Source organism: Strongylocentrotus purpuratus, unplaced genomic scaffold (assembly GCF_000002235.5).
Source record: "Strongylocentrotus purpuratus isolate Spur 01 unplaced genomic scaffold, Spur_5.0 spur5_scaffold_4, whole genome shotgun sequence".
Taxonomy (NCBI): Eukaryota; Metazoa; Echinodermata; class Echinoidea; order Camarodonta; family Strongylocentrotidae; genus Strongylocentrotus; species Strongylocentrotus purpuratus.
In genome coordinates, this window is record NW_022145610.1 from 17,161,158 (window position 1) to 17,233,246 (window position 72,089).

Below are 72,089 nucleotides of genomic sequence, written 5' to 3' on the forward strand. Positions count from 1 at the left end.
AATACCAAAGGACATTCTAGATTAGTCTACCAATTACAGCCATTAAAGACACTCGACATCTTTAACACCTTTTAAATCAAAATGTTGTGTAAATATCTTTTCATTTATCTGTTCATAGAAGTTTAGGCAGATCAGGAATGACTGATTGTTTCTGTTGATTATTTCTGCATAGTTCATGCAATGACCACTAATTTCAAGCAACCATTCTGTCACTACATTGAATGGCCAACTATACGAAATATAACTCCATAAACTCTGTCTTATTTCATGCCTAACAACTTAACAACAATTTCTTAATATTTTCCCCGAGATATTCTACTCAAATATCTCCAGCTCAGGCAAAGTTTATAGAAATTTTTGATTTTTTTATTTTAACTCACTGGGACACTGACTGCCATAGACTTAATTCAGGAATCATTTTGCAGTTCCAATATAGGCAATGGGTTTATGTTGGAACTGGAACACTTCTTTAGAGTTGAACTGAAAAAAAGATGAAAATTGGACTTGGTTCTTGAAATATACTCTAAACAGTGTCAAACCTAGTTGAATGTCATTTCAGTACTGTACTAGCTAGATTCATTAACAAAAATACATTATGAAAATACAAGACTCGCTATTCTAAGTGCACACTTATGAAATTGCTCCTCTTAGCTCAAACAGACACGGGGATACAGTCGCATTCAATAAGAGGCGAATGATAATTTTTCATTCAGCTACGCAGTTGTATGAGTAATTTTTTTTTTTTTTTTTTTTTTTAATGGGAATTCCCACTGGCATTCATAACATGCATAAAGTATTATTATGGTTAACCGAACTGTTCACCCATGCACCGCAATCCCTCTCGTTATAACAAGCGAAATGAGTATGATTTTTTGTCCCCCTTGGGAACGTGGGAACTTCCACTCATAAATATTTCTTGGATAACATAACACTGATACTATCTGGTAATGGTACTGTTTGGTACGGTCACATGTTATTTGTGTAATTCTTCACTTGGCATATATACTCGAGTTATGCGTACCTAATACCCGGGAGGTATGTCTTACCTCCCTGCTAATATGTGTTATTCGTTCTGGGATGTGCACACTGAAACTCAACTTGGTGAAATATCCAAGTATACACTGTGAAGAAGGTCATAATGCGTATTACGCATATCTTGCTACTTTCATCTCATCCTTTTTGTCCTTTCCTCCATCTCTTTTTCTTCCATTCTGATCTCTCACATCCTTATCTTTCTCATGTACGTACATGCCTGTTTCTCCTCTCCACCACCTCTCCCTATCGCTCCCTCATGTTTTAACCTTTACCTCAACTCTGTTCAATTCTTGCTCCATTCGTCTTTCTTTCATTCTCACTACAATTTACTTTGCTCTGTTTTCTCTTATCTTCGCTCCTATTACCTTTGCTTCTCTCTATTTCTAACTATCTCCTGTTTTCTGTTTTCACTGTCCATGTAATGTATTCTACTACTGGGCTTTGTTGTCTAACTGTGGCGTGTGTTCGATTTCCTGTTTATTCTGCCATGCACATGTATTGGTTGCTATGATAAATCATTCCTATTTATGTCTTATAAATGTATGTATTTGTAAATTGTTAGTCTATGCTAATATGCTAATTTGAAACTTGAAATCTGAATGCAAACAGCAAGATAATGATTTGTATGCCAATTGTACTTTTGTATTATGCATGCATGACCTATAAATCAAACTGAAATTGAAACTGATGATCGAGGAATGTGAATGCATTGTGTTTGTGTTTGTTCTCTTTGTTAGCTTTGTGCGCACCCAGTAGTCTGACAATATTGGCGATCTCTCCCCCCCCCCCCCCAATATACAAAAGTTCTGGATTTTTTTGTTGATACATAGGAAGCTTCATTTCATCCTTTATCTCTAGGATATTCGATATACAACACTAAGTTTATGCCTTATTATTATCCTTCCCTCTCCTCGGTGTAAAAACATCAGAGGTCAAAATTGTCAGAGGAAAAAAATGTTAGAGGTAAAACTGATATCAGGGGTAAAAAAAACGTCAGAAGTGCATAAGAAATATCCTAAGTTATATCATGGAAATAAGTGCACTAAAGAGATGTAAGTGTTAATATGGCGGCCCATATTATTTTTAGCTTTCATATTTTCTTGGGGTTTTTTTTATCCCAGGAAACCCAGCAAGTTTAAGGTTTGGGGAGCTCATTGCAGTCTTAAAGGAAACCAAAACCTTCATACTAAGTTACTTTCAATGTAAAGTTTAAAAGATTTGAATAAAATCAGTGAAAATTTGAACAAAATCGGGCAAGGAATAAGAAAGTTAGAGCTTTTCGAAATGACTAGTCACTAGAGGGCGGTATTCAATTTGATGACATCATCTGTGAACAACTCTCCATGCCTTCAGTACATAAAATTTCACAATTTTGTTGTTTTCTTCGTATTATTTTGTGTTCTAGATCCGACTTCATAACATGTGAAGTAGAATATCATTTTGCATTCTATATCTTGCTTTCAGGGGAGTACATTATCTCAATCACAAGAAAGAAGGAAAAACATGACATCTTTTTTTTTTTTTTATAATTTTTTTTCCCCCTTCCAAAGGGTTCTTTATTTTCAAAACAAATTTCATCATATACAGAACATCCATATATCATATACAAATAATTAAAGAAATAATTTCCATATATAATGGCTTGACACAGATAATAATCATCACGGCCAAAAACTTTTGTGGCAGATAAAGACAAACATTTATGACAAAATTAGTACTTTAAATATATAATTTTTAAAAACTACCAAACATAAAATACATGATCATGTTTATGTTAGCACATTTCCAACACTCTCAAAATATTTTCTAAAGTGAAACCATTTCTTTTTTAGTTTATTCTCTCTGTGATTTGTTTGGTATATATATTTTTCCATTTCATAATAACGTTTTACAGCTGATAAAATTATATCAAATGATGGTAGTTGATTTCGTAATTTAGCTGAAAATATTTCTTGTCTTACAACCATCAGAACACAGTTGAGTGCATTATTATTGCTACCGCAAAATCCAAACAATTTATTTTGATTTGTAAGTTTGATCCTTTCCCCCTATTACGAAATATCCAGAACTCTAACTTCGACCATACTTTATTAGAATAGTTACAAAAGCAAAAATCATGTATGATAGTTTCATCATTGTTACTACACTGTCGCTCATATAGGTGGAATATTTTTGTTTTACCCCAATTTATAGAATTATTTTAAAAATAATTTTAAAAAAATAGAACTTGATAATAGTATACATACTCAGATTTTATTGAATAATAATTAGCCAATGTGTGTTTTGCGTGACTGCTAAAGCATGTGTATGCTACTATGAATATCAACTAGGAGACCTACGCCCTTAAGTCATAAATGACAGTAATGAGGATTAATGCCCCACAAAAGGACACTAATATAGCACATCGACACGGTTTTGATCCTTGGGCCTCTCAGTTACGAGGCCATTGCTTTGTCACTGAACCATGACTGTACGCAGCGGGGGCTAGGGTAGGGGGCAGTTTCCATAAATAAAAAAAAAGAAAGAAAATGCAATAGATTTTCAATAATTTATTGCATTTTACCCCGGTCCCCAACATAAACAAATTATCTGGACAGCCATGCATTACGGCTCAAGGCATGGGCACACAGATGATTTTTTATGTTGCGAACCGGGGTAAAATGCAACAAATTATTGAAAATTTATTGCATTTTCTTTGTGTTTTTTTATTTATGGAAACTGCCCCCTACCCTAGCACCCGCTGCGTACAGTCATGGTTCAGTGACAAAGCAATGGCCTCGTAACTGTAAGGCCCCAGGATCAAAACCGTGTCGATGTGCTATATTAGTGCCCTTTTGTGGGGCATTAATCCTCATTACTGTCATTTATGCCTTAAGGGCGTAGGTCCCCTAGTTGATAAGCATAGTAGCATACACATGCTTTAGCAGTCACGCAAAACACACATTGGCAAATTACTATTCAATACAATCTAAGAATGTGTACTATTATCTAGATCTATTATTTTTAAATTATTTTTAAAATAATTCCATAAATTGGGGTAAAACAAAAATATTCCAACTTTATGAGCGACAGTGTACAAAAAGTACACTTCTTGTCAGCCACTACACCAAATCTTAACAAACTGTCCTTCATATATAATATTCTATTTAAAATCTTGACTTGAAACCACCTCATGTTGATATATATTGTTGACTGAAATGGAATTTGACAGTACGAACCCCAAAGTACATCTTGAAAATCTAAAAAACTTTTCCACTTTGTAAGGGCTTTACATTCTTTTACTTTGTTTTTTAGCAAAGACTGATAAATATGTGAACAACCAACATTTGTTTTCACCGCAAGGTGCACGGCTTCGGGAATGATAGGTGCTAAGGCTTTACTAGGAGCTACATGTGTAGTCATTTTAAAACCTGACCGAATTGCATTACAAAGACCATAGTACTGGAGGAAATTTGTTTGTATGTCAAATCTCCGTTGAAACTCAAAATATGAACAAAAAGAACCATCTATTTTTAGGATGTCATTCACAAAACGTATTCCTCGTAAATTCCAAGCCCCCCAAAATACCGCTTTGTCATTTATTTTAATGTGGGGGTTATTCCAGAGAGGTTGACTTGCAATGTCGTCAATAAGAAGTTCGACCAAGTCTGACCAAGCGAAAAAGACCTCTTTCCAAAATGGATTTGGAGTCAAGTCTGCTAATTTTCTAAAATAATGTGAGCCCATATACAGGTGAAAAAATAGGTTTGGGGCAAGAATGAATTGAACATGTGAAAAGTAAAACTTTCTATCTGAGAACTAGTTACAAATCTTCTAATCCATGATATTTTCAGGGATTTAGCATGAATGTAAATATCAATCATCTTAACCCCACCTTTATTATACAGTTGACACATTTGTTCTCTATTGATTTTATCAGGTTTGTTACCCCATATAAATGCATACAAAGAACGATTTATATCTTTCATAATTTGCGAATTCGGTTCTGGAAGTGAAAGCAACAAATAGTTCAATTTTTGCACCAACAAAGATTTGACTACAGTTATTCTTCCGAGGACAGTTAAGGTTCGTTTGGACCATGAAATAATTTGGCGTTTTATATCTTTAACTTTTTCAGTATAATTATGATTTACTATCTCTACTAAGTTAACCGAAAAATCTATTCCTAAGTATCTCGAATAACCTTCTGATACCCAATTTAGTTTGTGCTCTGGCATTAGCTGTTTTTTGCAGGCTCTATTTTTCCCAATCCATATCACATGAGTTTTTGTAATATTGATCTTTAGGTTTGACATTTCTTCAAAATCACCCAATATTTTCAATGAGCTCTGTAAATCTTCTTTTGTACCGCTAAGTGTCAAAATGGTGTCATCTGCGTATTGCAGTAGTTTACTATTTTTTCCCCGTAGATGCAAGCCAATTAAATCATTGGAATGTCTAATCAAAATTCCTAATATTTCGCTAACAAGTAAAAACAGGTATGGAGATAATGGGTCTCCTTGACGACACCCTTGTCCTATAGTAAATCTTTCTGTGCAAAAACCATTTACTGTGACACAAGAAGAAGCATTTTGATAAAATAGATTAATCCATTTTTTCAGCGATGGCCCAAAATGAAAAAAGTCGAGGACATTGATTAGAAACTTGTGAGATATACAATCGAAGGCCTTTTCAAAATCAATCATCAACAACATGCCTGGAATATCATTAAATTTGGTATATAATAATATATCATAAAGTAAACGAATATTTTCTCCGATAAAACGGCCTTTCAAAAATCCTTTTTTATTTTCATGTATCAAGCGGGGCAATACTTGCTTTAATCGATTAGCTATGCACCCAGATGCTATTTTGTATATAACATTTAAAAGTGAAATAGGACGCCAATTCTTTAATAAATGTCGAGGCTTGTTTCCTTTAGGAATTAAAGTGATAATTCCTAATTTTTGTGACTGCGACAATTCTCCAGTAAGATAAGCAAAGTTCAAAGATCTGATAATGAACGTTTTAAGATATTGCCAAAAGAAACGAAAAAATTCAACGGTGAAGCCATCTTGCCCAGGGGATTTATTATTTTTCATACTTCTTAGCATTAAACAAACCTCACTTTCACTCAAAGGACCTTCTAATAATGTGGACAATTCTGGAGTTAACTTAGAAATATCTGGATAGTTTAATAATGTGTCTATATCTACCTCTTCAGTGTCTTTGGCCTTTTATAGGTTTGAATACAATTTAAAGATTTCGTTAGATATACCATCTTGTCCACTAATAACATCTCCATTATCTGTTGACAATTGCCGTATTTCTTTATTTACTTTATTCTGTTTTTCAAAGTTTAACAAATATTTTGATGACCTTTCTCCCAGCTCCATCCATTTGATTCTAGATCTCATGATAATTCCATCATTTACTTTTAAGCGATAGGTTTCAAGTTGTGACTTTTTGTCACTTAATTATTTTAGTAATGCGGTCTTATCATTCGATGTCACTAGTCTTTGTTCCAGTACTTCGATATTTCTTTCCAGTTCCTTTTCCTGACTGATGTTTTGTTTCTTAATGAACGAGCCATAGGATATAGATTCACCCCGCAATAGCATTATCAAAGTTTCAAAAAATAATTGGTCATTGATAGACAATTCACAATTTCCAACTATGTTATCGTTTTCATCAAACTCTACCTCATCTTTTGCATAAAATGTAATTGTCTATTTTATAGTTTTTATAATTTTTGACACAAAATTTTCATCTTTTAATAGAGAATTATTAAATTTCCAAATTCCTGGACCCCGTTTAATTTTATTTGATTTGATTTGATTTGATTTATTTATTTCTGTTTGATTTTCTTTTTCTTTTGCATTTTTACAAATATATAACAAACAAATATTGCAAATTTACACATGACAAAAGAATATATGTAGAATAAGGTAAGGCTGGGTGTAACTAATCGAGAACATCAAACAGGAGGGTTGACAAAATAAGCAAAGCTTGATAGTATGACTACCCTCAAAGGATACATAATAATACAAATATGGAAGAACAAAATATTGGTAAAAAGGGGGAAAAGACAGAAAAAAGAAGAGAAAAGAAAGAGGGGATGCACATCAATATTCACAGACTTATGTGGTAGTTGGATTTCAAATTGATATATAAAGATTTTAAATAAGAAAAGAAATGCAAATTTGAATACTGAGTGGCCAACTTGGGATACAATAGAATGAGGCCCGAATTCACAAAGCAAGGTTTGAGCTCAGACCAAGGTTTGAGCTCAGACCAAGGTTTGAGCCCAAACCCCCCTCTGCTTCGCCAAACCTCCCTCTGTTATTTACAAACCAGGTTTGTAAATAACAAAAGGAGGCCCGGCGAAACAAAAGGAGGTCTGAGGTCAAACCCCGGTCCGAGCCCAAACCTTGCTTTGTGAATTCGGGCCTCAAGGTTCGGACAGTAAGAATGTGAAAGTAAGATCAGCCAGCTGGTTTTAAACCTGGGCCTGCGAGTCAGAGCCTTGAAATGTTTGTATAGAAGACAGTGTTTATTCAGTATCCCAAGTAGGCCACTCTTTATTCATACGTGTATTCATACCAGGTCATGGAAGGTTATAATCAACGTTTCAATAAATGGAAGCAAAAAAAAGTAAACAGTACAGAAAATTATCGAGTTTTGTAACGATGGGTAAACGAGGAGAATTTATTTTGTTGATGGATTTAAAGATAATGAGCAATAAGAAACTTTTTCACCGCTCTTTTAAAGGATAGCATTGTATTCATCGTTTTTATTTCAGGGGGTAGTGCATTCCAGGTATCAGGGCCAGAATGTCTAATTGAGTTTTGAGCTAAGGCTGTTTTGGCGTTAAATAGGTGATAGTCATTGGAATGCCTGGTTGGGTAGGAATGAAAATTAAAATTATGTTGGAATAAAGTGACTAGTGATGGGGGAAGATTGCCGGATTTAAGTCGAAACATGAACACAGATTTTTGCATGTAGTGTATATCACTTATTTTTAGAGTTTTTAATGTGGCAAATAAAGGGTCAGTGTGGTCGCGATAACCTGCATCGGTACAAACTCGAATTGCTTTTTTCTGTAACAGTAATATACGATTAGTATTGCACTTATGAGTAGCCCATATGATATTGCAGTAAGAAATATATGGTAAAACCAGTGTATTATATAGCATACTAAGCACATGTGTTGGCAAAAAGTATTTTAGCTTAAATAGTATACCAATATTGCGAGAAATAGGGGTAGAGATATAATTCACATGATCATTCCAGTTACATTTTTCATTTATATATACACCTAAGAATTTCGTTGATGACTTTTTTTCTATTGGAACATTATCGACAAGCAGCTCAAAGTTATAAATATTGTGATTTCTTGAGTTTCTAAAGTGAATAAAATTGGTCTTCTTTAGGTTCAATGATAATATGTTGCTTTTGAACCATTTCGATAACTTAGGTAATTCAGTGTTCATGGTTGCGATCATCGAATTTAAATCGGAATGTGAATAAAATACATTTGTATCATCGGCAAATAATATATACTGTAGAATTGGTGAAACATTAGAAATATCGTTGACATATATCAAAAATAATAGTGGCCCAAGTATGGAGCCTTGCGGAACTCCACATTTAATAGATGATACGTTAGAAGAAACTGAATTGAATAAAGTATATTGTTTTCTTGATGACAAGTAATTTTCGAACCAATCAAGTGCTTTATCTCGTACACCGTAATGCTTTAATTTATACAATAATATAGTGTGATCAAGAGTATCAAATGCCTTGCTGAGATCCATGAATATGCCTATGACATGTTTATGATCAGCCAAGGCATTTGATACTCTATCGAATAGTTGGAGTAGTGCTAAATCAGTTGAATGGAACTTCCTGAAACCAAACTGATCTGGGTTCAGCGAGTCGTTTTGAGTTAAAAATTTATATAATCTGTTGTAAACAATTCTTTCGAGGATTTTAGAGAAACTTGGTAATATGGATATTGGTCGATAGTTCGACATAGAAGAGGGGTCATTTTTTTATAGATTGGTATGACTTTAGCCGTCTTAAAAGAGGCTGGAACAACACCAGAAGACATCGAAAGATTGAAAATGTGAACTAGAGGTGATAAGATACTGCCTATAATTTTTTTAAGCAAATGGGTGCTAACTTCATCATAGCTATGAGAATGACTGGATTTTAATGAGCGAACAATACTTAATATTTCAATAAAATCTGTCGGATATAAAAAGAGCGAAGGGTAAGTTGATTCTGGGAGAAATTCCTTAAAGTCATAGTTATGTCTATCGATTTTGGAAGCCTGGTCAGGGCCTATGTTAACAAAATATTCATTAAACAAATTTGCTATTTCATCTGGCTCATCTACTTTGTGACCATTTATATTAAAGGTTTGTTGAGTAGGTGTACGACTTTTCTTATTAAGCAGTTCTTTAATGACATTTCATGTAGATGATATGTTACCTTCAGCATTTTTTAGTTTGTTTGAAAAATATAATTTTTTGGATAGCCTTATGGTACTGGTAAGCTTATTTCTATATATCCTATAACTTCTTATATGTGAAGGGGTAGGGTGGTTTAAACTAAGTTTATACAGTTTGTTTCTTTTCCTTATTGATGTGAGAATTCCCTTCGTAACCCATGGGTTAATAGGCTGTTTATATTTACCTCTATTATTAAGCTTTGGGAGACATGTATTAAAGTACGATTCAAATTTTGTCCAAAATAAGCAATATGCATCATCTGTATTATTGCACGATAAAGCATCTTCCCAATTTTCGGATTCTAAGTTTTCGATTAGTCGAGATATATTCCGCTCAGTAAATCTTCGGACTTTAACTTTTTTGTTCGTTTTTAAAGACAAGCTAAGACGAACTAATGAGTGATCTGTTTCATAACCAGATAAAATATCAGATTTATGAATGACAGTAATTCTGATGATATATAAAAAAAAAAAAAGAAGTCTAATCTACTTTGTATAAAAGGGTTCGGCTGGCGCCACGAGTAATGTTTTTCACAGGATATCTAATTCTCCATGGGTCACATAGATCTAATTCGTCCTTCATATTTTTAACCTGCTGTCTCGCCCTAGGATTATTTACATGAACATAATTAAGAGTATCAAGGGTCTGGTCCTGCACTAAAGTCCAGTCTCCACAAATAACAACATGTGGATTTTCGAACTCTGTTATGATACGTTGTAAATCAGTATAAAAAGTTGGATTATCAGTGTTCGGGCCATATAAAGACGCCAGTGTAATGGAGCTCTCACACTCTGCCGTGTAGGCCTACCGTCCACCTGCCGGGCTATTAAAAAAACAACAGAGTACAGAACGTTGGGTTTTGAGCGAACTTGTCCCCGGCCGCAAAACAAAATTCATAAAATTAATCTTTTCACCGTTTCGTTGCCATCTTTTGACCGTTCTCACCGGGCGCATACCGGGTGTTTCTACCGTCTTCACCGCCCAGATTGACTTTTGTTGAAAATTTTGGCCGTTTCCATACCGGGCCCATACCGGGTCTCGAACGTGTGCACCGGGTTTGTAGCAGCCACCTACCAGTCACTTAGCGTCCCCTCACCGCTCGGAGCGTCCTGTGAGCGAGTCCCCGGACTGCTGACGTCATGACATGACTGCCATAAATACCCCGATTTGAACGGCAACGGTCAGTCCGCTCTCCATTTTTCATCACCGTTCTGTAACGGGTTATGAGCGTGTTGTGAACGTGTTCATACAGTGTGACCGTTTTCATAACGTATTCATACCGTCCTCATACCGTTCAACACCGTCCTCTTGCCGCTTACTTGCGGCCGGTGCCAGCCGGCCAAAGTTCTGAACATGCCCAAAACTTTCGCCGGGTCCCACCGGGTGTAAATAAGCGCCAACGCCCTATTAACGTGTTGCCCGCTTTGATAACGAACCACCGTGTGCCCTCGCCGTTCTCCACCGTCCGCAGACATTTTTGCGCACGGTGGCACACGGTAGGCCTACACGGCAGAGTGTGAGAGTCACTTAATGTCGTACTCATATAATGTCAAATCTAAAACTCCTAAGTTTCCACCATTGTCTATTCTGCTTTGATTAACTTTGACCGGAATAGTATCCTTAAACAAAATTACTACTCCTCTAGAGCTGGATGTATGATAAGAGAAAAAGCACTTGCCTCCCCATTTGCGACATATTTCTGTTTCTATGTCAGGAGTGAAATGAGTGTCTTTTATAGAACATACTTCGTATTGTTTAGATTTCAAATATAACAAAACATCTTCTCTTTTCTTATCATTTGCTAGGCCGTGACAATTCATTGAAATAAAAGTAATGTCACCCTGCATCAGACGAGAGTACCGAGGCGAAAATAGACGACGAACTACCTGTGGAAGATTTTTTTCAATATAAATACAACTAACACACATACAAAAACACAAACATCAAACACAAAGGTCGAGTAACGACACGACCGACAAGCCACGGGCAACAGCATTGTGGCCAAAATAAATCCTCTCAAGACCCTTTGAAAAACGAGAGCAACGATTTACATTAATTTACATAGCAGGGAGTGTAACAGAAAGAGATATAAAGATAGATGGTGCAACATCTTAAGTTCAAGAGTTCAAGCAAGTACATTTCTATAAAGGCTTATTGAAATTTACAAAGGAAGACACCTGTTGAAGGTATGCGCATGGTTTCTTATGAGATCTACAGTGTACATCTGAATACATTCTTTAGCGTTGCCAAATCCTGCATCCAGAACTAAACTAAAAGTACTATTCTCCACTGCCAATGAACTAAATGAGTGTAATGTTGCTGTCTTGCAAGTCAAAAATATGACTTTTAGAATTCTCAGATCCTTAGAATCCTTCCCAAAACGAATACCTCAGTCTTTTTGTTTTAAACATAAGAAAATTAAAAGATAAACAACAATTCAGAGACTGGAAGTATAATGCAAATTTACTTCTGACAACTTTGATTCATAATCTTTCCCTTTTTAGGGGTACTACAATAAGTGCAAAAAATGAAAACGTATCAAAATCAGAACATCCTCTGAACATAAAATTTGCTCTACCTTTCTTCTTTTATGGAGTACTACAATAAGTTACAAAATGAAAACGTATCAAAATCAGAACATCCTCTGAACATAACATTTTCTCTACCTTCCTTCTTTTAGGAGTACTACAATAAGTTACAAAATGAAAATCAAAATCAGAACATCCTCTGAACATAAAATTTTCTCTACCTTCTTTCTTTTAGGAGTACTACAATAAGTGCAAAAAAAAATGAAAACGTATCAAAATCAGAGCATCCTCTGAACATAAAATTTTCTCTACCTTCCTTCTTAATAGGAGTACTACAATAAGTTACAAAATGAAAACGTATCAAAATCAGAGCATCCTCTAAACATGAAATTTTCTCTACCTTCCTTCTTTTAGGAGTACTACAATAAGTGAAAAAATGAAAACGTATCAAAATCAGAGCATCCTCTGAAAATGACATTTTCTATGGATATAAGGAAATTTAAGTTCAAATCAAAAGAATGTTTATATTCATTACACTCTAAATATCTTAGACAGACAGAATCTAAATGCAAGGCATAATCTGCCTGATTTTCGAACTGTTTTACAGTTATATCCACATTCTCTCCTTTCATTATTTTACATACCAACATTCCCAACAAAATAGTGGGTACTTTACTATTGGACATAATACAAAATATCATGATGTACATCATGCATGGCTTTTCTTCATTGCCCAAAGAACTGCTTGAATCTTAATCTTAACATTCTTCACATTTTATTTGTCACTTTGGAGTGATACAAACTGAATATTTGATTCCTATATAAAAAAGAAAGAAAATGTACCAAAGATAAATTTAAAAAATCCTCACCATCTGTTGATATCTTAGGTCTTTTAGTCCTTCAACTTCAAGCCGATGTAGATGTAGACTTTTTTCCTTGGTCTGTCTCATTATCACAATCGATTCAGATAACGGGAATCTTGGTTGATTTCTTTCTTTTCTTTATCTGTAATACTAGTATTAGTAGTCACACTTTTCAAGTTTTCAATCGTTGAAGATAAATTGATTTAGTAGTATTGACGGTATCAATACTAACTTCAATATCAACAAAATATACAGGAAAATGAACTGGTGACCATGATGATGATGACATTTTTCAACTTCAATCTACTCAACTTCTCTTTTCCAAGCCGATGTCGAACCTTTCTCTCGCTTCTCGAGCACTACTTCGATTCCGACTACGCGGATTCTCGTTGATTGATTTCCTTCTTTCCTTAATCTGTAGGCACATTTTTCCAGCTCGAAACGGCGTCGCTTCAAAAGTGGGGGTAGGTCGATAAGGAGCCTGAATGGAAGTCGGTTGTGGGCATCACGATTTTCCCTCGCAGCCACCATTAAGTCGCGTTGTTTCTGTTGATAATGCCGTAGTACGAGATCACGGTCAAACATGGTACCGAATCGTACAATCAAGGGGTCGGGTCCTCGCTCCTCTCCCGGTGGGCCAGGGTATCTACGAGGCAGTCGATGGGCGTTTATCGACGACATATTTGTGACAACTTCTCCCGATAACCCCAAATTTCCAATCACATCTCGTACCTTTCTTTGCACATTCTCTCCTGCTTCCTTTGCTATTCCGTATATCAGTAGGTTCTGCTTTCTGTTGTGAATGTCCATCGCCAAGATGGCTTCTCTCAGTCCCTTCTCTGCCTTTAAACGTTCGTTCTTTAATGCAGGTATGCTCTGTTCTAAATCATTTATTCTTGCGGATGAGTCGATAGTTGTCGCTTTTAGGTCTTCTAGTGAGTATTCCCTTGCGCAGTTCGGTAATCTTTTTTAATGTTTGCCACGTTGGCGGCCAGCCCATCAAATCGACTCACAATCGTGTTGGTCAGCTCGGCCATGTCTGCCTTGGTTGCCGCCTCACTTGCCTTGCTCGCCGCCTCACGTGTCTTGCTCGCCATGGTTGCTGATTTTTTCGTAGAATCTTGTTTTTTTCCTGAGAAAATATGGATCTCTTTCTGAAGAAGTATGACTTTTGCTCTTTTTCATACTACTGCATAGATTTTCGGTATATACAAAACCATGGATCGAGAGGATTTAGATATTTTTCCGCCTAGCCTTCAAAACCGCCGCCTGAAGCCATCATTTTCGTGACGTCACCCCTGTCAAACATGACATTTGATGTACAAAAGGCATGGAGAGTTGTCCACAGATGATGTCATCAAATTGAATACCGCCCTCTAGTGACTAGTAATTTAAAAAAGCTCTTCTAGGCGACTTTAATAGTCATAATCCTCTATGGGGGAGCAACAAATTACACACAAACGGTAGAACTGTGGAGTCTTTTATAGAAAATAATGATTTGGTTTTATTAAATGATGGATCTCCTACAAGGTTAGACCCATATTATGGTACATACTCAAATCTGGATTTGTCCTTAGTATCGAAAGAATTAGCACGTAATACAGAGTGGAAAGTACTATCCAATAATTTTGGCAGTGATCATAATCTGGTTTGCTTAAATTTTAAACATGTGTACAATAGACCAGGGGGTGAGAATATGGGACAGAGATGGTCTTTTAGAAAGGTTAATTGGGAAGAGTATAGAGAAGAAATTGAAGAGGCATTGAGAAAAGAAGGATATGAAAATCTTGGTGCAGAACTAAACATTCAAGGCAGATACAATGTGATTGTTAAGGTGATCAAGGAAACGTCGAACAAGTGCGTTCCGCGTGTGCAGATTGCCAAGAGAAGAAAAGTAAATCCCTGGTGGAACAATGCCTGCAAGAAGGCGGTGCAAGAGAGAAATCGTCTTAAAAACAGGTTAAGAAGGTATTATGATCTAAATGATGTTAAGAAATACTTAAAGAAGAAAGCTGTCGCTCAGAAGGTAATCAGGAGAGCTCAATATGATTATTGGTTAGAGTACTGCCGTAGAATGAATAGATTTACAGACATTGGGAAAGTCTGGGAACAGGTTAAAAGAATGCGGGACAGTACAAAGAACAAGCACATCTTTCACAATCTATTTGTAGACGGAAATATCTTGAAAGAATCTGAGGAAAAAGCAAATGCAATGGCAACCTATTTTAAATCGGTTGATGAATCACTTTCCGTAACTAAAAATGAAAACGAAAATATCTTGTACAATAATTCTTCAACAAATGATGATGATTGTATCAATGATGACTTTAACATGAGTGAAATGGGGAATGTTTTAAAGGAGATGAAAAACTCCTCATCCGGTAAGGATGATATTTATTTAATTATGATTAAGAATTTGCCGAACAAGGCACTCGTGTATTTATTAAACTTGTATAATGACATTTGGAAAATCTCACTTTTTCCACATCAGTGGTATGAGGTTATTCAAATACCAATCTTGAAATCCGGAAAAGATCCGACTCAAGTGACCTCTTATAGGCCGATTTCGTTGATATCAACATTCTCTAAAATTATGGAAAAAATGATAAAAAATCGCCTGACGTGGTTTCTAGAAACAAACAGACTATTAAATCCTATTCAATCTGGCTTCCGCAAATATAGGAATGTCAAAGATCACTTAGTGAGATTGGAGACGGACATACATATATCCTTGAAAAGTAAAAAATATACCGTAGCGGTCTTTCTTGATTTAGAAAAAGCATATGATTCGCTATGGAAAACAGGTCTACTAAGAAAATTATCTATCTTAGGCATTGGTGGAAAAATGTTACTTTTTATAAAAGCATTTCTATTGAGTAGGATTTCTAATGTGAGGATAAATAACTATATGTCTCGCCACTACACGTTAGAAAATGGAATCCCGCAAGGAAGTTCATTAAGTCCTTTATTATTTACTTTAATGTTAAATGATCTCAAGATAAATGTAAGTGATGTTAAATTATCTTGCTATGCTGATGACATTGCAATCTGGTGTTCAAATAAGGATTTAGAGCTGGCCCGCAGGAAATTACAAGAGGCCCTGCATGAGCTTGAGATATGGTGTTGGACGTGGAAGTTAAACGTTTCCCCTACCAAATCTGCAGTATTAGTCTTTACCAACAAACAAAAGAAAGATATTCTTCTACAAATAAAAGGACATAATCTGCCTATATGCGAGCAGTATAAGTTCCTTGGTGTGAGGTTTGACTCCAATTTAACTTGGTCTGTCCATATAGATTCTATCATTGATAAATGTAAGAAAAGAATAAACTTGCTACGTTGTGTCTCCGGCACCCCCCGGGGAAGTAAGTATGAGATTTTGATGATGATTTATAAAGGACTTATCCTATCCATTTTGGACTATGGGAGTGAAATGTATGATTCTGCTTGTATATCTTTAACAAAAAAACTTGACTCTATCCAATACAGAGCCTTAAAAATTATTACAGGCACAATACACAATGTGTCCTTGGAGGCTTTACAAGTTTTGACCGGGGAGCTGCCTCTGAGATATCGTAGAAGGTTGTTAAATGATAACTTTCGAGTTTATTTACTGTCTAGTACTTTAAACCACCCAACAAAAGAAGTATTGGGTGATGACTATGATTTAAATAACTTAGAATGGAAGATAGGAGAAGGACCTTTTAAACTGCGATCCTTTAGAGACGAAGTAGTGGTGGAAGGGCAAACCAACTTATTGCCGAAAATCCCAGAATGGCGGTTAGCACGACCACAAGTGTCTTTCGAACACCATGGCAAAGTGCAAAAAAAGGAAATGCCTCCATTTAAAATAAAATCGATTGTTCTAGATAGCATTGGAAATTCATGGAATGGGTTTTTACATATATATACAGATGGTTCTAAACTCGAGGATGGGAAGACAGGAGCCGCATTTTATGTGTCTCATTATAATGTGGTGAATTTTTTTAGATTATCCCATGTCTGTATTATGAGAGCAGAACTAGTGGCCATACTAATGGCACTAGAGTGGATTAATACATTTATTGAATCCTCTTCGGTGGTAATTTTTAGCGACGCTTTGTCAGCTTTACAAATGATCGATTCATACTTTATTAGATGTGCTATTGTAAATGAAATTTTATCCATAATTAATATTTTGCAGTTTAAGGATGTTTGTGTTGCTTTTGAATGGATTCCGTCACATTGCGATATTAGGGGCAATGAGATCGTAGATCGGGCTGCCAAAAAAGGAGCCATGAAAAGGTGTATAGACATAGTTATACCAAATACAAGAAGTGAATTGGCAGCCTCTCGTTTGATCCATTATAACAAATTATGGCAAGCAGAATGGGACAATGCAGAACATGGTAGATTGTTATATGCTTTGCATAGCGACGTTTCAAAGCCCATACATAGACAAGGCCTATCTCGCAGAGAAGAATGCTTGATACAACAACTAAGAGTAGGTAACTGTAGTTTAAATTATTACCTTTTTCAAATTAACCAACACGATACTGGTCTTTGTGAAGTTTGTCAAGAAGATGAAACAATTAAACATTTTATTTTCTATTGTACAAAATACGACAAAGATAGACGTCTCTTAAAAGAAAGGATTAAATTAAACAACCCCAATCTGAAACAATTATTGATGTCTAACCCAATTTTTACTCGTGAATTATTGATACTAATCGTTTTAGATAGCTTTTAAAGCTATCAGGGATCCCCTTAACTTATGTCGATCCTGTAATAATATATAAAATGAAGTATTTGCGGTTTTTCCATGAACAATTGCAACTAACTCCCATCTCGCCTTTTATGTGCATTTTATGCAATTTTAATATTGCAGCTTTTTTTTTTTTTTTATAAAACCATATCACTATTAATTTCATTTCACCAAGGAAAGTCGCTCGTGGGCTTGATTTCCGAAGCCCACGCCAAAGCTATACACGAAATTGACTGGCGCAAATAATCTTTGAGATTGAAGAGCGCCATCTAAACGAAGAACCAACCAACCAACCTCTTACTTCCTTATTCCTTGCCCGATTTTGTTCAAATTTTCACTGCCATTTTTCAAATATCTTAAACTTTACAATAAAAATAGTATGAAGGTTTTGGTTTCCTTCAAGGAACTCTAATTATTCAAGGTATGTTCTCCTTTCCCCGTATTACTGAAGCAACTAAATTTGAGTACATAATAAAGAATTATTCTGGAAAGAATTTCGCGGTTTAATGTAGTCTAGACACATAGTTGATGATTAATCATAAATTTATCTTGAATGAAGACAACTGTTTGAGATGCATTTAGTGGGTAGGTACTTAATTAGTACAACAAAATATGATTTCCGGGTCTACATTACGTCATATTGTATTGAGCGATTGTTATGGAGCTGTTATGAGAACATGATGATTCTAAAGTTCATCCTCTTGCTTGCAAGCTCTACTAAGAATATATGAATGGCCAGGTTCAAGAAAATGTGTTATTTTCTCACTGTTTCCTGTATTTTTCTAATCTTTCATTGCTACAGGTTTGGAATGATTCATCTGGATACTTCATCATCAATAAACCGAACATCTCTAGAAGATTGCTGAAATCTTAAGACTCAGTTTTAGAGCGCCTGCTATAAACTCGGTAGACCAGGATGCGGAAACTTTATATAATTCCTTTATTTCTAAAAATCACATTGAAACAAAGATAACCAGACGGCGTGTCAAGAATGATCAAAATTGTTCACTGGTAAATTGGCCTCTCAGATTCCGCAAAAATCAAGAGGTGATCTGCAGATCACCTAATTATATGTAAATTGAAAATTGAATATTTATGTTTGTAAAGACAAAATGATCAAAGTAAATTTCAGAAAAGTGAAATCTTCCAGTTGTGAATTTGTGTTCATTTATTGATTTCATTGTAAACTTGTGGATGTACTGAAAGTCTTGAAAGTGGGGAAAAAAGGATACATTAAAAAGTAGCACAAAGCGTGAGTGAAAGAAAGTGTCTTTTGCTTGTTATTATGGGGCTCGCAAAGCATTAAGCTTCGGTTATCTTGTATCCCTGGCCATTTTTGTTTAAAACGAGTTTATACTTCCATGTTTGTTAAAATGTATTCTGATTTCGTTATTTATTAAAAACTTTAATATGAAGAGTGCATGGTCAAACAATTTTAGATAATCTGAGACAATGAAGGTGAGATAAAGTAAAATAAAAAGTAAAGAGAGAGAATGAGAAAGCGTAAAACAAAGTAAGAAAGAATGAAGAGAGGAGTCGCCAAACAAAGACAATTAAGTTTGACTCGCTGGTGAGTATATCAGGTTTCATTTTCACTCTTTTCTTTCATTTCCTTTGTACTATACATGTGTGTCTTTATGTGGTACACTTGTCCTTACACAATACTTCTATCCATCTCCTCTGATTCTCATACTGATTCGTTAATACTCTTCCTTCTCGTGTCTCCACTTCCTATAATTATTCTTCATCTCATATTCCTTTCTTACAAGTATGATTGACAGTGTTCTTTTCTCTGATACCAAAATTGCATCTGAATATCTCTTGCTCTCAATTTCTGATCCAATTGTCTCCCCCACCCCCTTTCTCTTTCTCTCCTTCTAAAACAATTTTTTTAAAAGCATAACAGTTCAAGTTGGCTGTTTATTTATTAAAGCATGAGTATACAGCATGCCTGTGTAAGGTAAAATTTTCTTCACATAAAATACATTAAGTGGAATCTTGAGTAGTGTGTGTCATAACTAAGTGCTGTTTAATTGTTTTCCATAAGTTTCTAGCTCTAGTCGCATAACAATCTATTTTAAAATACACCTGTAAAAAGAATACAAATATATGTACAATGTATTTTTATTTTCTTTGAATGATATCAGACTTTGGAAGTACCAATTATCTCTTTAGTTAGAGGAAAGCATGTACATGTATTTCTCTTCGACTTGTTGACAAAATATTTTTGACCTAGCATCATATACTTGTATACATATAGTCATTAACAATATTGTTGAATGTAAATGAATAGAATTTGTTGAATAACAATTAATATTGAAACATCAAATGTAATTTCAATCAGCTAGTAACGCTGACACATTAAACATCGGAAGTCTGTACCTCCATCCACAGACTACACCGAAATAATTGAGTCAGAACTTCAAGAACACCATTATCATATAATGACAGGCAAATCCCCTTATTTGCATTATAAATAGCCACCATCATTATCCTGTGATAACATGCCTCCGTCTTAAAACACATCAAAGACAATTTAGGAATTTTAAATGATTCAATCAGAATTATTACCAATAATGGTAGAATTCCTATCGTATAATAGATCTATATATAAATTGAAAGAGTAGACTTAAAAATGATTGAACCAAACTCGATACAAGAGTCATATCCAATTCAGATTCTTATGGAAAATATGCCGTTCCACGATCAAATAATGGATGAATTTTTACTAGTGTAAAGACTCATGATTAAAAGCATGATTAATGTGATTGCTTCCAGATCAAAACAAAATATTAATTAAACAATGTTACTTTTACTGAACTACATGGTTACATAATCATCTAAATGAGAAAGATAACTATGCTATCATATTCACCTTGCGAATAAACCTGCATAATGATTTAAACCTATACAAAAAACATAGATCAACATCTTTCTGACATGAAGCCGATTTACAAGGAATGTACTTAAACCACACATGAGATGATAGAGAACACCATCATTCTCTTTGGCAACCCTCTGACTCTATAGTACTACAACTACAGTCACGTATTGTAATTGAAGTTCAGCTGAAGCTCGATTGCTAAAATCAAATATCAATTATCATTCATTGTTACTAGTCACTACTCAGTCTCCGAGTCCACGCCTATCTATTTGTACCATTGAATTATGAATTACAACTACAGTGACTACATTTCATATTGATTGTATGCCACATTATCAAACTTGTTATGTTTCTTGTTGTTTCCTTTCGATCTCACTCTCACTGTCGCTCTGTCCTCCCATTTTTAGTATTTCCAGTGTCATCTACTGCTATATAAAAGGTCTTGTTTTCTTGTTGACATCAGTGACTGATGCTAGACATGTGTTATCTGCAGTTACAGACAGAAGGGGGAACCATTCAGCTAGATCATGCAGTTCTTGCACTTTCGTTAACATCAGTGAATGCTGTGGTCCATGCGTTACCTCCAAAACCCTCTTTGCCTGAAAAATCAAAATAATGAATTAAGAAATAAACAAATAAATAACAGAAAAACATCTGGCATCAAATTAACCTCCTCCTAAATCAGAAGCAGAAAAAGAAAGGAAGAGTTGAAGGACAGTTTAAAGAGAGAACTAGTTTATAAGAGAAACCATTTTTCATACAAATGTATGACATAAAGGGATGCATTTATTGGTTCGATGTGATGAAAAGAAAATATTGATTTACTTCATCCTACATGTTTCTAGCATGCTAGCAAGGTCACTTTCTCAGTCTCTATGCATGGAAAAGCATGGATTAAAGTAGATCAAATTCCTTCCTTACTGATTGAGAACTTGTTCATCTATTGTCCTAGCTAATTTATATCATGGCTACTGACACGATTTAGGTTCTGAATAAGAATGTCCAGTAAACAACAAACTTGCATATGACGTACTGGGGGGTTATGAGCCCTTTTCAGCCGTATAAATTCATATCTATAAACACTTGTCCACTTGTTCACTATATGGGGGCACCTCAGATGATTCTGGATTCTGGATTTCAAAGTAACTTTGTATCGTATAGGGCATTTAATTGTCATCGTCCTCCCCTACCCCAACCCACAAACACCATCCTTAAAGATGAATTAATGCTCTCGTATAAGACCGCAAATGCCTTCGAAGGGCATGGTTTTTGCTCTTATTCGTTGTTTATGACATTTCTAGTGCCCTTTTAGTATCTGAAATTGGTATGAAGGTAATTTTAGACCCCCAAATGTGTGAATTTAGATTGAATACGATCATTCCAATTCACCTCCACTTTAAAAAAAAGTACGGTGATCGGTAATTAGTTGATTAATTAGGCCCGACTGGTTGTGCGTATTATAACCAACACGTAAAAGCCAACAAAAAGCCAAATGACATTGGCTGGAATAGAAAGTATAAGGCGCTATCTCGTTTTTCAACGGCTGATTCAAAATTAACCATATATTTAACTGTGTGGCACCACAAATATTAGAAATTGTATGGATATTTCAGTCGTCTCTGAACCGATTTTGATCAAAAACAGATGATTTTGTCATCTAAATTGTATATTCTTTCGAATTTGACCTCATTTTTTCATTATCTCACACAAAAAATTCTTGAGTAGCGCCCTCTGCAACAGAACAACTATTCCTTAAATAGTAAACGTCAAATAAATCCACAATTCTACTCTTCTACTCGGCTACAAAGTCAAATGTTGTCAAAACAGCTGAATGAAGAAAAAAAAAGGGGGGGGGGAGTTCAGTACAAAAATGAAAACAACCGCTGTTGTAGTCTTCATTAAAAGACAGTCCTACCAATTTATATTAAAAAAATAGTTAGTTACCTCTGTGAGATATTTTCTGGCCTCCTGAATTCTCCCCATTTCAATCAGTAGTATATCAGCCATGTCCAGGAGGTATATCCCCAGCCTGTCACTGTACGGTCCACAGTGATATCTAAATCAAATAACATAAGATTCAGTCATAAAGCTATGGTTTTGCTAAATTTACAGTGGGTTCTAGGACACTTAACGCCTAGACAATTACCCCTCAAGGACATTAATACCCCTGACAAATCATTCCCTTGCACAATTACAAATGAATGGCATCCACCCGTTTCTTATTCCTTAGTATTCTTGCAAGGGTTTACCCCCAAAACGCCTAGCGCCATGTGTCAACAAGCCATTATTAGGGGGAAGATCTGCCGAAAATATTACACGACCTCAGTCTGATCATTTCTTTATAAAAGTTTAATTAATGTACCATTTACGTTCTGTTCATTATTGCAAATAAAGGGGAAAAGAGATCATGTATCTGAATTGCACTAGTTGTTCTATGTAATGTGTATAATATTAACACATTCTTACCTCACAGACTCTATGTTCAGTTGTCCCATCTCCACAGCTTTCTCACGTGCTTCCCGTGCTTGTGAGTGCTTGCATGATGTTATTACCTTCCCTCTGAGCTTCATCAGGAGATGATTGGCTGGAAGACTGCTAGAAGGGTCCATCGGCTTCAGGTAGGGTTCACACAGCTGTAACACTTTGGCCCAATGTATATCTCACCATTAAGAAAGAATAAACCTGTGCAATGAAAACTAATCGAGATAGGGACAAAGAGCTGGGAAGAATGTATACAGCGAAAATGAGAGGACTAACATTGGTTCAGTGAGTTGGGAGTATAGCAGTCTAGTTCTGGACCTTTCATTGATTTTTTGTATTCGCCGATTATAAGCGTTAAGCCGAGTGATGGCGCGATCCCGAGAACCTTTTCCGGACCGGTTCTCGGGATCGGGGGGGGGGGGGGGGGGGGGGGGTGTTTCATCAAACATTTAGTCGGTGGTTTTCACCGACTAATATCATTTTCACCGACAAATTCATCATCACCGACTAATTTCCATTTCATGAAAATTTGTCGGTGGAAAACACTGACAAATTTCTCTAAGTCACCGACTAATTTTAATAATTTAGTCGGTTGCCTTGGACCTCGGGATCGCGCCGTCACTAAGGATCGCGCCATCACTCGGCTTAACGCTTATAGTCGGCGAATAAAAAAATATCAATAAAAGGGTCCAGAACTAGATTAGGGGTATAGAGGAAAAAGTAAAGGAGAGAGAGAGAGAGAGAGAGAGAGAGAGAGGAAGAAAAAAAAGGAAAAGGAGGGCAAGAGAGAAAAATATAATACAAGAAAGGTATTTTTAGAATGTAAATTGTGCAAATAAAAAAGCGACCTTAAAACTCTATGATTACGATAAATGAAACAAACATAAAAGGAGAAAACAGTTATTGACTTCATTTCTGGGATTTCAACTTAGTGACATATGGTAATATAACTATAGTCACTTTCTAAATAAACTTAAATGGCAACGAAGGATATCTTGTGACTCCTCTAAATCCTCTATTTGCTCCAAGGATTTCTTCAGACCTCGGAGCTCTTTACTTAAACCATCACCTGGCTCCAATGACTGCAATATACAGAAAACATTTAATCAGTATGTAAAAAAAGATTAGCTTGACAATGAGAACATATTTATTTTGCACTGCAATGCATTTATTGCAAGTTATGTGAAACAATTATGGACTTTGAAAATCACTTATTATTTAGTGCATTACTGAGAATAGATCAATGCAGGTATATATAAACTGCCTTGGCTAATGTATGCATGAGCATAGGGTACCTGAGAGTGATGTCATTATTCAAAATTTGAGTAATAATAGAAAGTAAAGCAGTGCGTGGATGCAATTATTGCCCAATATATTGTTTTACATTACTTTGAACAATGGAATTAATAATGGTGCATACTCATTTATGAAGCCACAGACCTTATCCCAAGACCATCAATACAATTCAAGTTCGAAGATAGTAGTTTAAAAGAAAACTACCTATCGGTTTATACAGCTGGAATTCTATTTCCAGGATCTTTTGCAACATTTGAGAAGAGTTAAACAAAGAATAAAACTGTAAAGTAAAGACTCACATTGATTTCTTCAACGCATCTCACACACTTGCAGGTGAAGTGATATCTCTTTTCCAGCTCAGCCTGTCTCTCTTTAGTTGGGTTAATGTTATCTATATAGCTGATTGTACACTAAAACCAAACGAAAACCGGTTGTAAGGATCTTAAATTATAAAGCACATGTTATTTTCGTAATACATGTACAAATAAAAACCATTATGTTTTTCAAGGTCATAGTTTTGCAAAATCTAGAACATAACATAGATTGAATCCTTGGATTCTCACATATAAACTGAACCATTTGGGTGTGCTGATTGAAATCTTATAAACATTGGTAGGCTAATCCTGAAAATTGTACGGTGAAATTATAGTAGGTTATAATCCTGACAGAATCCATATAAAGCAACAATTACATTTATTTAAAAATATTTATTGTATTTTCTCTCATGTGCATATCCAGAACATGAGGAATAAAATAAATGTGGTATTTCAGTTGAGAATAAAATATGTGGTCTTACCTCTTCTCCTTCTGTCACATCTTTAACGGTCCTGAGTTGAAGTTTCCTCCCATCAAACACCCATGTACAGTTAGGATCACAGGAATGGTTCACCATAGATGCTCTACAAAACAGCAACAGTTAAAACAGAGACATATTATAATGACACGTTTTATTTACACAAGAAAAATAAAGAAAAATTCAACCTAAATGGGATTGGGAGAGCAAAGGTACCGGTACTAGTAAACTTTGACCTAGTGTCAGAGAAGGTATAGGGTAGAGAGAAAGGATCTATTTTTGCCACATCACAGTTTGAGAGGGATGAATATAGACCATCCACTCACTACTTAAAGGGAAAGTCCACCCCCAAAATAAGTTTGTTTCGATAGAGGCAGAATAATAAGAAAATCAGGTGAGTAAAAGTTTGAGCAAATTCTGAATGAAAATAAAAATTATGAATTATTGAAGTTGTGATCAATCAAATACAAATTGGCAACTCTGTGACTTATTATACGAGCTCTCCTTCATTTGCTTTGTGCATAATATTCCATAAAATCATGTTTTCTTCGTTATTGATGACGGAATATATATTTGTTCCTTGCAGGGGGAGTATAGAAACATATTTGCAATTATTATATTTAGGGTGCATGTATGGTTGAAATTTTTCTTGAGGAAAAATGAAAATTTTAGATTTGTTTATTGATACGTGATTGATGCATGATACGTCATAGAGTTGCCAATTTGTGTTTGATTGATCACAACTTCAAAAATCCTAACTTCCTTATTTTTAATCGGAATTTGCTCAAACTTTCACTGACTTGTTTCTCTCATTTTTCTACTCCTATTAAAACTAACTTAATTTCAGGGTGGACTTCCCCTTTAAGGCCCGGTCACACAGAGGGGACGCATGGGGGACGCACGGCCAGCTCATTGGAAATTTGCAATTTGAGCCAGTGCGTTGTCGTTCGCTAGGCGTGCGTCATCATTCGTTACTCGTTCGTCGAGCGCGCTGGACCAACGCTGGACCAGCGTCATGCATTCGTCGTCATTCGCTGTGTGCGTCGTTTTTTGTTAGCATGCTCAAAAGTGTGCGCGGAGCTCGACGCATGAATGTACACGCCAAAGGCACGCCAGACATGCGTGGAGCGCGCTAGACCAGCGCCAGACATACGCGGAGCACACGCCCTGTATACGCACAGCGCGCTAGCTACACGCTGTGCATTTTTTGTCAGCTCGCTAGCTTTTCCAAAATTATGACAAAAGTTAGGCACACGGCCTTTTCCGATTTCCAATGCGCGGGCCGTGCGTCGTAGAACGCGGTGCATGCGTGGACCATTCGTCCAGCGCGCTAGCAACACGCTGTACATTCGTGGAAGTTGTTATCATGTGCGCTCTGTGTACGGTCTGTATGCGCACTGTATGCGCCCTGTATGCGCTCGCAACACGCTATGCATTTGTTGTCAGCTCGCTGTAGCTTCGACAAAAGTTGGGCGCACGACAACGCACTGGCCAAAATTGCAAATTTCCCATGCGCTGGCTGTGCGTTCCCCATGCGTCCTCTCTGTGTGACCGGGCCTTTAAGCAAATGGAGGTGATGTGACAGAAAAAGGAACTTTGAACAGAGCTTCAGACTAAACAGTGTTCTGCGGCATCTGTGGTAAGTTCTTAGTAGCATTATAATGTATTTGACATACATAATTAGATAGAAACCTCGAAGAGGCAACTTGATTTAATGTGTTGTGGACAGCTCTTATGTGTCTCATTCAAGGATTGATATGGGTTGTGTTTTCACAGTCCTGCTGTTATTATGTGACAATGATACCATTAGAAGAATGTACGGAGAAACACTGTGTATAGTGTACTAGATGGGTAGATTCATGTCAATATTTAGAGGCCTATCATTAACTGCTTTTCATAATGAGTTGGTGTAGAAAACATATAGGCTACACCTGTGTTAGAAATGTTGCTTCTCAGTATAAAGTATTGTGTATGAATATTTATACCTGTAATCTATTCCAGATACCTTGAGGTGGAATAGCTCCTTTTATTAGCAATATAAAAGAAGACCTGTAGATATACAGTAATAGCTAGTAGGTAAAGAGATAAATTGTATCATTATTATTATTCGCTGGCGGCTGTCGGGCATGGGTTTGAGAAGGTTGGGAATTATAATATTTGTTTTATATCAATGGTTCGCATTCCACTTTAAGAATTATAGTGCACTAGTTGGTCAAATTCTAGTCTCGGTGTCTCGCTAGGAGTCTCTTCTCGAGAGCTCAAAAGGGGAGGGGGGGGGGGGGGAGTCAGTGTAATAGGTAAAGAGAACTATACGAAAAGGCAATTTATATTTCTGTATTAATGATTAATCATGCATATTTGTGCATTTTATTTGTATACCTTGCTTATTGCTTTTTTTGGAAGTTAACTGTAAACCATATCTGGAAAAGTATCCATGTACTTGCACAGTATTTGTACGGTGTGGGAAAATGTCACGTAGGGCAATAGTTATTTTGACGGATGGTTGTTATCAATGTTAAGTGAACAGAAATGTAAGGTCATAAACACTACTTATTCATTATAGGAATGTTCGTTTTGATAGTTAGACACAATTGGACTCATTTATTAATGTATATACTTATTTCTATTTAAAAAAAATCATACGTTTACCTTGTTGAAACACTTACATATACATAGATTTAAAGCACTACTGTTTTGAATAGTTACAGCTACCTTTCTTATTGTTGCTGATGTTATGTAAAAGAAACAAAAACTACTCTATTTGCCTGTTTCTTTTGTCTTTCTTATTAGGGGTTTATTCACCCTCAGTTGAAAACCACATAAAACTCGGAATGATTTCGTTGAGTGTCACTTGTGCCTGCTGTTACAATAGTAGCATAAATCACCTCAAATATATCCCAGATGCGATGGCAATCAGATCGTTATTATATATTGAGAAGCTGTTGCAGTTAATCACCCCATACATCTTCACCAAGCTGCTAGGCTCGGCTAAGACATCCTCCTCAAAGAACTGCTGCAACACAAACAACAAGCTCTCAATATTATCCTTTTTAGCATAGCTCAGATGAGATTCCAACTGGTCTACGGTGGTTGGGAAACAATCCTCATTATCCTGAGTGCATGGAGTAGACTTTCTTTGCTTCCGGATGAGATGAGACAGAAGCTGAGCTCCGTGTAAGTCTGGAGGGCTGGGATGTATTTTCTGCAGTATTTTGCACTCTTGCTTGTGGCATCTTGTCCAGTCTCTTTTCTGCACAAGGTACAAACAACAAACAACAGCCATTATAGAAACTTGACATCTTTAACACCTTTTAAATCACAATCATGTGTAAAAAATCTCCTCACTTAATAGCAAGATATTAACCCGCGCCTGCTACTCTCCACCCAGGTGTTAAATGGGTACCCGGTAGGATGCGACCGTCATTGTATGGAAGCAGGAGACCGTCAAAAACATGGATATACGTCGTGTCGTAATTCGAATTGCCACACTACCTAAATAATTACGTCGTGTAGTAATTCGAATTGCCACACTACCTAAATAATTACGTCGTGTCGTAATTCGAATTGCTACACGACGTAATTCCGAATTACTGCCCAACGATTTAACGTCATGACGTTAAATGAATTAACTACACGACGTTAAATAATTAAGGTCGTGTAGCAAATCAAATTACTACACGACCTAAATAATTACGTAGTGTCGTAATTCGAATTAACACACGACCTAAATAATTACGTCGTGTTGTAATTATTTCTGCTCAACGATTTAACGTCGTGTAGTTAGATCATTTAACGTCGTGTAGTTAATTCATTTAACGTCATGTAGTTAAATCAACCAATGAGGTCTTTCGTAATATATGCGATGCGAAGATCATATTTGCGTGCCAAAAATATGTATACGATGCGCGTTCGTGCGCTTTAGTAGTGGCCGGTCTTCGCATCGCATATATTACGAACGGTCTCATTGGTTGATTTAACTACACGACGTTAAATGAATTAACTACACGACGTTAAATGATTTAACTACACGACGTTAAATCGTTGAGCAGTAATTAATTACAACACGAAGTAATTATTTAGGTAGTGTGGCAATTCGAATTACTACACGACGTAATTATTTAGGTCGTGTAGTAATTTGAATTGCTACACGACCTTAATTATTTAACGTCGTGTAGTTAATTCATTTAACGTCATGACGTTAAATCGTTGGGCAGTAATTCGGAATTACGTCGTGTAGCAATTCGAATTACGACACGACGTAATTATTTAGGAAGTGTGGCAATTCGAATTACGACACGACGTATATCCATGTTTTTGACGGTCTCCTGCTTCCATATCATTGTTGGTCAAACAGTTTTGAGCGTCATGTAACGCCTGGCTGGAATGCTCCCCAGGGAGTGGAGATTGTGCACACAGTGTGTGCGGGCAAGCACTGAATCCAATGAATGGGGTAATAGTATATTTGTAAAGCGCTTAGATAATGTTGTATTAAGCGCTATATAAAAACTAAATATTATTATAATTATTATTTAATAATAATAATAATGATAATAACAACGTTTATAATGCGCACATATCCACCCCAAGAGATGCTCAAGGCGCCTAACAAGGTGAGTACATTGAACGAAAATAATTTAACATAATTAAATATAATTCAACAACGTTATAACAACAGATTGTGAAATACACTACGTCTTAACTAAGGAATTCAGACATTAAATAGGTTTTCAGTTGTTTTTGGAACATATTTTGATTGGCTGACATTTTGATTGAATGGGGTAGGGAGTTCCATAACCGGGGTGCAGCAGCTGTAAAAGCTCTATCTCCCCAACTCCTCTTTGTTCTTAATTGTGTTAAATTAGTTGAATTAGAGGAACGAGGACCTGCACGAGAACTTAAAGAGATATTAAGAAGAGAGGAAATATATTCAGGGACTGATCCATTTAGTGAACGGTAGGTGAGTAGTAGAATTTTATATTTGATACGCTGTTCTATTGGAAGCCAGTGAAGGTTCTTGAGTATTTGAGTAGTATGGGTCGAACGTTTAGATTTAATGACAAGGCGGGCAGCTGCGTTTTGAAACTTTTGTAGTCTGTGAATTTGGTATTTAGGAAGTCCATAAAGGAGAGAGTTACAGTTAGGCGCCTTGGATTAATTCGAGTGGCAGTAAACACGCGGCTTATTAACCTGAGAGCGCATGCATCAAAGCTGTCGGAGTTAATCCCGGATGCACGATTTGCCCACGAGAAGACGCATTGTGTGTGTCCGAACACCGTGACGTCCTTTTCAAGCCAGAAAATTGTCAACCCATTGAAAGATTCGTAATACTTGTTTAGCTCCCTCTGCGGCTAAACTAAGTTATTTAGCTTAGCTTGAGTTCGTGTCTAATTAACACTGTACTCTGTGGCCCGAATTCACAAAGCAAGGTTTGAGCTCAAACCTCCTTTTGTATCGCCAAACCTCCCTTTGTTATTTACAAACCAGGTTTGTAAATAACAAAAGGAGGTTTGGCGAAACAAAAGGAGGTTTGAGGTCAAACCTTGGTCTGAGCTCAAACCTTGCTTTGTGAATTCGAGCCTGTATGTTTGGAATGGATCATTATGCACAATAAGAACACCGTTTAAAAGGGTTGTTTACAAGTAATAAGACCTGTTTAAAAAATTCAACAAGCTGTTGTATTGTAATGAACTGTTAGCATTTTAAACAATTACGTTTTATCTGTGTATATATAACCGAATGAATTTTTAAAAAGTAGATTTTTTTTCGGGGAGGTAACTTGGAGGTGTCAATCTAGACACATTATGGGAGCCCCGTTCAAATTTAATTCTCCAGCCATTAATGGAAATAAAGACTAGTGTTTTTTTTCTCTCTCGCCGGTATAAACAATTGCGTGCTCGCCATAAAGCCAATGTGTTGATTCATGAATTCTTGTTTGGAGACTATGCTATTCCATTGTCATGTAACTCATAGAGGCAAAACACATTTTACGAAAGTTTTTAAATATTATTTTTTCTTTGAACTTGGTATAAAGCCCTCTCCAAAGAAAACATTTTTTCTTGTTCCTGTTCATCTCTTTTCCTCCCTCTCTTCTCCCCACTCTCTCTTTTGTTTCTTCACTGGCCACCCATTATGGGTGCAGTCTGCCTCCCTATCCGCATTCTGCCCCGTGCCCCCCCCCCCCCCTCCCCCGTACGATAGTGTTTCTCCGGCTTATTATTATCATTATAATCATCATCATATTATTATTATTATCATTATTTAGATGGGGAGGGTGATGAATAATGAAAGGAAAGCAATTAATAAAAATTCGTTTATAATCGTTTAAAAATTTGGGTTGATTTTACTCTTCCATTCAATAAATCTCATTAAAATGTGAAAACTGCACTCATTATACATTTTTTGTCTTCCTCCCTCCCCCAAGTATACTAATGTGTCTCCTGCTTTTTGTTTGTTTGTTAGGTGGGGGTAATGGAAGGAAGGTAACAAATCATTGATTGACATTCGTTTAGAAATTTGCGTTTATTTTGCTCACATCACAAAAAAAATCAAGATAAATCAATACTCTTGCACAAGATTCAATATTACGATTTATGATACTTTATTTCTCCAATCGTGCAAAATATAAACTAACATTCTCAATTGCTCCTGTTTGTTGTACTTTCATATTATTCATTATAATCGTTTTTTTGTTCTTCATAAGCATGTCCATTTTTCTTTCACATGAAATTCTGATACTAATGGTACTTCATTGGGAGCAGCGTAATCCGTGCTCGCCCTGAAGAAATCACATGACGGCAGGCACCCTAGTACCTCATAATCCGCCCTTCTATTGTTCGAGTTTATAACCATGACAACGAACTCTACCTTTGGCCAAGTTCATTGTTCCTCTTACGTAACATAGATCTAGATAGGCCTCAGACATAACTCTTTTCGTATATTCATTCTATATACCGGTAGTTCTAAAATGCTTTCAAATATTTTGTGTCGTTTTTGTTTGTATATACTTTGTCAATTTACTTACAAACTATTATTGTCAAATTTGCTAATACTAATAAACTATTACGTTTACCCTATCATCTTCCGCTCTAGAATCCTATCATTTATTTATTTTTTATTTGTTGGGTCCTTTTTACATTTTTCTTGTCTCTCTCTCTTCAAGATTTCTTCTGTTTTTGTAAGGGTATTTATGCTGTTAATTTTTGTATAAATAAAAGAGAAATTGTTATTCTTTCTCTTATAATGTTGTCCACCTTCTTCTATAGATAACCCTTTTGAGCTTTAGTATAATGTCCGATGTATATTACTTCTGTCAATAACATACAATGAACGTATAATTTTATTTTGATGCAACAGAGATTTTTATTTTTATTTAGGAGTACGTCGAATCGTGATCTCATTTAAAACCTTTGTACACGGCACGCGCGGGTACACCGTACGATGCATGAGCCTTGACCTTATATGGTCATTGACGCCTATTCATGGAACGGGCCTATTATTGAAAAGCTTATATAGTATATAGTACAGTCTCGCTCGACCTAGCGCTCTCAGCTCAGGTCACTCATGCGTACGTATACAGGGTACCAGGTCGGCCTATTATTGAGGAGATTAGCTAGTCTCGATATAGTCCATCCCATTGTTTCAATTCAAGATTGTCGGCTTTATTTACTTATCGTGCTATAAAGTGTCGGAGTTTTACTATTGAGTACAGCTTTTTGATTTTCATGATAGTTGGTTGCACAAATTAGTTCTCAATTCTTTGCTTATAACTGCTCTTTATCTATGTAAGATAGCAGGGGCGGATCTAGCTTTTTGCTCAGGGGGGGGGTTTGACCAATAATGACGATGCGGAGCATCGTCCACGAGCCGCGAAGCGGCGAGCCGATTTTTTTTGGGTGTTTATTTGAACCCCGTAAGTGATGTTTTCCTGGCATCTATTAACACAATGGAGACCATAAAAAGCAGTGCATGATAACGTCTTTTTAAATCAAGTAACAGTTAAATACACAGTTATATCCAGAGTTATCATGTGTTTGGTTAAGTTACCAGATGAGTTGAATATCTTCTCACAATATTTGCACTTGAAAGGGTTTCTCTCCAGCGTGCGTTCTTTTTCTTCCTTTTTTTTCTTTTTTTTTTTTCTTTTTTTTTTCTTTTTTTTTTTTTTTTTTTTTTTTAATGTGGGGATTTTGGGGATGAGAATCGGCAACGCTGGCCTAGCTTGTCACTTCGGCGGTGGCCCGTGTCCTCAAAAAAGCTGATGGGGGGGGGGGGCAAGGGACTCTGTGACATTTGTTCGCCCAACCCCCCCCCCCCCCTCCCCCAAAAAGAAATAATAATAACAATAATAATAATAATAATAATAATAATAATAATAATAATAATAATAATAATAATTAATGAAATAAATACATAGAAATAGAATAAAATAAAATTACAAGTTAAAAAAAAAGATAAGATTTAAAAAAATGGTCCCCGGATTTTTTTTTTTGGGGGGGTTGCAACCCCCCCAACCCCCCCCCCCCCTCTAGATCCGCTTCTGGATAGTATCCCCCCCCCCCCCAGCTCTGATTCTTTCTTTAGTTTGTCTCTTTTTTGTTTGATTATATCTTTTTGCTAAAGTATAACGTCAAGTTTATGTTATAATAATTAATCTCCAGGAAGGGATGGTGTCGGCATACAAACAAATGGCGGAATAGACAACATTATGAAAGATGAAGATGGAAACGACATAGACAGAGAGACAGACGGACAGAGAGAGAGAGAGAGAGAGGGGGGGGAGGAGATAGAAAGTTGGACGTAGTCTGTACTGTTCTTATTATAGGATTTTCCGGTCAAATTCGCGTGTTTGTCATTCGAATTCATTTACTTTGCATTTAAGTTAGCGCAGATCGGCTTTGCCATGCCAATTATCATTCAATTTTCCAGTTTTTGTATTTGATTTAGGATTTTGGTCGAAGGGTTTCATAGATCTGTCATTCAATTTAGAAACTGCTCAACTAGCATTCAAATTAATATTCACTTGTCGAAGCGTAATTTTTATTATTCAAATTAACACCTGTCATTCGTATTCGTAATATTGTTAGTCAAGTTAGGAATGTTAGGGGGAATAATTGCAACAAACTTTTATAGTTTTTAAATAATGCAGTTAAAATGCATGCTTTGCCATTGGGGTCTATTAGCTGTTATTCCATTTATTTATTTTCAGGACAATGCAGATGGGTGTAGTTAGACATAAAGTAAAGAAGGGGCGAAATCAAGGGATATGGCATTTCTGCACGGACATGTTCATATACCCGGGAAAGGGGTACCCTCTATCGCCCCTTTTTACTACAGACTCAGAATTTTACAAAAGTAATTCACATCGTCTCTTATACCCAGCACACCCCTCTGTTTTTCTTAAAGAGTTTCATAGTTTACTTGCCCGCAATCAGATCGATGGCTAAAGACATGGCTAAATAATGAATCATGTTCCAATTCTTGACTCTAGTTCCTACCCCAGTCACAATATTGTACCCTTCTTCCATAATTTAATTATGATGAAAGTATGATAAATTTATGATGAAACAAAAGGCAAACAACTTCCTTACATGAACATTTACAAATATACTGAGACCATCAGGTCCGTAGATGCAAGTCGTTTTTTTCTTCTTAACAATCAAACTTAAATGCTGATGAATATCAGATAAATCTAATAAGTATAAGTGTATAAATGCAAGAAAATGAAATATGATGAAATACACATGAAAAAACAATCTTGAAAGAAAAAGAATGAGCTATAAAAAGTGTGTAATAAACGAGAAATGTATATTGACCATCAATTTAGGTGCACAAAGTGCTAATTTGAATGCTACAAATTATGAATTAGAATGCTAAAAGTACATCGTGGCGTTGTCAGAAAATCGTGTTGCGCCAAATCGAACGACCAAATAGCGAAAGAAGCACATTGTTCATTAATTTGAATGAAACATACGTAGATTCTAACGAAAATTCCATAGATTTGAAAACTAGAAAAGGGAATATAAACCCGAGATATACCTGACTGCACTAAAACCGTCGAATTTGAACGCAAGACAAATTAATTTGAATGACAAACTCGCGAATTTGGCCCGCGGGAAATCCTATATTATCATATTTTTCTGACTGACTCCCCCCCCCCCCCCAGCTCAGATTTTTTCTTTCCATTTTGTTGTTTTGTTTGTTTATATCTTTGGGCTAAGGTCCCCGCCCGCTTCCTTTTTGGGGTCGCCTCCTATTTTTTTTTTTTTCAAGAAAAAAAACATAAAAAACACTGCTAAAATGGATCTATATCTCAGTGATTTAAAAAAATAAAATAAAAAATGTCGTTGGCGATCTTGAAAAATAGCCCGACTGTCAGGGAAAATGTACCGAGCGGCCATTTTAAGCGGCCATTTTGAAGGAAAAAATAAATAAAAAGGGGCCTCCTCCGTCCTATTTTTTGGAAAAACAGGACGCTAAACGTGTTTTGTTTTTTATTTGGCCTAACAGAAAAGACCCTGATGGCAAATCATGCATTTATTTTTTTTTCTTCAAACTGTAAACGTGTGTTGCATTTCTTCTCCCTAACATTCCTAATTTGAATAAACATAATTCGAATACGAATGACAGGTGCTAATTTGAATGATAAAAATGACGTCTCGACAAGTGACGATTAATTTGAATGCTAGTTGAGCAGTTTCTAAATTGAATGACAGATCTATCAAACCCTTCGACCAAAATTCTAAATTGAATACCAAAACGGGAAAATTGAATGATAATTGGCATGGCAAAGCCGATCTGAGCTAACTTAAATGCAAAGTAAATGAATTCAAATGACAAACTAGCGAATTTCGCCGGAAAATCCTATAATAATTAATCTCAAGGAAGAGATGCTGCCGGTGTACAAGCAAATGGCGGAATAGAAAACATTATCAAAAAAGGTGAAGATGGAAAACGACATTGCCAGATAGACAGAGTGACAGAGATAGAGAGAGAGAGAGAGAGAGTGAAAGAGAGAGAGAAAGAGAGAAAGAGGGAGAGAGAGAGAGAGAGAGAGAGAGTGATTGGGGGGGGGGGGGGGGGGAGAGATAGAAAGTTGGACGTAGTCCGTCCTATATTTATTTATATATTTGTCTCTCCGATCACCCCCCCCCCCCCAGCTCTGATTCCCCCCTTTAGTCTGTCCTTTTTTTAAATAGATATCTTTTCGCTGAATTATAATGTCCGACATATAATAGCATTGTCAATATAGCATAATAAACATTTTTTATATCAATTTGATGCAACAGAGATTTTCATTAAAAAGTTTTACTTTGTAAATATAATGATTGTACAGTATAAATATTCTTCGCATTTCGACATTGTCAGCCGCTCGTTTTCTATTTCGCTCCCTATAATAAATATAAGGTTTCATAAATTGTGTACATCATCATTATGTTATGATAATTTATCTCAAAGAAGGAATGGTGCCGGCAAACAAGCAAATGGTGGAACAACATTGGAAGATAGACAGAGAGACAGACATACAGAGAAAGCAACCGAGCGAGAGGTAGAGGGAGAGGAGAGAGAGAGACACACACACACATAAATAGAGAGAAAAATCATTTCTTATAATTATATCTATTTGTCTGTGAAATTCTATCTTATTACATATTCTTGTCCATTCCTTTATCGTGCATGATTGTTGTCTTTGAATGATTGTTTCAGATATTTATGAGTATGTCGGAACGTGATCCCATTAACAAATTTAAAAAACAGCAACGACAACTGCAAAAACAACAAGATCCCCTACCCCCCCCCCCCCCCTCAAAAAGAAAACAGGGTCATACATGTAGTACATACAAGGATCAGTTCATTGTCATTCAATTATACCCTTACCTTACTTCCGCTCTTCTATTGTAGGAGTTGATAACGACCATGACAACGACCTACCTCCACAACTTTAATTGTTCCTCTTACGTAACTAAGCTGTGGGATCATGGGCCGAAGACAAAGACATAGCTCTTTTCGCATATTCTATATAGGTCCCAAATACTTGCAGACATTTCTGTGTCGGTTTTATTTGTATGTACTTTGTCAATACATATACTTAAAAACTATAATTGTCAAAACTTGGCAATATATTCAAATAGCACCTTTACATAAGCATGCTCAAAACGCTTTTTACATTAGTAAATTTAAAAAAACTAATTATTTTGCTCTCCAAGCAATACCTACAAACTATTTCGTTTTCCCTATATCATCTTTTTAGAGAGCGAAATAGAGAGAAAGACAGAGAAAGACAGAGAAAGACAGACAGATAGACATATATATATATATATAGAGAGAGAGAGAGAGAGAGAGAGAGAAAGTTGGGTGCATCGTATAGTCTGTACAGTATTATGCTATTTTGTCTCTCCTTTCACCCCCCCCCCCCCCCCGTTCTGGATTCTTCTTTAGTTTCATGTCCGACATATATTATAACCGTCAATTTAGGCTGATAAACTATTTCATATTAATTTGATGCAACAGAGATTTACATACAAATCTTTTACATTTTATATATTGTGTATTTTCCCCATAAAATTGAGTATCTAAATAAAAAGAGATGAAGAAGAAGAAGAGGGAGAAGACGAAGAAGAACAGCAAGAAGAAGAACAAGAAGAAGAAGAAAAAGAAGGGGAAATAAGAGTGAGAAGAAGAAAGAAAAGATGCGGAGGAGAAAGAAGAACAAAACAAGAGAGAGACAGAGAGAGAAAGACAGACAGACAGACAGACAGAGAGAGAGGGAGGGAAAGTTGGGCGCATCGGTATATAGTCTGTACTGTATTTATTTATTATTATGCTATGTTGTCTCTCCTTTCACGGTGAGTTTGATAGAGAGGGGAGAGGGGAAGGGAAGGGGGGGGGTCTAGGAACAAAAGGGAAGCGTCAACCCGTGTATTGTTTGTGACATCTGATCAATAAACTACTGTTTAATGCGCGGAGTTGGGCAAAGTTGAATGTCCAAGATAAAGTCATTAGGAGCCAGAGCAAATAACACTGAGTTCCTATAGGAAATATATTTATTCAGATGGTCATATCTTAGCCAATACTTCACATATTCAATTGTTATCAATATTAGGACATTATTTTTGATGCTCCTTCGAAAAATAAAAAAAAAATTGAGAAATTCAAAACATAGATTATTAACGACGTCACACTTCACCACTTATTTTTAATTTGTTTATTACCCGTGTTACTGTGTTAGATTCTTTTCATTTCATATACCTGGGGACAAACCTTTGATAGACTTTTGGTCTTTTTTTGTTCCTCACATTTTTATATAACTTCAAGTTGATTGTGTTATTGAATTCTCTCCCACGATTTTTTTTCTATTGTTTTGTCTTAATTCATCTCCTCAGTACCTCTCTTTTTCCTTCCTCTCGATCACTCCTATTGTTTCATTTCATATTGTTTATTTCTGAACTCTAAATGTAATATCCATTTTCTTCGTTGATAAAATGTTACGTTAAAACGATTGTCTAGTCTGGGTCGTTGGTAAGATTTTTTTTAGGCATGATTGTGCAATCAAAGAAAATAATACTAAGCTGGTAGAATTGTTGTATATACTTTAATGTTTATGTTATTTTTCACTCGTTTCACTCAATCATTGAGTTAATAATGTAAATATGTATTGAAATGATGGAAATAAAAACCTCGCTTGAGGATAAAAGAAAAAATGAAGGCTGCTGCTGTTGTTGTTGTTACTTTTTTTTACGGCGCTTTCATTTTGCGCCATTCATTTATAACTATTAAACAATCTTTTCATGATTAGTCAAGCGTATTGCCCATAAGTTTATAAATGTTCCAGAAGTCAAATATTGTTTAAGATAACCCAACACAGATTAATGAAGTTTGGAAACGAAAACGAGACAAATGAAGCTACAACAAAGCGAAACATATTAAAGGAAGAAAAAGCATTAATGTATGACTTGTATAAATGTGTGATAAATAATTTTTCTTAATAAGTTATCCCTTTGAGGAAACGAATCTGAATTCTGACCATAAATAGCAGGGACCGCGGAGCGTTTTTGAGAGTAGGGGGGGGGGGGGAGGTCTGAGCATGCGAACAATCTATAAACCCCTTTTTCGGAGCTTTTATGAAACGTGTCTACTAAAAAAAAAAAACTCAGCCACCCGCCTCCGCGGCCCCTGCATAGTTTGAGAGTTACATGGCCTATAGAGGGCGGTCGACTGGTATGAGTTGGAAGCAATATGAGAACGTCGCACACTGTTCTAAAGTCGTTGGACCGTACGCCCTTTTGTGCGGAATTTCGCATGGCGTCTTCTCAATAGAGAGTTTCGGACAGTTGTGGCTTTCACGCAAACTAGGCCGCGTTGCATAAAGCCGCGTGATTACTGCCACTCGAATTGATCCAAGGCGCCTTATCGAGATGAGATGTTACAAAAGCATGAATCAATTGTTGAGTTGTTTGGGGGGGGGGGGGGGTTAAAAATTCCTTATAGCGCGAAGATTACGAAGATGATAATTGGCAGCTTTCACACATTTTGAAATATTTTAGGCCCATCAGGATCGATTGATTATTTCCGCATAGTTTCTGCAATGACCACTAATTTCAAATTTCAAAAAACCATTCTGTCACTTTTGGCAAATCATACTTCTCATGAAATAACCTCAAAACTCCATAAACTTGTTCATAACGCGTGGCAACTTAGTAAACACTTCGTAAATATTTTCCTCGAGATGGAGATATCTTGGAGTTATTGTAACTCATTATCTGCTTGAATTCTCTTATTCCCGTAATTTCAGGAATTATTAAGTTTTATGTTGGAGGGAACAAAAAGGAAATTTTGTTTTACCTGACATGATGTATTGCAGTATCTCACATAATTGCAACTGGAACACTTCTTTAGAGTTGAACTGAAACCAAGATGAAAATTAGAGTCGACTCGATTCTTGATATTTTTTCAAAACAGTGTCAAACCTACATGAATGTCATTAAAATGTTACATAATGCAGCACCATGTAGCTGTACTAGATCCAAACAAATACCGTAAATGAAAAAACAAGAGTTACACACATTTAACAATTCAACTTGACCTCTTTTGAGTTTTTTTAAATTGATGAATCAATGCTTACTTTTATTTCAAAATTTAGCATAATAGTGATTAATTTAATCATTATTAGACTTCTACTATATTGTTATCATGATCATAATTAGATCTACGATTTTTAATTCAATCATAGACATAGCATTTAATAAATATTACTTATTCTTATTCTCATTTTGTCATTCAAGTGAAATGATTGATATTATACACTCAGTGGAATTAACCTAATTTGCCAAGAAAAAATATACATAAAAAGAAACGGGGCGTTGTGGCGTGCGCCTGTAATCCAGCTTATAATGGGAGTTACAAACTGATTCAGCCGAGGATGCAGGTTCGAAACTGAGTCACGTATTTCGGATGGTGACGTTAAAAGTCGGTCCCCAGACGTAAATAATCATATCTAATTGATACACGTCTGTAAACAAATCAATTACACACACGAAAGCACATGGATTTCAATATAATATAAGACCCCTAAATATCATTAAGCCATAAAGACCCTATATCACTTTTTATTACACATTTTAACAAAAAAAAGAAAATAAATACCTTTTCTTGAGGCAAAAGTCACAGTAGAGTCCCCGTGTGTTGTCGCACAAAGTATATACATATGGCAATTCTTCAAGGATACATTGTCCAGGCGCAAATCTTGAGGTGGCGACCAACTTCCGCCCACAAGTAGCTGATTTTACAACACGCACAGATTGCATAGGAATAGACGCCGCCATTATAAGTGTAATCATACGAAATTGCTCCTCTCAGCTCAAACAGCCACGGGCGACAATCCTGCTGAATAAGAGGTGTATGGTAATGTCTCATTCAGCTATGCAGTTGTATATGAGTATGCTTTTTGTATCGAGTGGGAATTCCCACCGACGTTCATAACAAAAGGGAAGTACCATTTTGTTTTAACCTAACAGTTCACCCACGCACAGCAATCCGTCTCGTTATAACAGGTTACATGAGTAACTCATAGATATTTCTTGTGTAACATAAAACTGATGCTTTCTGTTGCTTGTACTTGTAAGTGAAGACCAACTTCCGCCTACAAGTAGCTGAGCGGGGTAAGAGGTCACTTTTTTTTTTTTTTTGGTCCCGAAAAAATCGCAACGACTCAGCCGACCGCTGAAGAAGCGGGGGTAGGGGGGGGGGGACATTTTGCTCCATTGGGGGGGGGGGGGGGGGGGGGGGTAAGGTCATCTTTTTGAGGTCAGCCATGGGAATATCCAAAAGGGGGGGGGGGGGGGGGGGGTTTAGGGAAATTTAGGGGGGGGGGGTTTACACACAAAAAAATACCAAAGGGGGGGTTAAGCCCCCCCCCCCCCCCCTGTGTACGCGCCTGTATACACTGTGCGCTGATAAAACAGGACTCTTCTGTAATTTCTGCCTCAAGGAAAGGTATTGATTATTAAATTTTGTTAAAATGTTTTAGGGGTCCTACATATTGAAACCCATGTGCTTTTTTTCTATATTTGTTTTCTTTCACTAAGAGTAGAAAATCATTCATTTCAATTGAATGATATTAATTAATCAATCATAATTATAATAATAATAGTTTGCGAACATATTCGCAAAGTCTTTTTTCTATGAAGGTTCGAACTCTAAGCTGGCGCTTATTGCATTGAAAATTGAAAAGCTGCAGTTTTCATATTTCATGTTTGCTTTCACAATATTCAGACATGACACGAATTAGCACTGCGTAAAGATTTTGATACCGGTATGCATCTTGCGTACATGCCGCAAAAGTCCCTAGCTATGAGCACACATAAAAACAATTATGTGTAATACAGATTTGTGATTACATTCACTAACGATGTCATTTTACTTTGCGACAGCATATTGTTGTTTTTCGTTACGTTTTTTTGTTTCATTATGTCATATCTGAATGAAGTGTTTACTTGACATACATGCACTCATATCATTTATGTCACCTGTGCTAACCTTGTCCTCGTCGTTGGGCACGTGTTCTTCTACAGGAAACCTGTGATGGGGTAGCGGAATTGTCAAAAAATTCGGCCGTTCCCTCTATAAATTAATCATGTACACCAGGTCCTCGTACTCGTATTATAAAGTGTTGTGATTGATTTAAATCGATCGCAACTTGGAATTAATTGCAACTGTGTATGACATAGGAATTGTGATTAATATCAAGTTGGGATTGATTCAGATTAATCGCAACAATTTTAAAGATGGGGCCCAGGTGCCTGGAAATTGAGCATTGTGCGCTGAGTAGAATAAAGCATTATGTCACATGACCTTATGGTATACGATACCAAAACGTTTCTACAGAGCTTAGCCACCAAGCCTACACAAGAACTCCACCTCTGAAAACGTGTACAACATTTTCTGGTACCGTAAACAGTATAATCAGTTTATGATGTGTACCTGGAAATAATCAGTTAGACTTTGAGTCAGTAAAATCAACAGGAAAAAACCCACGTCATCCTCACCAAGACGAATACACACCTGTTCAAATTTCAAACGACAACCCATCTCCCAAAAATCATGTCAAGCCCCAAGTTTTTGACATGGCCGAGCAGCTCAAGTAACATACAGAAACAGCATGGGAGTCATCATCAGAGCTACTGCAGCTGCACACCTTTACGACCTCCACCCATCACCACGGGGTGTTTCACTAAGCCCTAAAATCAACCTTAAAATTGATCCGAACGATGTTAAGGGCCTAAATTTGATATCGACTTAAGCTGTTTCATAAAATAAATGAAATCGATTTCAGCTTTAAAATCGTTTTCTTTTTCTTTTTTTTCTTATTTTTGTTAGAGTGTGATCCATATCAGTTTACGATTAATTTGATTCTTATTCATTACATTATTGATATGCTATGTTCAGCATTCATTGGTTGTACAGGCTTAAGTGTCGGCTAACTTCAATTTGATCATGAATTTTTTTTTTTTTTTTTTTTTTTTTTTGGGGGGGGGGGGATCAAGTCTTTGTTGATACCAAGTTTTTTTTCTTCAAATCATCAAATTTAATACCAGGCATGATCAATACCAAAGGCGGCACTCCGGGTTCTAGTTTCCGGGGGGGGGAGGGGGTGGGGTGGCAACTGGCCCATTTTTTTCCATCTACTTAATTGTTGGGCTTGTTTTCTCCTTACACATTCCCTTTAACATCTGATTATAAATATCCCTTTCATTGGTTGTACAGGCTTAAGTGTCGGCTAACTTCAATTTGATCATAATTTTTTTTTTTTTTTTTTTTTTTTTTTGGGGGGGGGGGGGTCAAGTCCTTGTTGATACCAAGTTTTTTTCTTTAACTGGCCTATTTTTTTCCATGTACTTAAATGTTGGGCTTGTTTTCTCCTTACACGTTCCCTTTTACATCTGATTATAAATATCCCTTTATATTTATTACAAGTGCACTTTTCCTTCATGCAATTTTCCTGTTTCACTTTGTTTTAAAGTTTCTCTGTTACTGTTTTCTTCTTACTCTTAGAAGTTATTCCATTCATATACTTTTCTCATTAACATACACCGACACTCCCATCCCAACACTTTGCTTTCCTCCTCTTTCAAAGTAATTGTTTTGTTCTTACATGACCCCCCCCCCCCCCCCACTCCCCCTCAAAACAATTCTCTGTACAGCAATGCATTATGGCTCAAGGCATGGGCACACAGAAGATTTTTTTTCTGTTGGGGATCGGGGGGGGGGGAATTCAATGAATTATTGATAATTTATTGCATTTCTTTGTGTCTTTTTATTTGTGGGAACTGCCCCCTACCCTAGCCCCCGCTGCCTTACAGTCATGGTTCAGTGGCAAAGCAATGGCCTCGTAACTGTGAGGCCCCATGATCAAAACCGTGTCGATATACTATATTAGTGCCCTTTTGTGGGGCATTAATCCTAATTACTGTCATTTATGACTTAAGGACGTAGGTCCCCTAGTTGATAAGCATAGTAGCATACACATGCTTTAGCAGTCACGCAAAACAAACACTCGAAAATTATTATTCAATAAAATCTGAGAATGAATACTATTATCTAGATTTATTAGGAATACATCATTGTCAAAATAATTCCATAAATTGGGGTAAAAAAGATATTCCAACTTTATGAGCAACAGTGTATATATATATATATATATGTTATGAAGAGCGCAAATTTCTTTCTCAGAAAAATGATTGTCACTGTATCTAATGTGTTCAACAAAACAGTACATATTCATCAGTGATTATAATTGTGATTTAAATGTATTTGGTCCCGCGCATTGTTACCGACCACATTGAAGGTTTTTAGACATTTGCAAGATTGACTATGGAGTTTAATCTTGATCTTGGATATCCTGCTCTTGAGCCAAACACGGTCATATTGCTCCGGTTGTCTCATTTTCGCTCGCTGAACCATTGCCAGCACAAACGTAGCTAGTTCAACGGCACTACCAAACTAGAATGTTCCACTATGTTGCAGGGTGTATATGCCATTGGGTAAACCGGATGTGCGGAAATGGTGTGTTGGGGAGGGGAAGTGAGAGTGTCCGTGTGTGTGTGTGGTAATTGTATGCGTGTCAACAATTAAAGACTAATAATGACAGATGGCTAATCATAAATCTACAATGACGAGTAACTGTCTACATCACAGTCCACATATAAATGTGACTTGAACGTATATAGCAGACGGCAATCGGCGGATCAGACGACACTTGACAGTGATTTTGTATGTGAGATTGCTTTGCTAAATATAAAATACAAGAACCTTTTCCATATCTTTAAACTATCATTGATATCTGATAATTGAACAGTTAGTAAAATAAACCTACCGAACTACATCATACAATGAAATACTTGACATAAAGTAGGGGAGTTTGATGTGGTGCACAATTGAACCCCTCTGTAAATAATCGAATAGTCCATGGCGTTCATGAATATTCATATTTTTGGATGCCTCGGCAAAATGCTTGCCTATACTAAATGGAAAAAATACGGTGGGGATTGGCTGAAATGGACATAATGAACCAGTCAGAACTGATCTATGATAATTCATGCTTGTTATCAGGAGCGTACGCAGGGGGTGGGGGGTTGGGTTAACCCCCCCCCCCCCCGTTTTTTTTTTTTATATGTATGTTTTGGGTATGTTTTTGAGGTTTTTTAAGGTTTTTTTTTTTTTTTAATAAAAAATATAAAAAAATATGCCAATGGCTGATTTTTAAATGATGATCTTACCCCCCCCCCCCCCCAATCAATTTTTTTCAAATTTCGAGACCAACAAAAACAAAAAAAAAGTGTCGTCTTAACTCCCCCCCCCCCCTCCCCCCCCCCCCCCCGCTTATTCAGCGGTTGGCTGAGTCGTTGCGATTTTTTTTGGGCCCGATTTGAAACCCCCTCCCCCCCCCCCCCCCACCCCTTGAAAAAAATCCTGCGTACGCCACTGCTTGTTATCCTTTGTGTGCTTGACTTATAACCTTACAATCGAGTGACAAATTGCGTCCAAAGTTCGACGTGTTGCACACGTGTTATATAGGCAATGGCGAGCTGGCGACCTATTTTGACCAAATTACGGTGGGTAACTTTCACAAGTCAATGGGACATGAGGGTTCCAATGAAAGAGCTGGTGTCAACGTACGTCGGGGTGGATGTTTTCGTTTTGGAAATTATATATCACAACTACATATTCTGAGATGTTCATGGTCGCAACTAACATTGCACGGCCATAGGCGCTATTTGAAATTTATCAAAATTTACCGTGTGCACCGGTAAATTTTTATAGTCAATTTTTTTCGAAAACAGAAGTGTTTTAGAAACTAATTTTTTATGGCTTATAATACATCCACAGGGGCATCCAAATATATCGAATTTGTACAGATTCACTATCCACCCAATTTTCAAAATTTCCCAAAACTTTGTATTACCTTTAATCTTGTCTCATATACGGTTGTTTCATTTACTTCGTTTTCTGTTTATATATGTATGTATTAAGAAAATGAGATAGCAAAATGGGTATATTGATGGTCATCTTGCGAGTAATAACCATTAACTACTCTCATCGGGCTCTCATCATTAATTTTTCTCTTCATTTTTGTTTTGTGTGATGGTGGTATATCACCCAGCCCCCCCCCCCCCCCCGGGGATCGACACACATGCCCTTGGCAGAGCAGTTGTCTTAAAAATCTAATCCATAAAAATAAATGTTTAAAAATTAAGCAATACATAGACGTATGAACCTAATGTATAATGACCTTTACATATATTGAACGTATCGCCCCGGTCATCGGATTCATGCAGGTTTACTCGCACACAATGTAAGCACACTGTCAACTCCCTGTGGAGCAATCCGCAGCCAGGCGTTATTTTACAAGCGCTCATCCAACCATATCAACTTTCGCATCCCCATTTAAACACCTTGGTGGAATGTGGCAATAAAGTACAAGTCCACTCCAAAAAATTACTCCCTTTCAATAGAAGCAGTAAAATCAGACAAACCAATCAAAAAAGGTTTGAGCAAAATCGATAATTGATAAGAAAGTTATGATTTTTTGTTAAAGTAAGTAAAACTATAGAACAATGGAAATCACTACACTCGTGTTTCAATGTGATATGTAAAAAAAAAAAGGAGTTATGTGAAGTTTCTGCATCCCGGGGGGGGGGGGGAGCGTTTCACAAATCTTGTCATCAGTAAAGACAGTTGTTGTTATGAGCTACTGAAATCCTTGGTTTTGATTGGTTATCAGCAGATTTGTCACTGATGTGTCATTTTTCATTGAAAAAAGGCTTTGTGAAACGGGTCCCTGATCTACCGAGTTTATAGCAGCCGCTCTCTTCTAAACATGTGCGGGTGATTGATGATGAAGTATCCAGGTGAATCATTCCAAACCTGCAGCAATTGAAAAATTAGAAAAATAAGCGATGTCCAGCAACATACAGTAATGCCTCTAATAGAACTTGTGAGAATTTCTCTGTAGTTTTAGATCACACTCGAAATACTGAAAATGGAAGGACAGAGTGAATTGAGAATAAGATGGAGCGCAAACAAGACGAGAAGTAGCAGGATTGAGATGCTAGCTATACAGACATTCAGCCGTTTTTTGCATCTAGAAAATGTAATAAAAGCTCTCATCTTTAGATATTTACAAAGTAAAGGCTTCTTCTACCACTCAAAAGGGGCATCACTAGGTGCTTTTGAATATGGGGGAGGCAGTGTCAGACCACATTTGCCTGAAGTTCGAAGTTGGAGAGATAATGGGTTCTACGAAAGTAGGTCTTCAAAAGAAAGTAAAATAAATGTTCATATTCATTTTACAGGTTTATTTAAATTAATGAGGGTTGTGACTCGAGTTGGAAACTTATTGGAAACAGGAAATAAATAAGCACTTAATGTCTTTTAAAGAGCATCATAGAGACATTTTTGTATTCTTGTATAAGATAAGATATGTACAAAGTAAAGGGGATAGTTGAGTTCTTGTTTCAGACCGCAAATGCCTTCAAAGTGCATGGTTATTGCACTTATTCTTATTTATGACATTTCTAGTGCCCTTTTACGACCTAAAATTGCTAGGAAGGTAATTTTAGACCCCAAATTGTGTGAAATGTAGCCAATAAGATCATACCAATTCAGTTCTACTTTTAAAAAAATATGGTGACCGTTAATTGATTATTTAATTAATAATAACAATACATGGGCCGGCTGGTTGTGCGTATCATAACCAACACAAAAAAAGCCAACAATACGCAAACATTGGCATCGGCTGGAATACAACGTATAAGGAGCTATTTAATTTTTCAACAGCTGGTTCAAATTATCTAATACTTGTGGTGATACACAAATATTAGAAATGATTATATTTATGGATATTTCAGCCGTCTCTGAACCAATTTTGATCAAAAAAATATGATTTTGTCATTTAAATTGTATGTTCTTTCAAATTTGACACTCACTTTTTCATTATCGCACACAAAATTATTTTGTGTAGCCCCCTCTGCAACATAACTCAACTATCCCTTTAAGATATGTACAAAGTAAAGGCTTCTTGTACTACTCAAAAGGGGCATCACTAGACCATTTTGAATGGGGGGAGGGGGGGGGGAAGTGTCAGACCACATTTGCCCCAAATTCAAAGGGAAGGTAAATGTTTCCATCTACATGTAACTAACAGAAAGAAACCTCTGAGAGATTAAGGGTACTACGAAAGTAGGTCTTCTATTAAAGAAAGGAAAACAAATTTTTATATTCATTTTACAGGTTTATTTATGTTAATGAGGGCTGTCAATCGAGTTGGAGACTTATGGGAAACAAGAAATCAAAATTGTACAGCACTCAGTTGTGATACTCAGTGATCAAGTTAGCGCTAAATGTCTTTTGAAGAGCAGCATAAAGATATATTTGTATTCTTTTGCTTTAATAAAGAAACAGCTAACTTCAACTCTGAAGGTTTGTTTTTATTTTTATGGTACATTCATTCATATTATCCGGAAATGAGATACAAAGAATACTGGAAACAGTGAGACAAAAAACCCTTTTCTTGAAGCTGGCCATTCCCATCTTCTAATCACAGCTTGCAAGCAAGCATGATAAATGACCTAATGCATTTACTACAAGCATGTTTATGATTATTATTTTCCTTTTAAAAAGCTTGATTGAATACATCTTAAAATATCTTTGGTCTAATGCATCACCACTTTAATGAAGGAGTCTTAAAGTTTTTAAGAGAAAATCTTTCCATCCATATGTAATTTGTTATAATTATGAGTTGTTAGTGAATTTTCTTTGTGTAGCTCCTTTAACTTGTTATAACGAAAGGGATTGCTGGGATGTGCGTGGGTAACGGCTCGGTTAAGCGGAAGGATAGCAAGTGCAGAGGTTAACATAAAACATCCTGTTATGAATGTCAGTGGGAATTCCCACACGATAAAAAATAAGATTTAAAAAAAAATCATTTAACTGCATAGCTGAATGAAACATTATCTCGTTCGCTTCTCATTAAAAGCGATTGTGTCATTTTCATTGAAAAAAGGCATTGTGAAACGGGTCCTGATCTACCGAGTTTATAGCAGCCGCTCTCTTCTAAACATGTGCGGGTGATTGATGATGAAGTATCCAGGTGAATCATTCCAAACCTGCAGCAATTGAAAAATTAGAAAATGCAGGAAACAGTGAGACAAAAACTCTTTTCTTGAAGCTGGTCATTCCCATATTCTTATCACAACTTGCAAGCAAGCATAATATAAGACCTACTGCATTAACTAAAACCATGCTTTACGATTGTTATTTTTCTTTTAAAAAGCTTGATTTAATAGATCTCAAAATATCTTGGGTCTAATTAATGCATCACCACTTTGGTGAAGGAGTCTTAAAGTTCATCTGAATTCCAAAAAGGCACATTAAACTGCAGAGCAATAAGGCACTATTACTATTACTTATGGTATAAACTTATAAAGTATCCAAACCCAATTGTCTTTCTGCAAACCTAATAACATTCCAAAGATTAGGATAATACACCCCCCTCAACTTCTCAAGGACCTGAAGACAATTATGTTCCAGACAGGAATTAATGAAGTTGTTACGAGTATCAGATTGAAGAATCTCATCCATGCACTGGTGTGCTTTCAGATAGAGAGTTCAAGAGGATAAACTAGAATCATCATGTTCTCATATCAGCTCCATAACAATCACTCAATACACTCTTTACATAATGTAGACCCTAAAAATCGTAGTTTGTTGGACTTTAAGTTCTACCCACTAAATAGTAAATACATCTCAAAGAGTTATTTTTCTTTTAACAAAAATGAAAGTTATGATTTGTGCTGATAATATAAAAAGTATGTGTTTGTGGTTAACATGAACATATTGCATCATTCCCCAATTTTTAATGCGCTTGTGGAACAGATGCTAGAATGTGTGAACACATTGTAGGCAGGTCAACGTTATTTACAGGGCCCTTGGCGGAGCAGTTGTCTTAAAAATCGAATCCATACAAATAAATGTTTTAAAAGCAATACATAGACGTATGAACCTAATGAATGATGACCTTTACAAATATTGAACGTATCACCCCGGTCATCGGATTCATGCAGGCTTACTCGCACACAATGTAAGCACACTGTCAACTCCCTGTGGAGCAATCCGCAGCCAGGCGTTATTTTACAAGCGCTCATCCAACCATATCAACTTTCGCATCCCCATTTAAACACCTGGGTGGAATGTGGCAATTAAAGTACAAGTCCACTCCAAAAATAACCTACTTTTAATAGAAGCAGAAAAATCAGACAAACCAATCAAAAAAGGTTTGAGCAAAATCGATAATTAATAAGAAAGTTATGATTTTTTTTTAAAGTAATTAAGTAAAACTATAGAACAATGGAAATCACTACACAAATTGCCAATTTGGTTATCAGTTTGTGACGTCTTGTCCTCACTATTTCTCAACTGCATTATATAGTTTAATCCCATTAATTTATCTTTTTATCCCCCGAAACTTGATTTCCCCATGCCTTAATTTGCCCAGGTTATATGATCTGTTCCATACTGCGTGCATGACATCGCAAAAAATCTGTTATGAACTTTGAAGAATTTATATTTTTTTCTGAATATTGTATATTCACAATAAATATTATTGATTGTTATCTAAATAGTTAATCAAAAGTCACATTTTTCATGATTCAACTGAATTTGTTTTACTCTATATTTGTGCATCCACTCAAAAACATATTTCTATTAATCAAACTTGAATGCTGGTGTGAAGAAATAAGATTCTGAGGGGGAAAATAGGAAATTTATATTTTCAATATAAAGAAAACAATTAGTGGATAGTGAGGGCATGGCGTCCCAGACTCATGAGTGAATTTTAAATTTGTCTTGTGATTTTCACTGTTCCATAGCTTTACAGACTTTTTCAAAAAATCATAACTTTCTTATTAGATATTCGATTTTGCTCAAACTTTTTTTGATTGGTTTGTCCGATTATTCTGCTTCTATTAAAATTGAAAGTAAATTATTTTTGGAGTGGACTTGGCCTTTAATGATTGCCAATTAAAGAATATTAGTGCCATGGCGGGACTTGAACCACGTGCCTTGTAATCTGCAGTCGGGTGACTTATCCACTAGACCACAACACCACGATCTATTGCAGCGACCCTTCTCTGGTAGATGTATTATGAATAGGGACCCTTCTGAATAACGACCCCCCCCCCCCCAATATTGGGTGTCATGAGGGAGCTATATAAAGGGAGAGGAGAAACACGAATAAGAATTAGTGAGAGATCAGAATGGAAGAACAGAAATGGGGGAAAGGAAAAAAGGATGAGATGAATGTAGCAAGGTAAATGCTTAATACAGCATAATGATCTTCCTTACATTAATGTACTTCTGATATTTCACCAAGTTGAGTTCCAATGCATGTACATCATCCTACAATGAATAACATATATTAGGTACACACTATAGTGAGCCGAGTATTTGGCAAGTGAATTATACAGATATGATCGTACCAAACAGTACCAGTACCAGTGTTATGTTATCCAAGAAATGTTTATGAGTGGGAATTACCACCCCTAAGGGGGGAATCATACTCATTCACCTTGTTTTAACGAGAGGGACTGGTGAGATGTGCGTGGGTGAACGGTTCGGTTAGTCCAGGGACGTGATAGAGAAGGACAGGAATCAAGCCGCTCTCCTTTGACCCCATGCTCCAAGCCGCCGAAAATTTATGCGCTAATCTGCAACTGTTGACCAGGTGGTGAGATAAAAGAGCGCATGAAATGTCAGGATTTAGAATTCCTACATCAGAAAATGGTATCACTGCAACTGTTCGCTGTCCCTTCCAATGATTTCTCATCCATTGTTGAATGTGTAAAGAGTAGAACAAGCGAACACAAACTTGTGTACTTTCATCCTTTTTTAAACTTGAAAAATACAAAAAACACGCGAAAACACGCATTAGCAAACTTAATGTTATTGAAGATTGTAAATCATGGATCAAATAACGGGACATTAAAGCATGCACAAATTAGCGCATCATCCTAAAATATTGAGTTTTTGACAGGATGTAATTTTTCTTTTACCAACTCTGGCACACAAATTAAAGGAAGGACGGAGTTCTAAATTTGAAAATTTGTTTGATGCACTATTCCCAATAAAATCCCCATATAAAGTTTTTGATTAACACTGAAATTTTGCCGGTAATTTAATATTTTGTAATAAATGTAAAACTGGTGCCTGGCTTCCGAAATTCCCCGCAGTGGAAGCGCGGTTCGGAGCATGGAACTTCAAAGCCAAGTGGAATGTTACACATCCCATTGTTACGCTTTAGAACTCAAGAATGCGTTTGAATAAATTACAAGAGTTTCGCCTCCTTTTCTTTCACCTCCCTGGTTAGTCCTAAGCGGAAGGATCACAAGTGCACAGGTTAACATAATACTTCCTGTTATGAATGTCAGTGGGAATTCCCACACGATAAAAAATAAGATTTAAAAAAAATTCATTCAACTATATAGCTGAATGAAACATTATCGTTCGCCTCTCATTAAAAGCGATATAGCCCCGTGCCTGTTTGAGCTGAGAGGAGCAATTTCATAAGCTTACACTTGTGATAATGGCGGAGTCTGCTATACCTATGCAATCTGTGCGTGTAGTAAAATCAGCTACTTGTGGGCGAAGTTTGGTCTTCACTTCAAAATTTGCGCCTGGACAATGTATCCTTGAAGAATTGCCATGTGCATATACACTGCTCGACAACAAAAGGGGACTTTACTGTGACTTTTGCCTCAAACAATGGTATTAATTTTAAATTTGTGTTTAAATGTGATAGTAAGTTGTGCTTTAACTAAAAAAAATTCTTGGCCAATCACGTCACTTCCACTGAGCGAAGAATATCATTCATTTCACTTGAATGATAATATGATGATGAGGATAAATTATATTTATTAAATGCAAAGTGAATGACTGACTTGAACATCGTACTTATGATCATGATAAAAATATTGATCTAATATATAGAAGTCTAATAATGATTAAATTAATAATTATTATGCTTACTTTTTAAATAAAAGCAAGCATTATTTCATCAAATTGCACAAAACTCTAAAGAGGTCAACATAAGTTTTTAACTTTTAGTAAAGTTTCTACTCTTGTATTTTCATTTAAGGTATTTGTTTAGATCTAGTACAATACTGCATTATGTTACATTTTAATGACATTCGTTTAGGTTTGAAACTGTTTTGAATATTCAATAATAATAATAATAATGATATAATAATTTAATAATAATAATAATAATAATATTAATAAAAACGGTGGTTATAAAGTGCTTACCACCGAGGTCTCTAAGCTCTAGAATCAAATCAACTCTAATTTTCATCTTACCTTCAGTTCAACTCTTAAGAAGTGTTCCAGATGCAAGTATGTAAGCTACTGCAATAAATCATGTCAGGTAAAAACTAATCTTTTGTTTTGGTTCCCTCCAACATAAACCCATTGCCTATATCAGAAATGAATGATTCCTGAATTAAGTCTATGGAAATAAGAGAATTCGAACAGTCAGGGTTCCAGTGAGTTAAAATAACTCTTAAAAAATCAAATATTATAGTATTAATGACTGCTTTGAGAGAAATAGTTGTTTTATTACGCTCAAGGGAAGGTTAGAATTGTGCTATTCCCCGAGGCTTGCCGAGGGGAATAGCCCAATTCTAACCTTCCCGAGAGCGTATGAAAACAACTATTTCTCGAATATTAAAGCAGTCATTAATACTTTTATATGCCGAAAAAAAAATAGACTAAAAAATAAAAAATAAAAAATACTTTTTTTTTTGTCGAAGGTGAGAGTCGAACTCTTGCGTACAATGAGAGATGAATCTTACACCAACGCCTTACACCACTCGGCCATCGCGCGCTGTTCACATGCTTGGCAGTTTTGTACAATATATACATTAAAATGGATTGAAACCGGCTTCGGCGTGATGAATGCTTCGCAAAAGCACCCTTCTTTTACTTTTGCAATGCATATTGGCACGAACTTAGATCAAGATCTATCGGCAGATGTTGTTTTTTTGTTTTTGGAAGTTTATTTTCGTCTTCATGTCAACAATGCAAGATAAAATTGTCGGTAAGATCGATCGAGATTCAATTGTATTGAAATTACCGACCAATCCTTCGCACACATACGGTATCCTCGATCGCTCAAACCATTTTTTAACATGTAAACCTATGGGGTAACCATGGAGGCTGACCTATTTTTTTAATAACCATGGTTATTAAAAATATTAAATGTTTTATGCATGGTTACCGGGAATTTTACAGGAACAGTTGAAGTTTATGAATGCAATTCGACCAATCAGATGGCTGGATTTCTTAAGTGAGGTATATAATTCATAATATCATATTATACAAATGATGCATGCGCATGAGTTCATTATACGATCTATCCGCACTCGAGTTGAGGCTGTGTGTACATCTATCGCACGAAGCCGTTGTGGTGAGTGCGATAGATACACACAGCATCAACGAGGGCGGGTAGATCGTATATAATGAACGAATGAAAACATGCATCGTTTGTCTTATACAACGAAACTCCTAGATCCTTGTTATTTGATGTAAAAATAATTCATTCAAGATTGTTTCGTGACAATATATGGCTGAAAAATAAATCTCAAGTTTAATAAGGCTTTACCCTAAAAAGGCCGGGCTATTTGAGGTCTTAGTACGGCCGGGGGCCATATTATGGCCGTGAAGCAGCTGATCTCCGCGAAAATGTGCACGCTTGTCAAGTGAAGTGTATAGAATAATATGATAATTTCAATTTTTAGAAAAATTCACTTATTTGCATATTTATGGTAATTTATGCAAATAAAGTCATAAAATCACATTTTTGGCCATAAATCATATATTATTCATATTTGAGCATTCTTTTTCACTACATATCTTTATTAGACCAATCGGAGTAAAATACGACAAAACAATTCGGAAGAGCTAGCTTATTCCTTATGTTATCTCTTGTTTTTATAATTTCTTATGTATTTCATTGTTTTTTTAACTTATGTGTTTTATTGTTTTTGTTGTTTAATTTCATTTCTCACTACAATTCAACTATTTTGACTCCAAAAACAACCATCTAAACTTTAAACAAGACCCAATAACCAAGTTTTAGGAAAAATGACATTTCCATAAGTTTTGTACACAAATCACAAAAATGAGCGATTTTCGGGCTGACATGCAAAGACAAAAGGTCACGTGACCTTGTAACTGTTGGTCTGATTTTCAAAATTTTGTAATCTAAAGAAAAAAAGTCAGCGAGCGGCGGGGCGCCATTCATATGCGTTCCCGAGCAATCGGAAAGATAATGGAGGGGAGCCAATGCCCCCCCCCCCCGGCCTTATTAGGGTTAATTTTGTGCGCACACATAGCTATATATATAGCAAGCGTACTAATTACCTCTATACTCATTTACGCATAGTGCTTCGCAAGACTAGACTCATGCTCACGTAGTATTAAGCACTCTATAACCTCTAACCTCTACGCGCACTATTGCGCTCTAAAAACGAGTTCAATAGTACTGGAAAATATTGCACTCCTTTCCATGAAAACGAGTGCAATAGGCTCAGTAAATGAATCACACGTGACCGCGCATGACCAATCATTTGAATAGGATCTGGGAGTGAGTTGATTAAATTATGATATGATATTATGAAATATTTGATTTCGTTTTGGTTCCCTCCAACATAAACCCATAATTTTGTCAGCTATATACTGTCACGAAACACTCTTGAATGAATTCTTTTTACATCAAAGAACAAGATCTAGGAGTTTCGTTGTATAAAACAAATGATGCATGTTTTCATTCGTTCAATGCGATAGATACACACAGCCTCAACTAGAGTGCAGATGGATCGCATAATGAACTCATGCGCATGCATCATTTGTATAATATTCCCTAAGATGGAGATAAAGACATTTTTGTAAGGTCGCTAACCATTATGACATTTTATGGAGTTTGGGGCTATGTTATATTAAGTATAATTGGCCATTACTTTATTAGTGACATAATGGTTGTTTGAAATTAGTGGTCATTGCATGAACTATGTAGAAATAATCAACAGAAATAATCAATCAATCCTATGATGTGCCTAAACTTCTATGAACTGTTAAGTGAAGAGGTTTTTACACATAATTGTGATTTAAAGGTGTTAAAGTGCGGGTTCATAGAAAATCACAAATATGGCAAAAAGCGTTTTACTAGAAACTGGTAAGCTAACAGATGGCCATCATGCAAGTTTTAGGTCAACTACATATCGGGTGGTTTATAAGAATACAAATAAAACAACCTCCATAGCATCAGGGATATGCGAGAGATTCGCCAGAAAAATAACGATGTTTTCATGCCGTCACATTATGAACCAACCCTTCCCAAGCAGACGACATCCCATAAAGAATGAACATAATTGCAATGCTTTTATTTCTCAAATAATAATGGTTTAGTGTATATAAATGTGATGGAATTTTACACCATTCAAAGAGGGATATGACCCCCATTCTGATAACTAAATTCTTTTGTTTATAAATACACAGGATATGGGTTAATGAACAATCAAAGAAATCACACTTTCAAATTAAAAAACCTCCGGAATGATAGCATGGACGATTTTGTTCCCTCTTGAAACGCCGAACATGCCGCGGTGTATGCAGCTGAATATACAATGGCGTCTTATTTTGTTTACAAGCGACGGATTGCTCTTTTTTTTAATCCTTGTATTTTTTATCAAAATAATACCATGAACGGGGTTTAGAGTGAGGCAATAGATTAAAGTAAGTATTGTAGTAAGAGAAATAACTGAAGAAAAGATGACAAAACAAACACTGAAATTGTGTGAAATGTTATAGGACATCGTCTGTGCACATCATGTTCAACATGTGACGTCATATCTCAGCAGCGACCGGGGAGCTTTTCAGGGGCTATGTCGGGCTGTATCTAAGCGTTTTTGTAGATGTTAATAATCATTACTTCGAATGTTTCCAAGCTGGGAGGTCTGAAGACATCCTGGAAGCAAATACAGGATACAATAGAGTCACTAGATATCCTTTGTTGCCATTTCAAGTTTATCTAGAAGATGACTATATATTTCCATTTAACCTGCCAATCAAAGTGTCACCTTTGCAATGATGACATTAAAGTTACTTTTTTTAATCAATGAACCTTCTCTTTAAAGATTTCAAGTTTCTATAATGGCTGTTGTTTGTATCCTTTGCAGAAAAGGGACTGGACAAGATGTCATAAGCAAGACTGTAAACAAATGAAGATAATAAATCCCGGGTTACCTCGAGAGGTAGCATAGTTTGTTCAGCTTGTGTCTCAAATCATCCAGAAGCAAAGACGATACCCTCCATGCACTCATGATGATGAGGATTATTTTCCAACCACCGTAGACCAGTTGGAATCCCATCTGAAATATGCTAGAAAGGATAATATTGAGAGCTTGTTGTGTGAGTTGCAGCAGCTCTTTGAAGAGGATGTCTTACCCGAGCCTAGCAGCTTGTTGAATATGTATGGGGCGATTAACTGCAACGGTTTCTCAATACTTGATAATGATCTGAATGGCATCGCACCTGGGATATACTTGAGGTGATTTGTGTTACTACAGTGCGTCCCAAAAACAAAACTATACACTTTTGAAATGGCTGCCGAATAAAAAAATATATAATTCCGGGGGTAAAGTTTTCTATGTTATGTCTATTTGGTTTATGTATTTGTGCGTTCTTTTATTATTAATGTACTATTTTTGCAACTGTAAGTTATAGGGGGCTGCAATCTACAAGCTATGCTTTTCAGCAGTCCCCTCCATGACCAACCTGTGTTATATGCCTGTTGTACACTGTGGACCAATTACAAATATATTGTTAAGTTTCATTGTTTTACTATGTACAATGCAATCCCATGTACTTTATTTATTTTGTTGGAAATGGAAATAAACGAAATAAAAAAAGAAATATGTATGGAAAGCTCATAAACTCAACTTTCATATGACACCAAAAAGTCCAAAAATAATTCATGCTTGGGTGAGCACTGCTCACTTTTGTAGAGGGTATGAAAATTAGGTTAGCATATCTAGGTATGTATTAGACTTTAAAAAAGGCAACATAAGGTGTTATTTACATCTTCACAAAAAACTATTACTGGATAGTAAGTTACTGGATGATATGCAAAATTAATGCATATAATCTAGTACATCAATTGAATATACACTCTTAAATAACAAAAAATTTACAAATATTTTATAACTGATATTAGATTATATCAAAACATTCTTTCAGTTTGAAAAGCATTATGTCGTCCTACATTTAGGACTAAGAAACAGACAATCTAACATTTTGTGCAAGCAGGAAAATTACAAATGTCATATCCTTGACAAAGTCAAAAATAACATTTTATTATGTCGTTCTGCAAGCGCATCATTAACCAATCGTTTGATTTTTACAAGAAAAATGTGCTGATTCTAAGAAGGAATGTATATATGCTTGCATGTAAGTAAACAAACCAGGGGACCTACAGCTTTAAGTCATCTCAAAGAGACTTGGTAATGAGGATTATAAGAGAAATAAGGTTCTGAACCTGGGACCTCCCGTTTATGAGACCCATGCTCTACCACTGAGCCGTTGCGCTTCTTTCGATTTATTTATTGGTGTAAAAAAAATCGATCAGGAGCACATGCTGAACGGATTGTTTATTTTTTTGTTATGGCAGAAGGTGTTATCTATAAAAGAAACTGATATGTCTATTTTTAAATTCCAAATGAGAAAACAAATTGTGAATAATGTCCAGCTTTTCAGCAAACTCTTTCATTAACATTTAGAACTGTAGGAATACAAATATTGTTTGACTGATTGTATGTTGTACTTTCATGTAAACAATCATTCCATTAGCACAATATACTAGCACCGGGACCTTTTCTCTCGCCAATTCCAAATAGGTTGAATTTTCCTTTATTTTCTTGGGTAAATAAATGTGTAATCACATTATGTCTCTGTTTTAACTGTTCATGTTTTGAGAGCATCTATGGTGAACCATTCCTGTGATCCTAACTGTCAAGTGATAAGTGATGGGAGGAAACTTCAACTCAGGACCGTTAAAGATGTCACTGAAGGAGAAGAGGTAAGACCACATACTTTATTCTCAACTGAAATACCACATTTATTTTATTCCTTATGTTCTGGATATGCACATGAGAGAAAATACACTCAATATTTTTAAATAAATGTAATTGACTGTTGCTTTTAATATGGATTCTGTCAGGATCATTATCTACTCATTGCACCATAACATTTTCAGGATTAGTCTAATAGGATTTATAAGATTTGAATCAGCACACCCAAATGGTTCAGTTTAAATGTGGGAATCCAAGGATTCAATCCATGTTATGTTCTAGATTTTGAAAAACATAAAGGTTTTTACTTGTACATGTATTATAAAAATAACATGTGCTTTATAATTTAAGATCCTTACAACCGGTTTTCGTTTGGTTTTAGTGTACAATCAGCTATGTAGATTTAATGGACCCAACTAAAGAGAGACAGGCTGAGCTGGAAAAGAGATATCACTTCACCTGCAAGTGTGTGAAATGCATTAAAGAAATCAATGTGAGTCTTTAAGTTACAGTTTCATTTACCTGTAGGTAGTTTTCTTTTAAACTTCTAGAGATCTTGGAACTTGGATTGTATTGATTGTTTTGGGATAAGGTATGCGGTTTGAGTGTGCACCATTATGACTTCCAATGTTCAAAGTAGTGAAGCAATAATTATATTGGGCAATAATAAAGTCCATGCACTGCTTTACTTTCTATTATTACTCAAATTTGAAATGATGATATAACTCTCAAATACCCTATTCTCATGCATACATTAGCCAAGGCAGTTGATACCTGCATGGATCTATTTTCAGTAATGCACTAGATATAAGTGATTTCTAAACTCTATACAGTGCGTCCCAGAAAAAACGAAACCGAGAATTGTTCGATGTTTTATTATGACTTATTCACATTTATGATTAATAAATGACACATGCATTAAGACTGTCGTCTACGGCTGATTGTCAACGAAACGGAGTTAAGTCTTTAGTTAATTCCGTTTGTTGCTACGACAGACAGCCAGTGAAAACGAATTCGTTTAATAAAAATAAGGAAATTCAAGCACTACTTTAAACAAACAGAACTTTGTTATTCCTTGCTCATTTTTCCTGACTGAGGTGTCATATGAAAGGGCAGAAATTCAACTTTCTAGAAATGTGATTTTCTCTTTGAAATTCAGATACCGGCCGCCAAATGATTTTTTGGTTTCCTGTCTTCAAATTCATTTAAATCGCTTATGCGTAAAATATGCATCATATAAATGGAATCAAATGAAAAAGGAGGATCTAAGCTTTCCAATGTGTAATTTATTAATTATAGATGTGGATAAGTTATGATAAAACATCGATAATTTTCCGTTTCGTTTTTTCTGGGACGCACTGTATAGAAATTGTTTCACATAACTTGCAATATATGCATTTCAGTACAAAATATTTAAAAATCTCATTGTCAAGTTGTTTATGCTTTACATTCTAATTAAATGTTTGTTTGTATCTTTCAGCCAGATGATGGTTTAGGTGAATTAGAGCTGCGAGGTCTGAAGAAATCCTTGGAACAAATACAGGATGCAGAGAATTCAAAAGATATCCTTTGTTGTCATTTAAATTTTATCTAGAAAATGACTATATATCTTGTCAATAAGTTGAAATACCAGGAATGACGTCAATGACTGTTTTCTCATTATTTGTTTGTTTCATTTGTCGTTATCACAGAGTTATTATGTCGCTTTTTTATTTGCACAATTTACATTCTACAAATACCTTTCAGTGTAATCTATTTTTCTCTCTTGCTCTCCTTTTCCTTTTTTCTGCTTGTATATTGTCTGTCTGTCTTCAGGTCTCTCTCTCTCTCTCTCCTTTACTCTTTTCTGTATACTTCCAACTCACTGACCCCATGTTATTCCTCCCTTTTTCTCTGTATTCACTTTGCTAATTTCCGGTACTATCACATTTTCATTTCTCTCCCTTATATAATTATGTGTCCTCTCATTTTCTCTGTATACATTCTTCCAAGCTTTTTGTCCCCATCTCAATTGGTTTTCATTGCATATGGGTTGACTCTTTCTTAATGATGAGATTTACATTGGACCAAAGTGTTACAGCTGTGTGCACCCTACCTGAAGCTGGACTCCTCCAACAATCTTTTAGCAAATTATTATCTCCTGGTCAGGCTCAGACAAGAGGCAATTAAAGTATGCGTACACATACAAGCATGGGATAAATATGTTGAGATGGGGCAACTGAACATAGAGTCTTTAAGGTAAGAATAGGTTCGTAATACACACATTATACAGAACAATTAGTGCTATTCAGATGCATGATGTTATTTTTATTTTTTTTAATAATGAACAGACTGTAAATGGTACATTAATTAAGCTTTTATGAATACTGATCAGACAGAGGAAGTGTGATATTTTCAGCAGATCTTCCCCCTAATAAGGCTTGTTAAAACATGGCGCTTGGCGTTTTGTGGTAAACTCTTGCAAGAATATTAAGGATTATATACCTCACGTAAGAAATCCAGCCATCTGATTGGTCGAAATTGCAGTCATGGTTTTAGCCATTTCCGTAAATAAACGAGAAATGCCACGCCCATGTAATAGTTCGAGGGTAAAATTCAAGTTACCGGAAATAGTTCAGTCTTGCTTAAAAACTGGTTTGAGCGATCGCGGATACCATATACATTGTGTGTGCGAAAAATTGGTCGCTAGACAGCAAGAACACCAAAAGGGTAAACCCTACGTTTTATTATTAGCCGTAGATCTAGGTCTAGATATGGATTGTGATTTTATTGCATGCGATAGCGGTGATACAGGTATTTAAGATTGTATAATGCAAGTGTTTGAATTAATTTGGTGGATGAAAAGTTGAATTCTACGCCGTTTTGTGCGTCATTGCAGCGCTGAGTTTGGTGTGTTTGTCGCTAATTTCTGACAAATTTAGATAGCTTTCCTGATGGTATTTCATGCGAAATTATGTTATATTGATAAGCACTGATTCTTGTCCTTACCTTTGACTTGTTTCTTGTCTGTTATAGTCATTTAATAGATGAATTACTTGAATTCTGAGCACATTTCAGTAACACAAAAATGCCAGCCCGTTCATAGTCCCACGTATTTGTATGTACCTTGTGCCCTTACTGTCTGCTGTCTCGATAGCGTAAACAAACTTGATTACCATGATTGGTAAGTCGCACATGTATTCTATGACCCTTTTCGGTATATACAAGTATTAATGACTGCTTTCATTTTCGAAACAGTTGTTTCTCAAAGCAGTAATTAATACTATAATAAAATACGGATGGATGCCATGCATTTGTAATTGTGCAAGGGGGTAATTTTTCGGGTGTATTAATGTCCTTGAGGGGTAATTGTCTAGGGGCTAATTGTCCTAGAACCCACTGTACATTTAGCAAAACCATAGTTTTATGACTGAATGTGTATGTTATTTGATTTAGATATCACTATGGACCATACAGTGCCATGCTGGGGCTTCACCTCCTGGACATGGGTAATAAGCTGCTTGAAATGGGGAGACTTCGGGAGGCCAGAAAATATCTCACAGAGGTAACTATTTTCCTATAAATTGGTGGGACTGTCTTCTAATGAAGACTACAATAGTGGTTGTTTTCATTTTTGTACTGAAAATTTTTCCCTTTTTTTTTCTTCATTCAGCTCTTTTGACAACATTTGACTTTGCAGCTGAGTAGAAGAGTAGAATTGTGCATTTACGTCTACTATTTAAGGGATAGATGAGTTTTGTTGCAGAGGGCGCTACTCAAAATATTTTTTGTGAGATAATGAAAAACTGAGTTTCAAATTTGAAAGAATACACAATTTAGATGATCTTTGTTTAATAAAAATCAGTTCAGAGACGGCTGAAATATCCATACATATAACAATTTCTAATATTTGTGGTGCCCTACAAATAAATATATGGTTAATTTTGAACCAGCCGTTGAAAAACGAGATAGCGCCTTATTCGTTTTATATTCCAGCCAATGTAAATATTGGCTTTTTGTTGGCTTTTACGTGTTGGTTATAATACGCACAACCAGCCGGCCCGTGTATTGTTATTATTAATTAATCAATTAATTTTAACGATCACCATACTTTTTAAACGTTGAGGTGAATTGGTATGATCGTATTCAATCTAAATTCAAACATTTGGGGGTCTAAAATTACCTTCATACCAATTTCAGATACTAAAAGGGCACTAAAAATGTCATTAATAAAAAAATAAGAGCAAAAACCATGCACTTCGAAGGCATTTTCGGTCTTATACAAGAACTCAACTATCCCTTTAAGTAACACTATGAAAATGACAGACAAAGAAAGCGGACAAAATATACAGTTCCTCAGGTAGACAAAGGAACATCCCTTCACTGCTATTATGTAAAAAGGTGAATATGCATGTGACACCTGTTCTACACCTTTTTACATAATAGCAGTGAAGGGATGTTCCTTTGTCTAACTTAGGAACTGTATATTTTGTCCGCTTTCTTTGTCAGTAATGTTCATAGTGTAAGTACAGGCATTAATTCATCTTTAAGGATGGTGTGTGTGGGTTGGGGGGGCGATGATGATTAAATGCACGATACGATACACAGTGAAATCCAGAATCATCTGAGGTACCCCATCCCATTTGACCACCCTGTTATAGTGAAGAAGTGAATAAGCTTTATACATTATTGTTTGGGCTGAAAAAGGCTCATAAACCCCCAGTAAATCATAAGCAAATTTTTTGTTTACTGGACATTCTTATTCAGAACCTAAATCGTGTTAGTAGCCTTGATATAAATTAGCTAGGACAATAGATGAACAAGTTCTCAATCAATAAGGAAGGAATTCGATCTACTTTAATCCATGCTCTTACATAAAGACAGAGGAAGTGACCTTGCTGGCATGCTAGGAGCATGTATGATGAAGTAGATCAATACAGGTTTATTTTATTTTCATCGCATCGAACCAATAAACGTATCCTTTTATGTCTTCCATTTGTATGAAAAAAAATTGTCTCTTATATTTGTGATCAACTTGTTGATGATCTCTCTCTTCAAACTCTCCTTAAATTTTTCCTGTCTTTTTGTGCTTCTGATTTAGGAGGAGGTTAATTTGATACCAAAGGTGTCTGTTATTTATTTTTTATTTCTTTTGTTTTTTTCAGGCAAAGAGTGTTTTGGAGATAACACATGGTCCACAGCATTCATTCATGATGACACCGTACGTGCAAAAACTGCTTGATCTGTAGATGTAGATAATGCATGGCTAACAACTTTCTCGAAGGTCACCCCTTCTGTCTGATACTGCAGATAACACATGTCTACCAACCGTCACTGATGTCAACTTCAATACAGGACTTTTTCTGTAGCAGTAGATGACACTGGAAAAATACTAAAGATGGAAGGACAGAGTGACATTGAGAACGAGTGAGATCGAAAGGAAACAACAAGATACATAACAAGTTTGAGAACCCCGAAGGGCCCCGTTTCATGAAACTTGTTTTTAATAACATGTTATGATAATTGTTATAAGCTACTGAAATCCTGCATTTGATTGGCTGTGAGCAGATTTGTCATAGATATGTGGCAGTTATTATTTATAACAGGTTTGATGAAAACAGGGCCCAGTTCTATTTAAGGAGGTGTTACATGTGGAACTAATTACTATAGTACTTTGCAGAATTCAACATCTATTTCTTCATTGAAACACCTTTATAAACAATTGCATTTTCATGAATGTACTAAACTACCAGTAAAGCCATGGATGCATATATATGCATATGTTGTATATACTTTTTACCCATTTGAATATAAATTTAAGCATTATACGTCACCGGAAATATATTAAAAATGTGAGTGTTATTAATTAATCATATTGCTGTGGGAATTGTTTATGAGTGCTTTTATTGCTTCTGTGACTGGTAGTTCAGGTGTGTTGATGATTTATAGATGTGTTGTGTCTTATTTCCTTCGAGTGTGCTGGGTGATAATCTGATTCTACTAATTAAGTTTAATTTCTTTTTTACCGTTTATCAAATCGTTGGATGATCTCACTTTGTGAATCTGAGTAAATTTATAAATTTACATTTATATTTTTAGTCGCTGGTTATTTTATATGTCATATTATTTCATATCGCTATAATATATTTTCATGTTTTTGCCTTATTTCATTGTTATTTTGAATGTTACCATGTATATATATATATAGGTACATTGTGAAAAAACAGCCTTGGCCGACATATTGTCATATCCTGAATGAACATTTTTCAATAAATAATAAATAAATAAGTTTGAGAAATAGTATAATGGCTAGAGGTATACGATTCATTGTGTCGCTAGAGCATTTTTAATGGGGGGGGGGGTGATGCTAGGTCAGAAATGTTTTTTGTCAACAAGTCGAAGAGAAAGTGCATGTTTTCCTCTTACTTAAGACATAATTGGTACTTCTATAGTCTGACGTCATTCAAATCGGAATACATTTTCCATATGTATTTGTATCCTTTTTACAGGTGTATTTTAAAATAAATTGTTATGCAGCTCATGGAAACCTATGGAAAACAGAAAAGAATTATATAGCACTTGGTTATAATTATACAATAATCAAGATTCCACCAAATGTCTTTTATGTGAAGAATAATTTACTTGTACACAGACATGCTGTATTCTCATGCTTTAATAAAGAAACAGCCAATTTGAACTTTGATATGTTATTTCTTTTCATAGTACATTTATAATTTCCCGGAATGAGAGATAGAAATAGGAGAAGAAAGAGAGGGGGAGGGAGAAAGAAAGAGGGGTGTATTGGAGACAAAAACATGTATTAACAGATCAGAACTTGAGAACAAAATATATTCAGATGCAATTTTGCTATCAGAGAACTACACAATGTCAAACAACAAAGGAATTACAGATGGAGAGTTATAGTGAGTGGAGACTGACAAAGGGAGAGTAAAGACACTCATGTACAGTGAAAGAAACAGAGTGACGATGAAAGTTGATAGACACACCAGTAATTCGTTTAAATGCAATCTCATTCAGCGATCATCATTTTCAAGTTCAGTTTGATTTATTGGTCATGCATGCACAATAAAAACAAGTACAATTGGCATTAAAAAAAAAATCATTCTCTGGCTCTTTACATGAAATATCAAGTTTCATATTAGCATATGTAAACATGGAATCAGAAAAGAGAATAACAAATTACAAATACATACATGTATAAGACACGAATATGAATGATTTAAGATAAAGCAATACATATATAATTATGCATGACAAATTAAACAGGAAATAGAAAACACACCACATCTGGGAAGAGACAACAAAGCCTATTAGTAGAATACATTACATGGACAAGGAAACCAGAAAACAGCAGATAGTTAGAAATAAGGAGAAGCAATGATAATAGGAGCGGAGAAAACAGAACATAGTAAATAATTGTAGTGAGAATGAGAAAAAAATGAATGGAGCGAGAAATGAACAGAGTTAAGGCAAAGGTTGAAACATGAGGGAGTTATAGGGAGAGGTGGTAGAGAGGAGACAGAAGCATGTACGTACAAAAGAAAGATTAGGATGTGTGAGATTAGAATGGGAAAAAAAGAGATGGAGGGAGAGGTAGTAGAGAGGAGAAACAAGCGTGTACGTACAAGAGAAAGATTAAGATGTGTGAGATCAGAATGGAAGAAAAAGAGATGGAGGGAGAGGTGGTATAGCTAGAGAGAAGAAACAAGCATTTACGTACAAGAGAAAGATTAAGATGTGTGAGATCAGAATGGAAGAAAACGAGATGGAGGGAGAGGTGGTATAGCTAGAGAGAAGAAACAAGCGTGTACGTACAAGAGTAAGATTAGGATGTGTGAGATCAGAATGGAAGAAAAAGAGATAGAGGGAGAGGTGGTATAGCTAGAGAGGAGAAACAAGCATGTACGCACAAGAGAAAGATTAGGATGTGAGAGATCAGAATGGAAGAAAAAGAGATGGAGGGAGAGGTGGTATAGCTAGAGAGGAGAAACAAGCATGTACGCACAAGAGAAAGATTAGGATGTGAGAGATCCGAATGGAAGAAAAAGAGATAGAGGGAGAGGTGGTATAGCTAGAGAGAAGAAACAAGCGTGTACGTACAAGAGAAAGATTAGGATGTGAGAGATCAGATTGGAAGAAAAAGAGGTGGAGGGAGAGTGGTATAGCTAGAGAGGAAAAACAAGCATGTACGTACAAGAGAAAGATTAGGATGTGAGAGATCAGAATGGAAGAAAAATAGATGGAGGAAAGGAAATAGTATAGTATAGTATTTATTTTCCCTTTTAAAAACAAACATATAATACAAGTATATACAAAACGTCAATAAAACGGCTGGATAGCCCATATTCAGCTGTGCCAGGCACGATACTGCTGGTCTTCCATGGGGTCCAGAATTCATATACATAAATAAATATAAAACATGACATGTGATTATTTACTACATTAAAGGATATAAAGAAGGAACAATACACAATTATAGATGCTTAAACTCTACAAAAAGGTAGTTGTGTGAAAGGACTGGGAAAGTCCCCCTCCCCCCCCCCCCCCCCTCCCGATACAGAGCATACAATATTCCGAGTCTTGAAAAGGTCAATTTATTTTCAAGGTCTGGGTGTTTGAGCATTTGAGTGGAACAACGTTAATTCGCGCTTAAAATTATTCAGAGTGGAGGCATTTTTTACAATTAAAGGGAGATTATCTTAAAGCAATAGCTCCTCTATACTTAAAATTTCTTTTCAAAAATCAGTATTAGGCTTAAGCTTATACAGTCTTCCGCCAAAGCGTAAGTGGTATTCGTGCACAGATATACTAAAAAGGTCTGAAATGTAAACAGGGGTCATGTCATTAAGTGATTTAAACATATAAGTTAGCAAATGCTGATTTCTCCTGTCGTGTAACGATTCCCAGTAAAGGGCATTGTGAATTTCTGAATTGGGTACATGAGAGTCACGATTGATATTTAGAATCAAACGCCCAGAATGATTTTGGAGCTTTTGTAATATTTCAGTTAAATATTTACAGGCCGAACCATAAACAAAAAATCTCCGTAGTCGAAGCGGGAAAGAACAACTGCATTGTATACTAGTTTTAATATAAATTCATTCAAGGTGCTTCTTATTCTATCAAGAAAGCTTACCATTTGTCCTATTTTTTCACCATCTTATCAGTGTGAATGTTCCATTTAATTTTCTCATCACAAATGACACCTAAGTACTTGACATTTTCCACTTGTTGAATTTTGGTCTTACAGAGTGTGACTTTTAAGTTTTTTCTTTTGACAGCATGTATATCGACTACCAATTAGCATACAAACTGTGTTATCAAAATTTACACTTAATCTATTTTCCTTCATCCACTGGTGTAGAAGAAGTAGGTCACTGTTCAGAGTTGACTAAATTTGGCGTACTGAGGTATCGGAGGAATATATTACTGTGTCGTCTGCATATAACTTTAGACTGCTTGATTTGATTTATTTGGCAAGATCGTTAACGTATATAATAAATAAGAGGGGCCCTAAAAGTGACCCTTGTGGGACCCCGCATGATATGAATTTGGAAGATGAAAGAGAATGATTTACAAGGGTTTTACATGTTACAAAAGGATGAGATGAAGGAAGCAAGTTATTATTTGTAAATTGTAATACAGCATTATGAACTTCCCCACAATGTACGTAGATATTTCACCAAATTGAGTTCCAATGTGCACATCATATCCTGGCCACAATAAATTACATATATTAGGTACGCATATATATACGAGTGTCGGGTTGCGGTTCTAACAAATTCCTAGCGCCCTTAAGTACACAGAGGCAGCCCAGCAGACATGTTGTACGATTGATAACTACTGGCTAACTGACCATTAAGCATTACAGCATTCTATGTAGCATTCCACATACATTCCATGCAATGTAGAAGAAACCAATAAATATTCATATAGTCCCATACAAGTATAAATCAACATCACAAAGTATTCTTGAATATTCAAACATAAACAAAGGGTATATATTGAATATTCATAGTATATGTAAATTATACTATAAGCTCGACTGCATCAGGTGAACATTGAAACCAATGAGAGAGCGAGAGATAGACAGATGAAAGGATGGTGGATGAAAAGGGTGAATGTGAATGAGGGATGACCTATTAATATGAAAGGGATGAATCATGGACATAAAAGGGAGTTTCAGCAGTTCAAAATAAATCCCTACACGAGTATGGCATAAACCATACGTGAATACGGTGAATTATACAAATACGTAATCATGACAGTGTTATGGGAACCAAGACATATTTACGAGTGGGAATTCCCACCCCTAAGGGAGAAAAAATCATACTCATTTAACCCTGTTATAACGAGAGGGATTGTTGGGCGTGCAAGCACCTGTTCCGTTAAACATAATAGTACTATCCTTTTGTTATGAACGTCAGTGGGAATTCCCACTCGACAAAAAAAAAACGTACTCATATACAACTGCATAGCTGAATGAAATATTATCATACACCTAATATTCAGCAGGATGGTCGCCCGTGCCTGTTTGAGCTGAGAGGAGCAATTTCATATTAAAGTTTACACTAATATAATGGCGGTGTCTGCTATACCTATGGAACATGTGCGTGTTGTAAAATCAGCTACTTGTGGGCGAAGTTTGGTCTTCACTTCAAAATTTGCGAGGGGACAATGTATCCTTGAAGAATTGCCATATGTTTATACACTGCAAGACAACAAAAGGGGACGCTACTGTGATTTTTGCCTCAAAAAATGGTGTTGATTTTTATTTTTTTTTCTTATAATGTGATTATAAGAAGTGATAGGGTACTAATGGCTTATTTTAGGGGTCCTATATACTATTGAAATCCACGTGCTTTCTTTTTATATACTTTTTCTTTCTTTTTTCTTTGGCCAATTAGCACGGGTTAATTCCATTTTAATGACGATATGATATTAAGAATAAATAATGTTTATTAAATGCTATGTCCATGATTGAATTAAACATCGTAATTATTATCATGATAATAATATAGATCTAATATAGAAGTCTAATAATGATTAAATTAACCATCATTATGCTGAATTTTGAAATAAAAGTAAGCATTACTTTATCGATTGGCAAAAAACTAAAAAGAGGTCAACATGAATTGTTTAAAGTTTGTAAATTTTAGTAAAGTTTCTACTCTTGTTTTTTTTCTTCATTTAAGGTATTTGTTTGGACCTAGTACATAACTGCATTATGTTACATTCTAATGACATTCGTTTAGGTTTGAAACTGTATATTTCAAGAATGATAATAATAACAACAATAATGATAATAAAAACGGTGCTTATAAGGCGCTTACCACCGAAGTCTCTAAGCGCTAGAATCAAGTCAACTCCAATATTCATCTTACTTTCAGTTCAACTCTAAAGAAGTGTTCCAGCTGCCATTATGTAAGTTACTGCAATAAATCATGTCAGGTAAAAACAAATCTTTTGTTTTGGTTCCCTCCAACACATAAACCCATTACCAATATCAGAAATGAATGGTTCCTGAATTAAGTCTATGGAAATATTAGAATCTAAGCAGTCAGTGACTTAGTGAGTTGAAATAACTCTAAAAATATTTCAACACTTCAATGTTTGGAATGGCATATCACGCCAATTCATATCTTTGTGACGATTTACATTCACCTAAATTTTTATTAAATTATAATGATATAGATCACTTTTTTTCGCAATTTTGATCATTAATAATGGTCTATTTACACTCAAATTTTCAGATTATCTTTTATTGTACATCTAGCATTGAAGTCACTACCTTAGCACCATTTTCTCTCATCTCAACAATGTTACCAAATCCCTTTAATGGCTGTTGGTAGACTTACTTAGATTGTCGTTTGGTACGGCTTACATTCTTATTTTGATGTTTGTACCCCGTGCAGCGAGGAGACTGGGCAAGATGTCACAAGCAAGACTGCAAAACACTGAAGAGAAGACATCCCATGATACCTCCAGACTTAGCTGAGATAGTTCAGCTTCTATCTCATATTATCCAGAAGCAAACACGATCCCCTCCATGCACTCAGGATGATGAGGATTGTTTTCCAACTACCGTAGAACAGTTGGAATCCCATCATGAGAATCTGAGCGATACGAGAAGGGATGCATTTGTGACAGTGTTGTTTTCGTTGAAGTATTGCGAAGATGATGTCTTACCTGAGCTAAGCAGCTTGTTGAAGATGTTTGGGGCGACTGCCTGCAATTACTTATCAATAGTGAATAATGATCTGAATGTCATTGCAGTTGGGATATACTTGAGGTGATTTCTGTTACTATAGTGATTGATAATCGTTTTACCTGATTCTAAGAAAGAATGTATATGCTGTTAAGTAAACAACCAGGGGACCGACAGCCTTAAGTCCTCTCCAAGAGACTTGGTAATGAGGATTAAAGGGCAATTCGAATCCAACAAAAACCTACTTTTAATAGAAGCAGAAAATCAGACAAACCAATCAACAACAAAAAATTGAAATTGTTTAAATTCCCCTCGAGTATTTATGATTGTTTTAATATGCTTACAGAAGTGATTAATTATATTTTCATTCTCAAGGTCCATAATGCTTACAAATTTCTCTTTAACTTTAAACTGTCCCGATATTTCAGCAATTTTATTGAGAAATACCCCCCCCCCCTTCAGCCTTATATACAGTACAGTACAACCCTTCCCAAGTTACAGTCATTACAAGATCTTAAATGTGAAGGTATTTTTCCAGGACGTCTATATCTCTTCCAGTTTCTATCGGTAGGTTATGTGAACTATTTCTAAAT

General features: G+C 35.9%; 3 protein-coding genes across 3 annotated transcripts; 1 reads left to right on the forward strand and 2 right to left on the reverse strand.

The window, feature by feature from the left end:
- Positions 1-19,677: 19,677 nt before the first annotated feature.
- LOC115929021 lies at positions 19,678-23,377 on the reverse strand. Its single transcript, XM_030997054.1, has 3 exons — positions 23,016-23,377; positions 22,494-22,605; positions 19,678-21,148 (listed from the first exon to the last, which is right to left on the reverse strand). The coding sequence occupies exons 1-3, from the start codon at positions 23,156-23,158 to the stop codon at positions 20,978-20,980; spliced, it is 426 nt and encodes a 141-aa protein (XP_030852914.1). The 5' UTR covers positions 23,159-23,377; the 3' UTR covers positions 19,678-20,977.
- Positions 23,378-23,986: 609 nt separating this feature from the next.
- LOC100891503 (histone-lysine N-methyltransferase SMYD3-like) lies at positions 23,987-41,040 on the reverse strand. Its single transcript, XM_030997186.1, has 6 exons — positions 40,759-41,040; positions 39,958-40,018; positions 28,005-28,369; positions 25,123-25,225; positions 24,626-24,736; positions 23,987-24,112 (listed from the first exon to the last, which is right to left on the reverse strand). The coding sequence occupies exons 1-6, from the start codon at positions 40,950-40,952 to the stop codon at positions 23,987-23,989; spliced, it is 960 nt and encodes a 319-aa protein (XP_030853046.1). The 5' UTR covers positions 40,953-41,040.
- A 9,143-nt stretch (positions 41,041-50,183) lies between these two features.
- Positions 50,184-65,367, forward strand: LOC105439032 (N-lysine methyltransferase SMYD2-like). The gene is made up of 9 exons (XM_030997187.1): positions 50,184-50,251; positions 53,527-53,587; positions 57,483-57,769; positions 59,194-59,296; positions 59,671-59,781; positions 60,769-60,802; positions 61,343-61,526; positions 62,724-62,832; positions 64,433-65,367. Exons 1-9 carry the CDS (start codon positions 50,184-50,186, stop codon positions 64,514-64,516), a joined length of 1,041 nt encoding a protein of 346 aa, XP_030853047.1. The 3' UTR covers positions 64,517-65,367.
- Positions 65,368-72,089: the final 6,722 nt, after the last annotated feature.

What these genes read in the sequence shown, in the direction of transcription:
- LOC115929021 (XM_030997054.1), bottom strand. Translation starts at nt 23,158, where the DNA reads ATGGACCCTTCTAGCAGTCTTCCAGCCAATCATCTCCTGATGAAGCTC. An exon ending in CTGAACATAGAGTCTGTGAG is followed by an intron (nt 22,606 to 23,015) that starts GTAAGAATGTGT and finishes TATTTGATTTAG; the next exon opens with ATATCACTGTGGACCGTACA. An exon ending in CCAGAAAATATCTCACAGAG is followed by an intron (nt 21,149 to 22,493) that starts GTAACTAACTAT and finishes TTGATTTTTCAG; the next exon opens with GCAAAGAGGGTTTTGGAGGT.
- LOC100891503 (XM_030997186.1), bottom strand. Translation starts at nt 40,952, where the DNA reads ATGATTACACTTATAATGGCGGCGTCTATTCCTATGCAATCTGTGCGT. An exon ending in ACTGCAATACATCATGTCAG is followed by an intron (nt 28,370 to 39,957) that starts GTAAAACAAAAT and finishes TACCTTGTGCAG; the next exon opens with AAAAGAGACTGGACAAGATG. An exon ending in ATGTGACAGAAGGAGAAGAG is followed by an intron (nt 24,737 to 25,122) that starts GTAAGACCACAT and finishes GTTTGGTTTTAG; the next exon opens with TGTACAATCAGCTATATAGA.
- LOC105439032 (XM_030997187.1), top strand. Translation starts at nt 50,184, where the DNA reads ATGACCTTTACAAATATTGAACGTATCACCCCGGTCATCGGATTCATG. An exon ending in CAGGCTTACTCGCACACAAT is followed by an intron (nt 50,252 to 53,526) that starts GTAAGCACACTG and finishes TCTTACCTTCAG; the next exon opens with TTCAACTCTTAAGAAGTGTT. An exon ending in GCACCTGGGATATACTTGAG is followed by an intron (nt 57,770 to 59,193) that starts GTGATTTGTGTT and finishes TCATGTTTTGAG; the next exon opens with AGCATCTATGGTGAACCATT.